Below are 72,089 nucleotides of genomic sequence, written 5' to 3'. Positions count from 1 at the left end.
TTCAATCCAGTCCATGTCTCTGAGCATGGCAGTAAATATCCCAGTGACTTCTTAAAAAAAATAAGGAACATGGGAATTTGGATGAAAGAATGATAATAAACAAACATGCATAGTAAATTCAGGAGAACTGAATTTCATTTCAGTCAAAGGAGCTGAAAGATGCATCATTCTTAGTTGACCAGCTACTGCATGCCGAGTAAACAGCCTGTAGCTCTTTGTGAATCAACTTGTTGCAGCCAAAATAGAATTTTCTTTTTACCAAACTGCACTATCTTTGGTATAGATTCAATTAAAGAAATAGTCTCTGTGATTGGCTCCTGATAACAAAGTGGCAAAAGACCCACATTTAAAAATATCTTCTATGATGTATTGATACAACACTGGTTAATTACTTTAGTTTGGATGACCTTTTACACCTGAAAAATTACAAAGGTCAGAGTTAAAGGGTTTAACAAACAAACATGGAAACAATATTCTTCTTAAAACGATTAGGTACAGAAGAAAAAATAAGTTAAAAAGCTCCCAATATACAGAGAGAAATTGCGAAGGCCCTCTACAAGCCTTAAAAACATATTTTAAAGACCCTATAAAGACTAAAATAAACTAATGTAAAAAATGAATGACAACTCAAGATTTTTGCACAAAACAGTGTATTCCGAATAAGCAAATTAAGGGAACAATGACAACACCATCAGCTTACATCATTTATGACAGTTTTGTCGACAATTGTATCTAAAATACGCCATTAACAACCATCTCTCTAAATGTATTTCCTTTCTGGGTCTTCTGTTCCGTGCATGCTGTCTCACAAACAGAGTAGGGGCCCCCCATGACCCCTACTCTGGGAATCATTTGTGTAGAACTAATGCAGCGGGCCGAGGATTAAATTATCATGGCTTACATGACCAATAAAAATAGAGCCACTGTAGTGTCTAATTTGTCTGATCACAAAAGGAAGAAATAAAAGCAGAGCTTGTGGCTGAATGGAGGCCATAATCCTAAACAACAAGTTGTTCTTCCAGAAAACAATTACAGAGAAAAAGGGTAAATATAAAGCGTGAACCTCATCCATCAAACATGCAGTGAAAAACCACAGTTTATGTGAGGAAACTCATCAGCATCAAGGTGAGATTTTCCCCAAAATGCTGGTCAAATTTATAGATGCTATTTGAAAATATCTTTCTTAAAAGTGGCTTCCACCAGATACTGAAAGCATACAGTACATTCAACAGACACTTTAGTTATTTAGTTGTATTGCATTCTCATATTTATTTGCATTCTGAACTGCCTTTATCAATCACACAATTCTGTCCATGAAGAAAGTATAACATAACAGTTTAACAGATTTGTTAGCTGTCCGTGAAAGATGTAAATATTTATTTTGGCCACTGGAGTTCAGTAAATTCTGTGCTATGTACAAGAAACCAGTCTGAAATGATTTGACGTTTAAGAAATGCTACAATATCCTGCTGCAAGTAGCCATCAGCAGATTGGCATATTTACATAAGGGAAATTCAGGGATGGACATGGTCACCATCAATATTCAGGTCGGCTATTGTGTTTGAACAATGCACGTTTGGTACCAATGGGCCAAAAGTGAGCCAAGAACATATCCTTGCACCATGAATGAGACCACTACTAGCCTGAACTTTCATACAAGGTGTTACAGGTTCATACTTTAATATACTTTACACCAAATTCTGACCCTAAAGACTCCTAGAACAAGCTGAATGATATTAGGTGTGGTTTAGGGCCTTTTTAGTGAGGCTGTTTGAAGCTGTGAAAATTCTAACCCATGTTTTTTAACATGTCCTCTGTAGCCATGTCGCACTAAGGATTGTTTTCTTAATGCCAAAGAGAGTCCAATAGATCTCCTTTCACAAGTGGAGCATTGCTGCTCTCGCTATAGTGCTCGGCTTGATGTGTATTCAAAAAACCTTAGTGGTTATTATTCTGGGATTATTTCAAATTCAATGGACACAGAAACGGAAAGGTAAAAGAGAATTAAAGGTGAGGCGAAACAACATGCTCAGGGTCTTATTCATGATAGCGTCACTGAAAATATGGCGTATTATTTTTAATGCAAGATGATTTAGTGACAGCCAAAGCTAACTTTAGGGTTTATCTGTATAGAAGCGTAACTGCAAGCACCTTTGGGTGTTTGTGAGTGTGTTTGTATATGTAAGATCTGTTCATAAGAAAAATGCTAAACAGTGCTTGTGAAGAGCCAAAGACCCATCCCCCAGAGCAGAGGAGAGCCCAATGAAACCCCCCAGCAGCCGCAGTGCAGAAGCCCCTGGGGGCTGCAGCGACAAGCTCGATCCAAAGCAGATCCAACCATGGGCCTAAAGACCTGAGGCCCAATGGTCCTCCCCCCCCAGCAGAGCCAGGGAGCTCAGGCACCATGAAGCAGCTGCCAGGAGTGAGCCAGCACACACCTGAGCCCCCAGACCCGGACACCAAGAACCACCAACGCACCAGCGGGTCAAGGCAGCAACCACCATCAGGGAGCCTAACAGGGGGTGGGGTCCTCCACACTTATTGAAGACCCACTAGATGGCTAGATGGCCCACTCCTCCTCCAGTCCTCAAACTCCAGATGGCAGAACAAGGGTGTGAAAAGACCTCTAGACTTCCTCTGCCCGGTCAAATGTCGTGTTGTTGCATGCATTAATCTGAGAGAGCTGAAGAGAGGGGCACCTCGCGTAGCCCCCCCGCCCTCCGGAAAGCAGCCGGTGCCAGCGAAACCATACAGACCCCTTGGCCTCCAGACAGAATCAGTATTGAGAATTGTCACGAACCAGAACCAAGACAGGGAGCCGGAGCCAGACACGGACCCACCCAAGGCTGACCCCCCTGCATATCTGTTTTAATGCAGATATGAAACAACTGAGAGTCAAATGAAATAAAATGTATTTACTTTGGCACACCAAAGGTTTATTCAACATGCCTTTGCAAAGGAACGTGTAATAAGGTTCTTGGTTCCAAACCACAAAATATTGCACTTTCACAACAAAGATTGAAAAAATGTGTAATGGCGTTTTTCCACTCGTTCTCAATATGACCATAACTGTGATCCAAATGTTTTTGTTTATGTGGCACGTCTTGTTTCGACTGATCTTAGGCTTCACATGTAGCCTTTCAGCCTTCTTCACTTGTCCATAATCAAAACACAATTTTTCAAAGTGCATTACAGGTGGCCAAGCCAAGTGGCCAGCACAGTGCTTATAGAATATGTTCAGGAATGATGCTGTTTGTCCTTGCAGTGAAAACTGAAAACACGGATAACCTTTGGGGGATATTAAGTACTTCACCCAAGCCATCTGCAGCATTCGACAAAATTACTTCAAAGTTTTCTGAGAAAACAATTCACTAAAGTATTTCTGTAATGATCGACCGACTAAAGAATGGTGCGGCATTTGATACACTTTTCACTTTTAATCATAGCCTCCAGCAAATTTCTCTTTTCACCAAAGCTACAATCTCTGATGTTGCCTCCAGAGAATCACAATAAAAGCGGCCGTATCTTTTTTTTTTTTTTTTAAAAAACTAATTATCTACTATTCAGATAATTGGAGCTAACCAGAGTTGAAGAAAGTCAGAGTTTGCAGCTGCTGGCATTGTCGTACGGCACGTAGCCCTAAGTGGACTCAACCTATGGCAGTAGCTTAAGCACTCAGTGACAGGTTGAATAATCATTACACACACAAGCGGCTTGCACCGTTTTATTCCAACAACATTAACACACTCTCGAAAAAGAGCCCACTGATGAGATATCAGTGTTGATCTCCAGTTTTGGCAGACAGCATGTGTTTGATACTGTTTCACTAACACACCAGTGTATGCAGTGATTGAGTTTTCTTATTTTTTTCAGTGCATATTTGGCCTGCATCATCAAATAAAATTTATTTCACCCAGAGTACTGCTGTAAATCATGACTAAATGACATAATGTCTTTGTTTGGCTTGGCCACCTGTCACGGCAGCAGAGGGGGATTCGTTTCCAACAGTGTTTCTTTATCTAATTTGAAATTAAACCGAGTAATTTAATTCTGACATGAAGTCACAGCGCTTCTACCTTAAAGCCTGTCGGTTTTCCGCAGCGGCTTTATTCTGATGCTAGGCAGGTCTATTTTTGGTCAAAGCAGATAAAAGCCTTTTCTTAAACACCAGTGGGTGAGTGGTTTGTACAAACAAATCTGGACTCAAGAATAATAAAACCAACTTTGTGTGTGTTGCGGCAAAAGACAACATGTGAGAGTGGAAAATCAAGCTTGTCAGTTCTGTGTACAGCCGTGCAAAGCCTTTATGAGGTGAGACATTCTCACCAACAGAGTGCGATGGTGAGGAATGTCTCCGTGGAGATAGAGATTGAAAGATTTGTAGACTGAGAAAACCCCAATTGCTTATCAATGCAGTTGTCAAAACAACAGCACCAGCCAATGTAAGAGGATCAGTTTGAGTCACAAGCTTGCAAACAGTTGTATATCTACGAATACGCTCTGATCTTGGCAGACTTGATGTGGTGAGAAACCCATAAATAACAAAATGATGTTATGAAATATATATTCCCACACGCCTGGAGAGAGTGCACACGCAGTTATACTCACTGTACTTGGTTTTGTGACATGTACAAAGAGATTGCGACAACATTGATACTTCTGGAAAGCAGGTTATATGATGAGACTGACTGAGGCGGTAGTATTAAGCAGACAAGCGGAAGTAACCACCAGAAGTGAAACAAAGGCTTAGGGACAGTCTACAAATCGCAACATCTGGCTTTATTGTACACTCACTGGCTACTTTATTAAGGCCTTATGTGTAAGATTTGAGTATTAGCTTAATTTGAGTTATATTAACTAATTTTTCAGGTCGACGTACAGCACTTGGCTCATATAGATGCTCTGTGCAGGCTGCCCTTCTCAAAAACTTGCCCGTGTAACTTGAGAGGGTTTGAACCGCACTGAATGGGTCATGTGACTTAGAGGTCATGTGACGTAGAGCGCTGCTTTAAGGCAGTCTGAGCACCCCTTTAACACGAGAGCTAAACTTATGTGTTTCTACTTTTCTCGTCCTCGAGTCAACGTTCGTCATGGCCGAGGGAAGCAGAAAGAGGAAAACTATGTCTGGGGGAGGCCAAAAAGAAAAAGCGAGACTGGGATCACTCCAAAGGAAAAGCAAGAGTAGATCTTGCGAAATAGATTTCTCCTTGGTGTTTGATCAAAGATAAATCAAAATGCCTTCATACTTTGTGGTATAGACTCAACAATGTGTCAGAAATATTCCTAAGAGATGTTGGCCCATATTGACATGAAGGCATCACGCAGTAGCTGTCAATTTGTTGGCTGGACATTCATCATGCTATTCTCCTGGAAGTGATAAGATTGGTGACTACACAGGCCATTGATAAAAGGCAGGTTGTGTCCATGCTTTGATATGGCGACCCTACCATTCAGTTGATGGAGCTGAAATCAAGAGCTGTCCAAGTTTTTTGAGCCAGTGTGAACATTCAGTTCTTAGCTGACTGAGGTGGCACCTGGTGTGATCTTCTGTTGCTGTTGTCTATCTATTTCAAGGTTTAACACATATTTAGAGATGGTATTGCGCATACCTCAGTTGTATCAAGTGGTTGTTTTAGCTACTGCAGCTTTCCTGAAGCTTGTCATCCCGTTACTCCTTGAGCTCTGGAATAAACAAGACATTTCCATCCACACAACTGCTCACAGAATATTTTCCCTTTTTCCAAACCATCCTCTGTAAAACCCAATAGATGGTAAATGGTAATGGTAAATTGCCTGTACTTGTATACCACTTTATCAAGTCCTGAGGACCCTAAAGCACTTTACACTACATTCAGTCATTCACCCTTTCACTCACACATTCACATGCTGACAGTGGTGAGCTCCATTGTAGCCACACCTGCCCTGGAGCATCACTGTTGTGCCTGGCAATGCATAAAATACCTAAATTACTGTTGTCAAACCGTCTGGCACCAACAACCATGTCACATTCAACATCACCTAACCTAAATATAATTTCTCATTATAGTGATGCAGTTTAAACTACAGTGAATTGTCTTGACTTTATTGAGTCACTGCCATGTGATAGGCCTACCCAACCTTTGTGTTAAAAAAATCTTGTGAATGTGTTTTTTATGCTCTCCTTGTTTCCATAATCCATAATTGGTCTCTTTATCTCATGTGTCTCTGTTTATTTCTAAAGCTTGAATGGATGAGTTATTTACATTACAATTTACTTCTCACCACTGAAGGAGGAATAACAAAAAAAAACGTTTTTTTTCATCCATAGAGCAAATTATTTGTATCAGGACCACACCCAAAACCATACAAAGGTTGACTGTGTTGCCCCTTCTTTACCCAACGCCCGCAGCAGAGATAAACAATAACATATAAAGGCTTTATGCTTTTCTACATCAACTTATGTTCACACAAAGAAATATACAAAAGTAGAGGCAGCTCCGATTGTACTAATGAGAGAAGTTGCTGAATGTTTGTTCCTATCACTGCTGTCCTGCTAACAGCAGCTATTCTCAGGGGAAAACACAACTAATTGACCCAATAAATAAAAATAGCCAAAAAGAGTCACGGTAGCTGCTTAGACAAATATGTTCTCTCTCTGTCTTGATGGGAACACACTTTTTTTATAAAGAGCTACATCGGGTTGTTAAAATGTAATTTCCGTGAACTGATGTCTTTAGTCATATCACTGAGCATGTATATGTTCTTAGAAAGGAGGGAAACCTTATGTTGGGTGTTTCACCCTGTTTCTATACATGGATATAATCACAGTAATGCATTGCACAATAGATCAGCTGATTAAAAGAAAAGTGTGTTTATGTAACATATCTCAGTGTCTGGGCTTACTTAAATGTTATTAAAAATTGACTATTATTTGCTTAAAATCAGAGACTAAAAAAATCTGATACATCAGATAACCTGGCTAAATTATCAGCTATTATCAGCTATTATACGCTGCATTGCTAAGAACACAACAAGATTTTACTTGTTTTACATCCTGTATAGTAGCCATGTGCATTCGAGGAATGCATTTTGTGTAGGCTGGATATGAGGTTACCAGAACCAAACTCTCAAAAATGAATGGTTTGCTTGGATCCTACTTCTAAAGCCTAATTCTTATCTAAAGCAGCTCTTTACACCTGTTAGCAATGCCATTTTGGTTACCACAAAGCTTAATGATCGTACTTGCATACACATATTTGTCTAAGTTCTGGTTTATCTGCTTAACATCTGCATGTCGGCTGCACTCACAGGGTAGTTAACTGTTAAGCATCCCTAGGAATTTGAAAGAAAAAATTAGGTGAGGAAGCTTTTTCTGTTTCTGAAAAGCGCTATGTAAATAAACGGGCCTTGCCTAGCCAAGGGTTAGGGTTAAGGACTAATCCAATCCATTCAAGGGCTAACCCTAACCCTACCTCTTCTATTGGATGTCTCCTCACAGAAGAATGCACCCAGAAAATGTAAAAAAAAAAAAGAAGCATCCAGAGAATGGTGATGAAAACAATGATGAGTTCTACTGTGAGATCCTTCGCAGGTGGCAGAGCTCCACAGCTAAGTGAAGTTTGTTATTATTTATGTTGTGAGTCATATCTTATAATCATCAGTCAGGATTGTAACAGAGTAAATGGAAAATTTTACATTTTGGCTTAGGTCTTTTTTCCCTACTATCCACACCGCTGATTTAGTCCCAGTCCAGCCTGTCATTATCTGTTAACTTGCCACCAATATACTTAAACTAATCTGCTTAGAGCAGGAATTCACCCAAGTCCCAAAAGTAACATTCCACTTGTTCCCAGTGGAGAACTATGGCCTTAAAAACGGGTTCTCTCCCAGCTCTTCAATGCTTAATGTTTAAGACTTGAGGAATGACAATCCTTACAAACTATGCATATTCAATAAACCTGTCATCTCTCACAATTATGTTTTGTTGAACAATAATGCAGGACATCAACATAAAAAGAAAGGAATATCCTGATACACTATATACATAGGGCTAAATTGTGCTCGGACTGCACAGTGGAATGGTGGACATAACGGTGGTCTCTCAGCTAGAAGATCCTGGGTTTAAATCCTAGGCAGGGCCTATGTGTGTTGAGTTTTTGTACTCTCCCTATGGGTTTTCGCCATGTTACATAGCTTACATCCATAATTCAAAGAAATATATGTGGCCTTAGGGTTAATGGTGTGCATGCATACATGTTTGCCTTGTGTGTATCTGTGTTGGGACTGTGATGGACTGGCATCCTTTTCAGGATGTCCTCTTACCCAATGAGCATTGAAGATAAGGACCTTGCAACTTTGCAAGGATTGAGCAGGCATGGAAGATGACTTAAGGCCCATTCATACCTCACGTAAAAGACGGATATGTGTGGAGTGTTTCATACGTTTCTAACCGTCGATTTCGTCCGTATTATGACACGAAAATTGGGAGCTTGCGATAATAACGGACGAAACGGATCAATACGGAGCAATACTACCGGAAACTGTGGGGGCGCTATTGAGTTTGTAGTACAAAATGTCAACAAAATCACGAAGAAGGTTATAATTCTGGGCTTTAAACAATGGCGGGATTCGAGGAACGACTTGCGGAGCTTGTCCGCAACTACCCACACATATGATGTGTCGTGTCCGGGGCACAGGGACAAGCAAAAAGTTTACTTACGGAGCAAATACAACAAAATCACGTCTTGGACCGTCGCCATGTTTGATCAGTGACGAATCATTGGTGCCCAGCACTGCCACCTAGAGGAAATATTGGTTATTGCGCACCTCAACAGACGGAGGTATGAAGGAGTCAACGGATAGAACGTACGGACAGAAATACGGACGTGTAGGCCAAACGTAGGGTATGAATGGGCCTTTAGCCGTTGCCCCTCTCACCCTTGCTATTGAGTAGACAGAACATAGCAAAACAAAAACAAAAAAAAAGCGTGGGAAACATGCAGGATAGGTATACAATTCAAAATTCCTACATGAGAGAGAACAGATGAAGGCATCTCCATCTGTACCCTTAAGCCTCCTTCTAAGTGACCGTGAGCAGTCTACAGACTCAAATACTTCTAACCTGTCATGAAGTGAGACATTAAACATTGTGCTAGACATAGGCTACAAGTGAACAACAGAAAAATATTGAGCATGCAAATATTGATGTAAGCTACATGTCGGTATTTCTGCTGGTCACCATGACTGGACTAAATTAGACTGGAAGGTGTTGTCTCTTATCTGTTTTCACAATGCCAGCATGCTTTGCCCCGCATGACAAAGGTCTCTCTGACTCTGCTTACTCTCTATGCTGAAGCTAAAAGAAATCATTGACAACACAGTGAGAAACAAAAGTATTTTAAAAAAGAGTTTGTTTAAAATAGCTTATGCTTTATGGAATCGAGAACCGTTCTGATTGTGTTCAAGTAAAACACAAAAGGTGACATTGTTCGAAAGGGCATTGGACTTTTGAAATGTCTTCTTTTGGCTTTTCCCTTGTGAACTGCGGCAGACCAAATATACTGCTCTTTGCTCTTTGTTCTTGAGTTCAGCACAATGTAAATTGTACTCTAGAGGAGATCAGTATATTTTTCTCTTGAACTGTCCTTGTAAGTTTTGCGTGCACACTCACTTTGCATTTGTTCCCAGAGAGCCATGAAGATATAAAGACGTACAGGTCTTACTATGTCACCGTCTGGTGGAATTTATTGAGCAAAGAAAAGTGGTGAAATTCTCTTTAATAGAAGGCAATATTTTCAGTCTGAGTTGGACTCCTGAGTAATGAAAAGCTCTGTCTCACCTCTTTAGATACTGGACTGTGTGTGTGTGTCACAGCTAAGATGTTAAGCAGCTGCTGCACGGCAGATAAAGAGGCTGTGGTTGATGTGATGTCTTGCAGTAAAGTGCTGCAATCACTAGCTGTCTGACTCATTGATAGAGAGGGAGAAAGTCCCATGTTCATTTCCTTTGTGTACGATCGAGGGGATCCCAGTTGTTCCCTTCGGTTTTCCTAACTTAATACATCTGACACACTTTACAAGTTGAAATGTCTCGTAACGTTTGTTTAGAGCGAGAACAATTTAATAAAGATACCATTACTCTGTGTTTCTACATTACTTCATCTGTGAAGTGTTTTACTAGCTTTGCAAATTAAAAGCATGTTGGTATCTCTTAAAGCTCTCTGAAAGACAATGAGAGCTGCTGTACAAACATATCATTCTTGAAGACTCACATGTTTCTGAGCTGCGGTTGCTGATCCAAACTACTTAGTGTTTGTAGTGAGTTTTGTCTCTTTTCTAGTGTTCTTTCTGTTCCCACTAACAAAACAGTTCACAGATGATTGCTTCATACCTTTAAAGCGTAAAGTTTATGTCCTCACCTCATCGAGTGTGTGCCAAAAGGGAAGTGTCTGTTTTCTTTATTTAAAGTGGCCCTATAATGTATTTTTTGGCAAATTGACGGTACATTCATAAAACGGAAGTGAAGTAAATCTTTACCACCTAAATCTTCCACTTTCTTATAATGACCCTCAGGAAGGCTCCTCAGCGCTGGCTGATGTACTACAAAAAGATAATAAAGGCACTTAGAAGACCTAACTTGAATTAGTTAAATCCTTCCTAATGCATTTTTCTGGATTTTAAAGGGGCATAGCCATTCTATTTGACATTTACACATCAGTAGCTCACTCTGGTTGCATATGGATGTTTTATGAAAGATTAAGTCCTGCTTATAATTTTGATGTCTTACGACTTGTTTTTGCTCAGTTTGCTAGTAAATAAAGCCCTTTGTCTTTATTTATAATAGCAGCGGAAGTACAACCCTGCACGTGTGCAGTAGGGGATAAACCAGGAAGCAGCTAACGGCTATTAGCATCTCCCAACGAACTGTGGAAACAATGAAGAAAGGTCCAAGATCCAGTGAAAAAAAAAAAAAACGCAAAAAAATATTTGATTCCAAAAGGGACGAGACTGGAATCACGCTGGGAATACAGTATGAACGTTGGTGTTCACTGAAGCGGAAGCTAAAGCTGCTGAAGCTCAGATGTGACTGCAGAGTTTATTGACTTGAGTAAACATCCTTATTTATACTATGATAATAGTAATAGCAATGCCCTTCTTAGCCTCTACAGTCTTAAGTACAAACAACATTATAAATAGATTGATTGATTGTTTGTTACCTGGATGCCGTGTCCCTGTTTTCGTTTATGAACAGGAAATTAATTTCTCTGTGATGTTCTGATATGAGGCTCTTAGAGTTGCTGTAGATGGGTTTATTTAATTAATGATGGCTGCTCTTCGATCACATCGAGCTATGGGGAAACTAACCCCATACTGCTGCTTCACCGCGAGGCATTTCAGAGGGGTCAGGCTCGGTCCGCCATTACTTAATTTAGTTGCCATATGGCTTTCTGATTCTGCTGTACAGCCGGTAGATGGTGCCGCACGTCTGTTTATATCTGCTCTTCGCACCCGATGAGGTGGTTATTTTTAGGCTCAAAAATGACTTTGAGTATATAGCCTTATTCTATCATAATCAACTGGATTTTGGTCTTTTTGGTATAGGCATATAACTTGACTATATACCTTTAAAGTAAAACTTTGAAATGATCATTTTTAAGCGGAAGTACTTTTAAAAAGTGAAAATGTTTAAGACATTAAGCTCATCTTTATGCTTTGGGTCTTTTTAATGGGTTCTCTCTGCTTCTATCTTATGTTTCAACATCCATTTGTCAAAGCTAGCTCCTCCCTTTCACCTTCTTTGTTCCTCTCTGCTTTGCTTTCTTTGGTTCATTGCCCTGATTCATGGGTTAACTGGCCACTTGGCCAGATTTTTTGAGCCATGTCTTCCTCTTCTTTATTTAATCCATCATTGTATTTTTTTTCCCAGCCTCCTTGTTCATTTCATTTTTCCCTTTTATCTTTGTTATGTAAGCCAAGCTTCTTGGGTTTGTAGTCAAATTAGATTGCCCAGTTGACATTTCAATTTGGAAGCATTCTTTCTCGGATGTTTTACTTCAATGGGCAAATGTCTTCATATTTCACAGCCAAAAAAACTATTAATTTTGAAAGTAAATCAAAGCAGATTTTGACATTGCTTCAAAGCAGATAAGTATATTTAGTACATAAAGCACTACCGAAAACTAACAGCAATAGTCAGGTAGACTGCTGTTGTACAGAAGATTTGGTTTAAAAAAATACCGTTCCATAGGATTATATCAACCAGATTTTTGGCTTTGTATTTTTTCTGCAACACATAAAAAAGACGCCAGCACTGGTACAATGCAGTAAACATGGGTGAGTTCAGTGAAAGCAAACAGGTGAAGAGGTTGATATCTCCCCTCACCCACCGAAAACATTATCTACATTTGAAACTATTTCTACCCCAAGATTATGAAACAACAGTAATCTTGGATTCACGGGGGAAAAAAAGGAAAATAACATAATTGATAAGGGAGTCAGCAGCCAGACCACCAAGAAGACCACAGCTGTTGTCTTGCGAGAATAAGGTTTCTCGGGTAACAAAATGCTTTTTTTCTTTACGTACAAACACTCCTACATGCTTTAGCTGTAACAGTGTCCTCTGAATAGCATTTTTATGGTTGGACTAGTGTAGAAAGGGTAAACCTTTACAGAAATAAACAGGGCTCCATCCAGGTACCTGTAATAATAGCTCCTAGCTCCTGTTCCTTGACCTTTCATGGGGTCAACTGTAAGAATACTATCGCGGGTATGAAAGGAGCTTCGGACTGTTCTGCCTTTATCTCCAACGTCATTACATGACGGAAACGCACATGGATGATGCGAGTCAAAACCGGGCCTATAGCCTTCTGAAATTGAACTGCAAGGTGTGCGCTTCTCTGCTCTCTGGACATTTCCCTTGATTTCCGTCAAGTGGGCCTTGCTTATATGTTATGTTACACAAAGAATTGTGGGATACCTCATAGCTCCTTAGTGCCAGTAAGGGATATCGCAAGGTTCCTGGGCTAAACTAGCTGCGAGAGGAAGCACACAGGCTCCTTTTCCTACTTCCTTTCTTACTGACTGCACTATTCAGACAGCACTTATCAAAGCAACCACTGATGCACTTCTCCTTTGGCTAAAGGGTTCTTACTCTATAAGGGTATTCAGGTGGACCCTAGGACTTATTATGTGGACAAAAGCGAAACTTGCACAACCACTGCATGGCTTACTAATAAAGTAGGTTATTCTGATGAACCAGTTGTTAAAATAAATGTACTGGATGATGAATTACAATATATATCTGAATGCTGCCTGAAAACAGTTTGTTCCAAGTGGTTGTTTTGGCCACTTTGTTGAATTACAGCCAGATTTGGCAAATGGAAGAGCACTTTTAAATCTTTGTGCAGGGTGCCACTTTGGTAAGTCTCTAGGCTAAAATAAAGACACCTCACAGACGACATTTCTCCTGATGTCCTTCTCATAACTGGACAGATCAAAGCATAAATATGCAATTAACGAACTTAAATTGAAGCTGTACACTGGTACAGTGGTACTTCTGTCTTGGGTGGACATTGTGCTACGCTCTGATTCCAAGATAATTCCATTATCGACTTTTTGAGGCGCTTTTTGCTACATTGTGCTCACTTTTTTCCCTTCTTTGCATAGTTACAAAAACATATCCATTGCGAGTCACAAACATTAATACACTTATAAAGGAAGAGTAGTTAAACATAAAAAATAAAAATTTTAAAAAGAATTTAACCAGGGTAATATGTGGTGATAATAAAGATTTGTGATTCTTAAAATTTAAATATTTGCCCTTTCACCGCTTTTCTCAATAACTTTTCATCATCCAGTGTTACTTGGACAAAAAACTGCTTTCTGTATTTTTTCACACTAACTTTTATATCTTTATTACAAAATAAATTAAGCCAGAATATAAATTTTTATTCTATAAAACAACTTTTTTTTTTGAACACATTTAACCACATCCAGCACGAACAGCTGATAGAAAAGTTCCACCACTTTGGTATTAACATATTTCAGCTCATTACCTACTCACTGTGGATTTTAATTGTGATTTTAATGTCTGTGAAATAATTTGCAAAGGTGAATATTTGACTCTGTTCCCCTTTCTGGCTGCCTTCCTCCTTTCGATGTGCACGGCTGCCAGCATGTTTGAAGTGTTCCTCTGGCAGTCAAGCAGATTAACTGTGTTGATAACTTTCCAGTAATCAGCTCAAGCGATACAGAGGTCCAACCTGGCTCCCACTAAAAGAAAACTCTCAAACCGAATGAAAGAGAAGCAAGTGTATTTCTCTTTCATTCCTACCTACTTGTCTGAGCAGAAAAATCCTTTCGTGATCAGATCTGAAAACAAGCCACATGTGGTCAGAAAGCACATCCAGTGACCTTATCATGCTGAGACAAAATGGCTGCTAAAAATGAGTTATGGTCTTTGGAGCTCCTTTTGTCATTTGGTCTCTTGTTATTATGGTGAGTTTTTTTTCTGTATTTTGTAATTATGTTAAGTGTTAGGGCCATCTTTTTCTAAGTGTTTTTCCTGTATTATTTTTCAACAGAGAGTTCCCTGGTTAAATTCAATTAATTATGTTTTTTCAGTCTTTGATGCTAAATTAGAACTCCTGCCCTTACATTATTTGTTTACTGCCTAAGCATACATGTTGTCCAGGATAGTCTGTTTGAGCCTGGATAACCAGTGTTATTATATGTTCAACTAAACCCTCAATTTGTACAAAAGCAGTTTACAGACACATTTCAATAAAGTAGTATATACCTGGAAATATGATCTCTTTTGGTATTATAGTTCTAAAAGTATAGCTCATTGCTGAAATGTAGACATACTTCAGCTGCTTGCTTCAGTTAATTTTGATTCTTATGTTTACAGATAATGAAAATTCAAAATTCAGTGTCTTACAAAAGTAGCCTATGTCTTACAAAGTTTGAACATCACATTATGCATTAAATTGTATGCACTGAATAATTGTATGAATTATTGCATCAGCGCTTCATAGCATTTAGGTGATCAGCCAGTGGCTCTGATGAGTTGTTATGGGGCCCAAATTGCTTTGAAAATGGCATTCAGCTTGTCTGCATTGTGAGGTCTTCTGTCTGTCATGTTCCTCTTGACAATGCCCCAAAGCATGTGTGTGTTGTGTGGTTGGGCTAGTTTGTTGGCTCATCAAGTGCAGTCGTCTTTATAGCAGGTATTTGTAATTAATGCAAAGGAGGGAAAATGCAAGGTCCTGCTGGAAAATCAGCATGCCATAAAGCTTGCCAGAAGAGGAAAGCATGGAGTTCTATAAAACCTCGCTCCTTAGAGAGGTCTGCACTGCCTTTGGACTTGATAAAACACAGTGGACCAATATGGGTGGATACCTAGTCTCCCCAAATGATGACTAACTGTGGAAATTTGGACCTTAATCAGCTTTGTTTATGTGCCTCTCCACTCATTTTTTTCAGATTAAGGAACAATTACTTCCAAATGAAGTACAGTTTAATACAGGCATGTCCAAAGTAGCACCTGTACTGATTTTTGGTGCCTCCATCCCTCCCATTGCATTTCACAAAGGATTTGGTCCACCTGTACAGGTGGCTGATGCAGATGGAAGCTTTTAGTTTTTAATTAGGGCAAAATTATTACAGAATAGTTAAAATCCTACAATTGAAAATGTTAAGCACAATACAAAGTATTCATCTTTTAATAAATACACTTATGACATTCTCGTTACTTTCATATCCATCTATCCAATGACATTTAATTCCAATTATGCTCAATTGCAGAATTTGATGCATTAAAATCTGCTTTGATTCAGTTATTAAAATTGGCTTACCACAGTAAGCGAGTTCAGTTTATTATTGTTAGAGTCAAATTCAATTATTCAAAATAATCTGCATGTGTACTCTTTTTTCAATGTTGGATCTACAATGATTTATATATTAATTTCCTACAAAAAAAACCTGACAATTTTTTTTATCTAAAATTATGCCATTTTTTCTTAAGTAAAAAATAATTTACTTAAAAAATAAATTATGTTAATTTTTTGGCCCTCGGGTTCCTTTGACCTGACTTGTTTGTGATGGTGTAGGGATATTCTTAATGGAAAAATCCTCTTTTTTTGCGTATTGTGTAATATAGTAATTTTTTGGTTTGCTTTTTGTCTTTTGAAAAACTGAATTTTGGGTTTTCTTTAACTGTAATACATTATCATTTAGCAGTTATTAAGTGTGGTTGACACTAAATATAGTTTAATGTGAAATGTATCTGAAATTATATAATCATTTTTTTAAATATAATTACTAAAGTAATGGAACTGTTAGATTATATTATCTCTTTATGTTAAGAATATGTTGGTGAATTCCCACAAAAAAAAAAAAAAATCTTTATATATTATCTTCCTAGAAATTACCCGACAGAAAAATCAAGTTCAGGTATTTAAAGGTGGGGATGTATTTATCTGTCAAGATAAATATCTGTCAAGGGCACAAGCAGCTCTCCTGTTCATGGTTTCTCACACTTGAGCTGTTGAAATCTGCAGTTCTGCATTACTATGGGCTATATGCTGTTAGACAGAGGTGTGGATTGATGGTAAATAAATGTCAGATTATATATTATATTTTATAATCTGACATGTATCCCATTCACAGAGATTTTGAATATGGATTTTCTATGATGATAAGATTTTGGCAGTTTCTTTAAATGCAAAACATGTGTCTTCTTCAATGACCACCTTTTTTTTCTTACTTTCAGTTTGAGCCATAGCAAAGTAGATTTCTTCACTTCTTTCATCTTATTTAAATTTGCAAAGGCTGGAGACAGCCCAAGTACAAGAATCTGTCCAGAACAATCCTTTGCTGGGCCAACCGGCACAGTAATAAAGCAGTCATGCAAAAACAGCTAAGGTCAAATTAGAGTCAACAGTTTAGTTTACACATAGGTTTGGGACGATACAAAGAAAACACACAGTGTATGCAGACATTGTACCAAAACCTTTTATTTCAGAGTACACAGTCATTTATTCTTACAATGGCTAACTGTTATGCATGGTGTTATTGAGTTGCTTTATCTTTCTTTGCTCAAAAGCAGTATATGTTAGCACAATAATGCAAACTGTTAAAAATAAATTAACATGTTACCACATTTTTTTGTTCTGGAAAGCTTGTAGATAGATTTCAGTGAGAAAAAACAAACAAATTGTTTGTACCATCTGAGTGCGGAATGTGGTTTAGCAGAATATATGGATATCTTTGCACAGAGAAAAAAACAACGTAGATTCGTAAAAATGTACAACATATCACACTTGCAAATCTTCAATTAATGAATATATTTTTAAAAGATTTTTAGGGAAAGAGTCACAACTAAATTATTTCCTTAGCTCCATAAATTAATATCCCCACTTATACATAAAGAAGCTTAATTTTGACATTTTTACTTGTTTTATTTTGTATGTTGTTGTTGTTTTTTCTTAAAATGCATTTTCACTGATTCACTAAGCTATACAGGTATGGCAGTTATCGTATTTTGTGCATAAAAAGCATGAACTGATGCATGATACGCCCCTTTCTTTGATCACACACAAAGCCGAAAGTGAGGTCTGAGTTTATAAAGACAGATTTTAATTGCCGTTCTTTTGTGCCCATCATAGCTTGGTTGAGGTTTGTTGAGCGAGCTAACACAAAGAAAGACCCAGCTATACTATATCCTTTGCCATTTTCAGATATTCTTTGCCAGAGCCTTGTTTCAAGGTTCCTTTGTTCAAGTTTGCTTTATAGTTTCTCTCACGTAAAGTCTTGCTTTTCATGCCTCATCTTACTTTATTCTATATGATTTTGGCAGCAGCTAATGTTTGTTCTTTGTTCAAATTGTTTCCTTTAAACCTCCTGGCTACTGTCTGGGCATGCATCCCAATGGATCCGCTTAACTGTGAATGTGCTCTACTGATCAAAAACTTTTAAAATATGATTTTCAAATCAATTAAACAACAGATTTTTTCCTCTATCGCTCTTAAAAACATTAGTATTATCTGTTTTGTTTCTGTTTTTGCTAATTGTTGATTAGCAGTTTAACTTGCCGAACTGCGGTCGGACTGTTTCCCCACACAAACACTGAAGGATCATCAGGAATTCAAACAGCATGACATAATGCGGACACATTTGTAGTTATAAACAAGTTTATAATTCCCCGATCAGTTGTTCAACGTTCCCTGCTGCTTTAGTTGAAAACGATTCACCAGAGCAAAAACAGTTCTCTGTAATATAAAATCCAGCTGCAGGAAGCACAGCATGGGAAGCATATTCACCGAGGTTGGTGCTGAATGAAATATAGTAATAAAAAGATTGACTGAATTGTTTTTTTAAAGACTGAACTGGACTCTTCAACCTCTTTTCCCAAGTCTGTTGTGTGTACCATGAAATCATATAAGATTTGAGATTATAGGTTTGTGAGTTCTCCATTAAAACCATGGAAGCTGCAATAGCCTGCACTATATATATTGTCTACAGACTAGGTAGACAACTGTTCATAAACAGACTATAAAGAGGTTTCTTTCACTTTTGCCACCAACGCCAATTACAGTAATCTGAACTTTAAAAACCATTTGCTTTGGTTACATATTCAAAACATAGTTGGAATTTTTTGTTTGTTTGTTCAGAACTTCTGAGAACCTCAAACTTATTAATCTTCATTTCCTTTCAAACTACTTTGTATGAAAACAAGACCTCTAGCTTTAACCTAACCTTAATTATTCATGTCGTTGTTTTTCTCCCCAAACAGTGATCAGAGTCACGTAGAATAACGTCCAGCATGACCCTTTTTTCTGTCCTCCTACAAAATAGAGTAGCTCTTTATTTTAGAATTTCTACTCATGTTGTTATTTAAGTCAAAGTTGCGTTCACAGTATGCTTCTCTCTAAAGTAAATATAGTTGACGGTCAACAAAGATGTGAAGAAAACAATGTTCTTTACAACTATCAACATTTTGTAATTGTTGGACCATCATGGTGGAACAAGTTATTTTCCTGACTGAAAAATAAATTGTTATGAATCAACATTCACACACTGCAGTGATAGCAGGGGTTTGCATCTTTTAAACATAATAACCCTTTTCAGGCTCAACTGAGGTTGATTGCACCCTTTTCTTGTGCCCCAGCAGCTATTTGCAGGTCTGCCCCTTCAACCAGCGCTCACATTTTCTTATCTGTATCTGCAGTATCTCAAGTATACCTCCCCTTTTCCCATGTACTACCACTGCTGTGCAAAGCAGCTGGTCAACAAAGCCAACACCTGCCTTTTTACTCATGAACACGTTCATGGAATCCAGCCTCTCCTCTGTCATTTCTTTGAAGAGATTTTTGGTCTTCACACCCTTGTCCTATGACTATACTATAAGATACTGTGAGCTCATTAGCCAGTGTGGGGAAGACATGAGAATGGATCGGCTCTGATTTTTGAAAATGTTGAATACAGTTCAAAATTTGACTAGTTACAACTACATCATTTTGTAGTCAGTCTCTACTGTATTGCTGCAAGCACAAAGTGAATGTAAAGCATCAATAAACACAAAAAGATGCTGGGTTCATATTTAAACTGCTGGGTAGAAGCTGTAGGGTTGTAGACTGGGTTTGACTAAAAATTATGACTCAGGAGTCTAGTAACAGAGTAAAAAAATGAACTCTAACTGTGTTGCCTTGCAGCAAGAAGGTCTTTGGTTTGAATCCAGAGTTTAGATATTGTTTTACATGGAGTTTGCATGCATGTGTTGATTCCCTTTGGGCACTCTGGCTTTCTCCCACAGTACAAAAACATGACTGTTTGGTAAATTGATTACTCTAAATTGCCCTTAGGTGTGTGTGTGTGTGTGTGTGTGTGTGTGTGTGTGTGTGTGTGTGTGTGTGTGTGTGTGTGTGTGTGTGTGCGTGTGTGTGTGTGTGCGTATGATTGCTCTGTGTGTTTCTGCATTGCCCTGACATAGCCTGGCGATCTTTTCAAGGTGTACCTCACCTTGGACAGGCACCAGCACACCCACAACCTTGCAAGGACAAGCACATATAGACAATGGATGGTTTACTCTAGAATTTTGTTATGACATGCCTTTTAACAGGTAACTCCAACTCCACTGTTTGATGAAAAAAGCTATAGTTATTTCTGACTTGAAAGCAAAGGGTTAACCAAATATTGTCCATTGTCTACACCTGCTTATCTGTGCATGGTCATGAGGAGCCGGTGCCCATCTCTAGCGGTTATTGTGTGAGAGGCCTCCCATAAAATCAGATGCAGGGAAACAATGAAGACAGAAGAAAAAACTCACCAGTGTGTTTTAAAATTAGGTTTGTTAATTCATGTATCACAATACCTTCATGTTAGTGTCAAGAAATGAAGGAACGCATTATTGTCCTTCATTGTCAGATCATAAACCACAAGTATGTTCGCCAGCTGGCAGTCAAACTAGTTTGTTTAACCCGAATCGACGCACTCCCAGCTCCATACCTCCATAAAACACTCTGCTGAAGTTAAAACATTTACCATCACTGCCTCTAGATCTCAATAATCATTTCATAACATTCCCCAAAGGGGGAGTAAACTAACAGAAATCCTTAGAAACGAAAATTTACAGCCTTTAATTTCAACACTGTGAAGGGCTTCAAAACATAAATATGAGACAGTGAGAATTGCAAAGTTCGTCCATGCCATGCCGTGTTTAAGGACACTTCAGTTGAGACAGTAAAAGTTTTATGGCTTTCGAATGTAAAATGTTTCTTCTAATTCAACAATATCTTCCAATTACTCATCTTGAAATATTTAGTGTGCATCACTTTTCTTTATCATATAAACTACTTTTAAATGTGTTTTATTGGTATAAGGCCACAAAGCTGCAGGTTATTGGCAACAAAGATAATTTCCCTATGTTAATACATCAACTGAGCTTATCTCAGTATAAATATATGTGTTAATAAATATGCCAGTACCTAACAATAAATTGACTTATATTGATATCTGGGGGATATTCGTCATTCTTGTTCTTGAAAACAGAAGACTTATGCTTTGCTCGCCTTTACTTGTTACTTGTATCAAGACACAAAGCTTCTCCCTGTAATGAAGACTTAAAATCAGCAAAACTTGAATAGACTAAATCTTGCAATTCATGATACCTCTCATAAATGATAACTCTGATTTTTAGTCATTGAACCAAAACAGTTTTCTGACATGTAAACAAATTATCAATTGCAGAGCATGTCTGGATAAAACAAACACATAAGAACAGCTACGTTTACACTTTGAACAGGATAATATATCACACCGGTTCCTTCATCTGTCAAAGACCAAGAAGATGACCTGAATAATTTAGGCCGTATTATGGACTCTGGTATATTTAGCTAATTTGTCAACTCCATTGATCTTTAACAACTTGACAAACAGACCACAGTTTTTGAGACTGAATGACTGTGTGTCTAACCAGGTGGTCAGCAGCACAGGAGCACCACAGGGGACTGTACTCCCACCGTTCCTTTTCACTCTGTACACTTCAGAATTCCAGCACAAGTCCTGTCATCTACAGAAATACTCAACATTTGTCGGGTGTATCAGAGATGGGCAATAAGCTGAGTATAGAGAGCTACAGGGTCGCTTTGTGGCATGGTGTGGGAACGATCATCTCATCATGAATGTGAACAAAACAAAGGAGTTGATTGTTGATTGAAGGAGAAACAGGGTTTACATCATGGGAGAAGTAGAGGTGATTGAGGAATATAAATACTTTGGTGTTCATCTGGACAACAGACTGGACTGGAGACGCAACAGTGAAGCCCTCTATAAGAAGGGACTGAGCAGACAGTACTTCTTGAGGAAGCTAAGGTCCTTCAAGCTTTGCAGCAAGATGCTGCATATCTTCCATAAGTCTGTTGTTGAGGGTGTCATCTCCTTTGCCAACATCTGTTGGGGCAGCAGCATCAGAGCCAGGGACCTAAAAAGGCTCAACAACCTGATCAAGAAGGCTGGTTCTGCTCTGGGGACGACTGTGGAACCTCTGGAGATGATGATGCAAAGAAGGATCCTTTATAAAACTGAGAAAATTATGGACAACCCTGGCCATCTTCTTCATGAGACTGTCTTGGGAAACTAGAGTGTCTTCAGTCAGTCTTCTTCAAGTTGACTGCAATACAGCCCGCTATAAGAGATTTTTCCTACCAACAGACATCACTTCCTACACTTTACGTTTTGTTGGATATTTCATGTTCACGTTTATCTTCTCAACTCCGAGAACTCGGACATACGTAGATCTGCCGCATTCTGTTTTACTGAAACCTGGCTTGGTGAGCAAAATGCGGACAGCACCCTATGATGCTGGGCTTCCAGCCATTTTGAGTGGACCGCAGTGTAAATCTCTCAGGGAGATGAGAGGAGGTGGAATCTCCTAAGCAAATTTCACCTCCTCTAACTGAGCAAATGTTGGTGCACTGATGTCACAGTATTACTAAAGACATGTTGTCCTCACTTGGAGCCATTTTTTTAACAGACATGGAGAGAGGAAAAAACACCCAGACTGTCTCATCGTTGTCCTTGTGGATTTTAACTGTGCAAACCTTTTCAGAGAACTTTCAAAGAACAGACAGCATCCAGAGTCCCACCGGGGATTAAAAACACCCTGGACCAATGCAGCGCAGCTTTAATGTCTGCATGTCGTGCTGTCACCATGACCGCGTTGGGACTTTCGGACCATCATCTGCTTCATCTCATTCCAATCCATCATCAGAACTCAAAAACGTCCAAGCCTGTGATTTGAACTGTTAGTAAGCGCACGCAGTACACCAAGCAGAAGTTACAGGACTGCTTTGGCTGCAATGAGCGTTTTTGAAGCTTCAGCCTCTGATGTGAATGTACTTGTAGCTTACCTCAGTTTTTGTGAGCATTCAACAGCAGTAAACAATGGTTCACTTTATATGTGAGGTAGCTTTGTAGGACCAAAGAAAAAGGGTTACAGCAATGGGGACCAAGCCCTGTTTAAGCAGAGCAAGAACAAACAGGCCAAGGAGATCAGGACAGCTAAGAGAAGTTATGATGAGAAGCTAAAGGGCTATCATGGTCTCCAGCAGACAATGGGCAACAGACAGGACACGCCCTGGAAAAGACACCAGTCCACCATAGGGCAACACAGAGACATACAGGACAATCAACCATGCACACAAACTCTCACACCTACAGTCGTTTTTATGTGCAAAAATATGTTTTCAATCTATTTTTTCTTTCCTTTTTTTCTTTTTCTTTTTCTTTTTACTGTAAACTTGATTCCAAAGTATGCGATTCCAGAAATCCATTAATCATCAGGCAAACTTGCCAGCTTTTCATGATTAAAGTTAATTTGAGTTTAAGTTTTAACACTGGACTGCATTTGTCTCTATGCGTTTAAAAGCAGTTTGTAAGTAAGTAGGCGCTCAATTGTCAGCAGTTGTGTCAGCAGACTTAAGGTTGCTGATGGGTAGATAATGGCTGTCATTAGGCTGTTATTAGGGCTGTCAGAGCTGTTTGATGTATTACTTTGACGAATGTTGGTGAATGGTGCAGCTCACAAACCAGGTGTTTCTTTTCTGTTGAATCTATGCCTGAAACATTTAACATTTTCTTACCCTGAAGCTCTCTTACTTTTGGATTGGATTCAGAAAGGAGTTTAATCTTCAAAAACGTTGTCATAAATTGCTTTCTGCTGTATGAACAACACCTCCTGCTCACAAGACGTGAGATTTTGTCATCAACATGCTAACCCCCCATAAGTTAGCATTCAGGCATATACATTTAAGTTTACCCACAGCTGAATTAAATGTGTAGCAATAAGTAAAAAAACAAGACCTATGAACGAGCTTTCCTTTCTTATTTGTAGGAGAACCTTTATGTTTAATTTTTCGAAACAATTTAAGCTCTTTGGGAGATGATTAATATATTGAATTACTTAAACCATTTTATGTTTATTTATTTTATTGTATTCCACTGAGATTTATTGCTCTTTGGTCCCGCTGGGTGTACAAAATGTTCAGTAAATATTGATTGATTGATTAATTGATTGATTGATTGATTGATTGATTGATTGATTGATTGATTGATTGAACCTAATCATCATCATCATCATCATCATCATCATCATCATCAGTAATTTAAGATGACTGGATGAAATTTTAAATACCTTTAAGACCAAAGTAAAACATTGTTAGCATTTCTTTTTCATTTGCAGATCACAGTTTTTCTTTTAAAATATGTATAAATCATATATTGAAATATATAAATATTTATGTACAGTTTAAATCTGCACATACTAATCCTGAAATTAAGAAGGTTTTTTTCTGTTATAGTGCAAAATATTTGTTCCGATAAGATTCAATAATTTCAAAAGAGGATTATGTTCTTTTCATATATCTAATAACAAGCTGAGCCTATGTTGAGTCATTCCAACAGTAACCAAAGTGTATTCTTTTGCTTCAAAGATTTTTTCTTTTCAGCTTTTCTCAGAAAGGATTTTTTTTTACTTGACACATAACCAAAATCTGTGTATTTAATTATTTTCAAATATCACTGTATGATTCAGGACAAACGTTGAGGTGCAGCCAAAGAGCGTGACATACAATAAAGCTCCATGTGCTGTAAAAAAAAAAAAAAAAAAACATTTTCTTCATCTTACCCTTTTAGATTCACTTAAGCTGCCACTGCCTTTCTTCCTTTGTCTCACTCTCTTCAGAGAGGGTTATCATCAACAAAACCTTTGACCACATCAAAGCACTGTATCAGAGCGGCCTCGGTTGATAGCCAGCCTGTGATCCAACCACAGTGGCTTTCCTGTTCCCCTCTCTCAGTCTCTGAGGCACAGGTCCATTTGAAGCCAGTCATTTGGCAGAAAACTAAACAGGCCCCCTGTTAACCACCTCACTTACTGCTGTTTACAGGCCGTCTGTCTTAAAAACCACAAACTGTTGCTGAGACCACAGAACCCAGGGAAGCCAAACAAAGAATAAGTGGTTAAACCTGACGCAGACACATTTACAATTCACTGCTGCTGCTACAGAGATGTCGTGGCTTACTTTAACAATATAGGAATGTTTTAATTGATAAAAGAAGAACGAGAGATTTCAGTTTTTTAAATGGAACCATCTGTAAGCTCAATGTTCATGGAGGTTTGATAGTATCTGTAAACGAAAACAGTTGATTAAGTTTATTTTGTAATAAGCACCACTTACAGTGGAAACCCCAAGCAATGATACCACTTTTGTTTTCCTTCCTAAGCATGCTGTAGAGTTCACCAGTTTTCACCCCGTTGCTGTTTGTTTTTACTTTAAAGCTTAAGAGCAGTGCGAAGCAACGTCAGTAATGCCACAGTCGTCTCCATATAGTTCCAGCCTGACCAAAGCTGTGACCCCGGCTTAAATCTTTGATTTGTGATTTCCTGAGCCCTGAGAGAGAGCACATGCCACGGGTGTTCACATGAGAAACAAAAATACTGAAAAGAGTTGGAACAAATGAGCATTACTCTGTTGCAGTACTGACTTAAACATGAGACAGCTGTGGCTCCTTATTTTTTAGCTGCGCTGTGATATTTAAATTTATTCTTTTGTCTCCAGTTTTCACCATGAATCTTTCTGCTGTGTAAATCTCTATCTATGATAATACAAATAATTTTTGCATTGTTTATAAGCCCATAACTTTGACAACCCTTTATTACATCACTAGAGGAATTGTCCAACACATCATATTTCCAGATGTTAGCTACCTCTGCTTCAAGTAGTTTTAATGTGACCTTGATTCTGAAAACTGGAATTTGTACTTTGTTTAGTTAAAATGCATGTTATACATTATTAACTTGTTGACAGAGGGCGATGATAAGAAGAATGGGGAAAAAGATTTGGTTGGGAAATGAAAAACAGTTTAGTTTAACTGATCAGGGCTTCTTTCTGTTTTGTTTGGTCCAATTTTTTTATTTTATGTATATATACATGCATATTTGTTCTATTCACTGTTTAAATGCATGTAGGATAAAAAATAATTTCGGTACATATTTCAAATACAGTAAAACCGCTGAATTCTAATTTAATTTCTATTTTGGATACTTGTATGAAGACAATGATAAATGGACTGAATTTGTATATAATTTTTCTGCTCCTAACGAATACTCATGGCAAATATTAATTCACCAATACACAGATCAGTAGGCATCAAGGGTTTAAGTGGCTTGCCTAGGGGCACATCAGCATGTGACAATTGAGCGTACAACTTTCCATCTGCAAGGCGACTACTCTTCCCACAGTAACGCTACAGTAATTTTTTGCATTGCAAATAAAGAAAATTGCGGTCACAGCCATCTAGATCCCCCTAAATTGTTCACACTGCTAAAATCAGACAGTCAAAGTTCTTTAAAAATTCTTTAAAAATATTTTTATACATTGTCAAAGTGTTAGAAACTACCAACAAGAATGAGAAACACCTTCCCTTTTGACATCAATGTAGTTGTCACAAGGTGTCTCCCTTCTGGGGCATTTTACACTTGCCCTGCCACTCATTTTGATGGCAGGGGCATCCCATATTACTCACTGTCTTTAAAAACAGTTGGGTCAAATTTCTAGGTTTCTAATTAATAAGAAATTATTTCACAGCCCCTTGCTTCTTACTGCACTTCAAAATTCACCCATCCATTGTCTTCTGTTTATCCGAGATCGGGTTGCAGGGGCAACAGGTCCAGCAGGGAAACCAAGACAAGTCTTTTCCAAGGACATCTTCCAGCTCACCTTTGGGGATCCCAAGGTATTTCCAGGCCAGACAATATGTATTGTCCTTCCACTGAGCACTGAATCTTCTCTGAGGTCTCCTCACGGCAGAAAACTCCCAAAGGGAGGCACCGAGGGGGCATCTTGATGCCTGAAACATCTCAACGGACTCTTTCCGATGCAGAAAAGTGGATAAAATCTCATCGTCTTATCTCCAGGGTTGTCCCCATCCAACCTCCGAAGGAATCTCATTTTAAACGCTTGTATCTGGGAATCCGTTCTTTCACTCATTACCCATACCTCATGACCATAGTTGACAGTCACACTGCAGACAAATCTGTAAATTGAAAGCTTTGCCTTTTTGGCTCAGCTCTTTCTTCACCACAACAGATGAACCCGCAGTCCATCGGTCCATCTGCTGTTCCAGCATGCCGTCACTCGTGAACAGGACACCAAGATACTTAAACTCTTCCGCATGAGGAAGAGACTTACCCCAAACCAGGAGAAAGCAATCCAACCTTTTTTAGGTCAAAATCCCTTCAAAATCTCTTTCACTGGAAATAGTTGTGCCAGTGCAAATTCTGTAATTGCCAACTGTCCCATATTAGCCAGAATTTCCCATATATTTAGCCAAATCGATGGGATAAGGGACGCTCTTTTTCCTATATTTGGGCTGCAGCCTGCAATTTGTTAATTTTTACAAACACGATATGGCACTCCTCACCTTACTTAACTAGATCCACATAAAAAAGTCACGCTGAAGCAGAAAGCACTGCACAGTTTCGATTCAAGTCTCCGACAGACTAAGCATAGTTTCTGCCAAGGTTGATTCTGTCTTTCTGTTTTAAATTAATTTAAATTAACTGTCAAGTTTTAATAAGATAAAGTTTATTAGCTCTGACCTATCTGTATCTCTATATAGGTCTGCATTTACGTATTTGTCTTGTTTAAACAAAGCAGTTGAAGACGTTTGCCTCTCACCTTGTACAACAGATAAATAGATAACATAACATAAACATTACTAGCTCTAACAACGCTAACTGCATATCAAGACACACAAAAAATAAGATTCCAACTCCCTGCCTGATTTGTATGCTTTTTTATGGTGACACTGAAAGTTTCTGTTACTTGTATTTATTGTTTTAATACGGTTTTCAGTGTAGCCGTGACCTGACTTCCATTAGAACGGAAATTAAACTCTTTACAGAGTAAATACAGACAAAAAAAATTTAAATATGAGTGATTAACAGCTATATAAAAGGCACTAATGTGGTGTTTAATCTTCATGGGAATTAGTATGTGTGTAAGAAATGTAACCAAACTATAGCAGAGAAAAAGAAACAATGCCAGAGTCAACAAGGCAAAGTAAAAAAGACAACAACTTTTATCTTCTATCTAAATTGCATTAAAAGTCTGTTTAGATGGTGAAGATGCTCTGAAGAGAGACACAATTATCTACTCATAGACTGACCCAGACCAAATGCCAAAGGTGAAAGGTCGCCCTCTGTCTCCTGTCGGGATGCTGCAGACTTCAGCTCTGGATCTGATCCACGTCTCCTCTGAGATTTAACAGTGTGGGTGGTAATTACGCCCCAGCTCGCATTCATGCTCACACGCAGACACTTGTATACACATCACCCCAACACGGACACACAAGCACACTCCTGCACGCCTTGTTAAAAGTGCTGGTAAAAATCTTGGTGGGTTAATCCAGTGAAGCACTCTGGCAGATTAACATCTTTCCAGAGAGTAGCAGAATCCCTCCTTCAGCTACCACAATGAAGAAATCAGCAGGGGTGGGCAGCAGGAATAATGAGAATTTTATACACTCCATTTACACTGGAATGTATCCTAACCCATGTAGTGTTTCAAACGTAATCACAATGGCCAAGCATCAAGCTGTTGCAAAAAAAAAAAAAAAAAAAAAAAAAGTTTCAGGAAAGTTTTATTTTTACTTCCTTTAGATGCAAAGATGAAGACTTTAGATCCTTTCGGAAGTATTTAAGAGGAATGAGGCAGAACAGTGGCAACATCCAAATAGATGGAAAAGCAGGCATTCATTCAAAAAAGATAAATGGAGTAAACAAATGAAGCGATTTGTTCCCACTCCTGCTTCTCTAACGTGATGATTGCTCAGTAGCTTCGAAAACAGCTGCAAAGTTGTAATTTTTCTCCCTCAGCTGACTGCTACACAATCTGGCTCGGTTTACACCGTTTCACGGAGACCTGAAAGTAAATGAACAACTAGGCAAGTGCTGGAAATGCCACATCACCTGTTTGAGTTCATAGGTTGCTGTACGAACAATGTGTATATGGACACTATATGGCAGTAATTTATTTTTCTGAATGCTGCATGAAAAAATGTGAAATGTATGTATAATGCAAATAAGTGAACATAGTTTTAATATTATAAACTATTAGACATAACTTTAAGAAAACCAAATATGTGCATGTGTATCTTTTCCAACAAATGTTCATCTTGTTTACCTCAGGAAAGGAATGCTACGGTTAAAGAACTAAGGTTAAAGTGATTGCATCATTACCTCAAGCAAATTGTCAACAAGGAAACAAATGATGATTATTGACATTGTTTTTAAAACAATTAGCGCTAACTATAGCCGCTTATTAACGTGTAACCTATTACTTTACTATATAAGTTTTTGGAAATGATGTGAATGTTTATGTCTGAGCTATTTTGAGGGTAACTTGTATAGTTCTGCAATATTTGCTTTAAAACATTGTTAGTGCTGCCCGCTTAGGGTGGGACTGTGGCTATTGCAGCTGAACTTTCCTATTGGTTCAAATGGTAAATCTTTTCGTCATCATAACCCCACGTTCAGATATAAAAGCATCTCAGTCACACACCCCTATATCCAGTCAGAATCAGGAGCTGGAATTTCAAGCATTGGAAGCACTGATCAATAGTATAATTGGTATAGTATAATACCAATCTGTATAATATGATTGATTTTGACTTTGTAAAGTGCCTCGAGATGACATGTTTCATGAATTGCCGCTATATAAATAAAATCTTTCTTCAGAAAAAGCTGTCTCTTCAAGTATTGCATCCATTTACATGACATACTAAAAGCATGTAAGAGAAAGTGTAAAGAAAGTACGAGTCAGACAGATTAGGGTTGTTAAAACTTAGTAGAGGATAAGTTGCTCTTTGAAGAGAAGGGTCTTGAAGGTAGAGAAGCATGACCTCGCTCTGATAGCATTTGGCAGCTCCCTTCCCCATTAAGGTACATCAAACGGAGAACAATATGGACAGAGAGTGACTGAAATGTAAGGATTGCAGTGCCAGATAGCATTCCTGAGAGAAGAACAAGGATTAAGATAAGCCTATGTGTCTAAGTTTGAAGAGCTGTGTTCAGATACAAAAAATATTTTGTGTGCAAGAATGTTTAACTTGAATTTAATTTGAGCAACCAGGAGCTCAATGTTGTGTTGCATCCTTGCGCAGGAGAACTTCAGCAATTCAAGTGGTGGATTTCCTTGACAATTTTGGTCATTTACAGTTATTTATGTCAAAACTATGTCCATGTTAACATATTTCCATTTAGATGTGTATTTACTGGCATGTAATATATAGTCGTTCAGAAGACTAAAAACTCAGACTGGCATATGAAGAAGTTTTCTTTCCTTTTATATATATATATATATATATATATATATATATATATATATATATATATATATATATATATATATGAAAGTATCGTAAGAAAACTCTAAGTTACAGACAAGCAGGCAAACGATAGGCATTGTGAAAAGATTCAGATAGCTAAAAGAAGAGAAACATTTTGGGACCAGGATGAGAATCCTAATATTCATCAGAAGAGTTTACCATAAGTGTTTGTTTTTTTTAGTAAAAGAGCTATACTTTAACCTCAAAAGTGTTCTAAGAGGAACTTACCCCGGTAATTCTGGTTGAAATTTGCCATGTTGACACTTTTTAAAGCAGCCCAAAGAAACAACTTCCGTATAGCGAGTCTGGAGCAATTTTAACAACCTCATAAGTAGTTGGGACATCGGTCGAGTTGAAATGCATGTGTGTTATGGTAACATAGAGAAGCTGCAGAGTTTTCCTTCATCACATAATCAACAGCGGATGTCAACTTTCTTGGAGCTATGACAGGTGCAGCCGGCACCGTCCGGCAGCTGAATAAATGTCTTTAACTCAGAAGAATTATGATTCTGAAACAGAGGCATTATTCATGCTGCCGCTCTCATCTGCAACACCTAAACGACTCTAATGATGATGAATGGGGGCTCCCCTCCTGTAGATTCCTTTAAAAAAATGTTTTCTTTTGCTAATCTCATTGAATGGATCAACAATACCTGCTGCACCTAAATCACTTCAACCTGCAAATCAGCGGGAGGGGGATCACTGAAGTTTTTACTGCCGGTGTTTGGGAGCCCCGCTAATAAAGATCAATGAGCTAGATGTGTGTCCGGCCTCTCCCCTCAGTCCATCGCCGTTTTAAGCTTGATTATTAAACATCTTCTATTGTGCAAGCCAAGTGATTTCTTGATTCATGTTTTCAGTATTATGAGGACTGATGAGCCTCATCTCAGAGGTGAAAACAGAGTTAAAGTTGACTCAGCCGGAAAGGTAAGCAATTTTGGGGTATTTGATGAATGCAATGTGCTTCAGCACCAGGAGAGAGCCAGTAATTCTCAAGACATTGCATTTCCTTGTAGAAAAAATTATCTCAGACTAATATGGCAATCCTTGTTTGTGTTTTGAGGATTATCCAGTTGAAAGGTTTCCCTTTTTGAGAAGTAAACTTACATCCGATTGTCCTATGATGCTGATGGATGCAGACTGTAGTATTTCTTTTATATTTAAATCTTTGACTTTAATGCTGTGATGGCAAATCCTTAATGACTATGCTGTCATTTTAAAGTGTGTAGGTGGTTTTCCTTACAGTGAAAGGGTTTCAGTCAGATAGTTCAGGATCTTTTAAAACCATTCCAAGACTCCACCACATGGCATCCACAATTTATTTTTCTTTTAAACATCAGAGAACTCCTCAGATCTTTGTAAGATGGCATCACATCCCTTAGAAGCAAAGATAATGGCAGACCCTTGATGTCGAAGGTTCAGATAGGACAGGGTTTACCTGTCACTCCTAAGAAGCTCTAATCATTGAGCCTAATCTGAGACAGATTGCTCTGCTTTGATACTTTAAAGGCGGTTACAAGTACAGCAATTTTCCACTTGGCAAACTAATCAGAGAATATAGTGTCTCTCACAAAACTGTTTTGTTATAAAGGACCAAAGATGAGTCCTTCACTAGATCAGTGTCCTTGACCATTGGGATCACGTTTTTCCCCTTAATCCAACTGCCTGCACAGGCCTTTAGTAATCGCTATATCATGCTGCTGTAATAACAATTTACCCTCATCCGCGCTGTAACTACCCCGCATGGCAGGTAAGGTGCATTAAGGTGGTGGGTTCACTTTAACGTTGGTCGCCCCCCTTTGGAGAAAATTAAAAATATGTCCCCTTCTGAGTAGCAAGTTTGACAACACAGGTGAACATGCCAACAAGCTTGTAAGCCGTTAAAACAAAACGATTTATTTAAAGTCAGATCAATTTTTCTTAATGGACTGGGTCTGAAAAATATAGTTTAAATAGAAAAAGCTATCCAAACCAATATATATTAAAGTAGTTGTCCCCAAAACCTTATAACAGATTGAGCCCTAACTGGCCAAATCACTGTGGAGGAATTAAAATTAAAATGGTTTTAATTCAGACACATTGGAGAGTTTTAGCATATGAATTTTGAGGTTAAGGTCCAGACATGTTGCCGGACATGTTTCTTTAGGATTTGCTGGTAGAAAATAAAATTCATGGTCACACTACCACTCTGATGTTTGACTGTCAGCTTTATTTGCTTTTTAATGAAATGCTGAATATGACTTTGTAAGATTTAAATGGAGATAAATCTTCCAGACAACTTCCAATCATTTTTGTCTGAGTTGTCCAAAGAGTATTTTCCCATTTTTGCCCTATTTCTTTCTAACAGAATTGTTTAACATACTTTAACAAATCCAACTTCTTGCGGTGCCTGCAGTGCTTAGAATGTTCTGGGTTCTGTTGTGACCTCCTGAATGATTTGTTGATCTACTCTTAGAGTGATTTTGGTTGGTTGATCACCCCTGGGAAGGTTTACCACTGTCCCATGTTTTCTACTTTTGGGAATAAATGTCGTCACTGCGGTTCCCTGGTGTCCCAAAGCCTAAGAAATGGCCATGTAAGCATTTTTATTCGGATACCATTTTAGTGAATTTGTTTCTCTTCTATTTTTGAATTTCCTTAGATTATAAGATCCCTTTTGAGGTCTTTTTTTTTTTTTGAGGTCTTTTTTTTTTTACCAACTTCTGCACATATGTCCTTCCAGCCAACTACAATCACAAAGCCACACAAGTCTCCGTGGCCGCTCAGATGGCATAAATATAGACGGAGCTTGCCCAATCTGAGTGTCCCCAACGTACCTGTTGTATGGCAATACTAGTAAAGCAAAGGTTCTTTTACTTTTCTTTGCAAACTCTTTAAAGCTGCATATCGCCACTTACCATATGGTTGAAGTGACATTTTAGAATGTGTGGGTGGGACAAAATAGACGCAAACTAGACACAAACAGACACAACCAACAAAAGTCACAAGTAACAACAGCCTTTATAAAACTCTAGTGGAGTAAAAAGTAGGATTTTTATCTTTAAAATGTAGAGGCGTGAAAGTAATATGAGGCAAAAAAAAATTTTAACAAAGTAAAGTACACATTTTCACTGAAGTACATTTATTTTGTTACTGCCCACAAAATGACTGAAGCTTGTTTTGCATAATCTGATATCTTACCAGTTTAAAGATTTGTCTTGTTTGCAATTAAGCTAAAGTAGCTTTATTTTGAGAGTGAAGAACAAAGGATGATGATTGGTTAAAACAGAGGGACTGTAGTTCTTTTCGCTCCAGACACCTACAGTAAAGAAAGACCATAAAGAGCAATAATTACTCCACTTCTGCACTTAGAACAAGGGAACCTGTTTTACAACGGCGGGTCTGAGATTTAATGCAGCAGAGCGTGGGGCCCTTTAGAAAAACTCCCTGCCAGTGAAATTCATCTCTGGCAGGTGAAAAGAATTGGCTGCTGAAACCATGTCATAGGTGGAGTGCTGGAAGACCTCAGCATTTTAAATAGGAGGGGAAAACTTGCAAAGTCCGAAGTGAAGCATGATTGTTAGAGACTCAGACCTGAATCACTTGGCAATGTGAGACCGTTTTTGAGTTATAGATTATGGGAAAAAAAACATGGTTTTGCATGGCTTTCATTGCAAAGTGCCTGGTCAAGAATCCAGTGAAAAGAAGAATAATAGTTTGCTGGATCAACAGCAGGGACACACACACACACACACACACACACACACACACACACACACTACTTTTCCCCTGATTGAAACCAGCTGCCACTCATCTAGAGCCATAACCTGAAACTTTGATCCATAACCCACAAATTACCACAGAAGAAATCCTCAGCTCCCTCAGCCTAGATCTGTTTCATCACACACGCAGACGTAATCCGAGCTCAGCTACAGGCAGCAAAGTGACACATTTCCATGAAAACATTTTTTTTTCTTTTTTTTTGCCGTTTTGCTTCTGCGTGTTAAATGGTCCGGGACAAGGCAAACCTCAGCTGCATGTTGTAAGTCACACCTTTTCAGTCTTTAATGAGTGTGGGAGACATCCATCGAATTACCACCGTTTTTGTTTTTTTATTTGTGATGGATTGTCAAGCAGGTTAATGCGCTGACTTTTGCTCTTATTTTTTTACTTTGATGACAACTGCTCTCCACTTTGAAAATATATTTTTTTACTTTTCTTGCTGTTTGTTTTTTTTTTTTTTTTAAACTTTCTTTGTTGTAAATTAGATCACGGATCTCAATGATAGAAAAGCACGTTTTGATTGGCTGATTAGCCGCTTGTTTCAACGAGTTCGAACAGCATTCGTTAAAGAAAAAGGAGTTCAAGCCTTACCTTCTGCAGCCACAGCGTGTTGTTCTCCATTATGCTTTCGAGGTGCTGCAGTTTCTGAGACGACCACTCGCCATCCACTGGCGGCGAGTCTCTCTGCACAACGCTCGCCCCGCCGCGAGAGCCCCCATAATGTTCGGCCTGCGATGTGGATCCTCCGCCCTGACATCCGTCCAGCTCCGGAAGGACGAAGGTGTAGCTACACTGACCATGCTGGATGCGATGAAGCTTCTTCCTCTTCTCTGCGCCTCCTCCTCCTCCTCCTCCGCCTGTTCCTCCTCTTCTCTGGCTTCTTCCAGCTCCTGCTCGCTCTGTGCCTCCAACTCCGGCTCCATCACTGACTGTGGACCAGGTCCAAAGCAGCAGCAGCACCAGCAGCCACCGGCTGAGATTCAGGCCTTTCATGACGATGCTTTCAGTATCTTAGCCTGCTCTCCGTTTCACAGGGTCAGTGGAAGATTGTTGACGCTGGGAACCCCAGTTCACCCTGAGAGAAACTTTGCACAAGCCTCTGCATGCAACAGTGAATCCATGAGGTCAGGTATTGGTGCTTCTTCAGGATCTTCTCTTGATTTTAAAATATCTCTTCTCTTGTGAATCACAAGAGTGATAAAGAATTAAGTCTGACTTTTTACAGTGAATTGTTGAATTCTCCACCCGAAATATGGTAAAGATGCCCGCCTCTCTTCACTTTCTCAATCAGGGTCTTGGTTTGGTTTCCCCTTAGATGAATGCATCCATCCACATGATGTCAGGCAAGGGCCTCATGGTTTGCTGAAATTGTATCCTGCTCTCATAAATGCAAAAAGGTGAATGTTCAGATCCAAACAGGAAGAAAAAAAAAATTGAAAACAGGAGGTGAAAATGACAAGAAAACAAATAATATTAGGAATAAATCAGTTTTTTTTTGCAAAATGCAAGATAACAAAAAAAAATTTAAATAATAAAATATTCCAATATCCACAAATCAAACAAAATCTTAACAAATGGTAATCTGGATTTTACTCCTTCCACCCTTCTCTGGTGGCTTCAGCTTTAGAAGTGACTGAAGAGAATTACTTCTGCCCCCTTCTTATCTGGGAATGGCTGAAAAAAGGGGAAAGGAATGAGAGTCAGAGAGAGAGAGAGAGAGAGAGAGAGAAGGGAGCGAGGGAGGGGGTAAGGGGAGGAGAGAGAAAGGGAGGAGTGAAACGATGGGGGACATGAGGGAGGTCTATTAGAGTGCCCTTGTATTTGCAAGCTGAGAGGGAAGGAAAAGGAAAGGAAGGGAAGAAGGAATAGAAATGAGGCAGATTAAAAGACTGAGAAAGAGGACAGGGGGGAAAAGTAAAGAGAAAGACTGGAGGATTGCACAAAGAGAGGGCAGAATTGGAAGCATAACTGTTGACACACAGAGGAAAGGCAGACACGTTGATAGGAGAAAGAGATCTAAAAGAGGTCCTGTAGTTGCTGTAATCTGCCTCCTGACTTATCTTTCATTTCTGCAGTAAATGCCAGGGCCTTGTATGGCCATTCACACTGGCCCAAAGCTGGAGCTTCTGACCTCAACACAGATGTGCCCCGGGGCATCGTGGGGGATCTGCGGGGGAGCTATGACGAGCCACGCACTCCTCGTAGTTCAGGTGAAAAAAGTTCTGTAAAAGAACTAGCCGAGTCTCTGTCGCTGGATGCATCTCCTCGCTGCTTCTCATCTGTCCCGCTGTGCTTCCCCCTGCATGGAAATACATACAAAGATTAGTTCCAGATAGATGGCTCGCTCCCAGCCTTATGAAACCCAAGATCTACGCGTGGAGAGACAATACGAGTTGACAGAGTTTATTTGCGTGATGATAAAGTGTTCTGCAGAAATTAAGCGTCACAAATACAGAAAGGTTTCTGATGGAGACCCTGAGAGAAAAAGAATCCCCAAAAATATGCGGTGAGTGACATTTTAAATTAAAGTAACGAGGGACTAAAGTGAATGTTTCGTTTTGGATGATTCTGTGTCTCCAGCCTCCTCTGACGGTCAGAGAGGAGTCAAAGATAAAAAGCCGTTCTAATCCTCTCGTCTTATTTATTTTGACAAAAGGCCTTTTTATTTTCATCTCGACCTGACCCCGGTCTACTGTTACTGCTGCCGCATATATCTTAATTTTTGCTGGACTGAGGATGCTCTCTTAATGTTGGACCAATTGGTCCTTTGGGAGCAAGCAGAGAGGTTACACAGTGGATGGCTTCTGCTCCCAAAAGACATTCTCATGGGAAAGGGGTGGATAGAGAGTCCAGCGTGCAGGGGCTTAGCATATAAAGACACTCTTCTTTTTCGGTTTCTATCCATCTATATCAACCTATCTCATTTAATTAATTTATTTATATATATATATATCCATCTATATTTATATCTATATGGATGGATGGATGGATGGATGGATGGATGGAAGGAACAATGCTTTTATGGCATGTAACTATGGTAGCGATATAAAAACACTACAAAAATATAAGAGCAACTCAGACATATATATATATGCAATATGTTAGAGTGTGACAGTGTTCAGGTAGAGACTACAATTACTGCACATCATCATTGCACATTCTGTTCTTCAGCAAGGGATGTGGAGTGGAGGGGAACTCCGGTTTGGGGTTTTGAATGCGGCTGCTTCAGTGTAAGTGTGTGTTTGTGTGTATTTGGGCTTAGCGTACACAGAGTCCAAGTCCAGGAGCTCAGCTCCCACAATCTTCTGTGCAGCCTTCATTATATCCCAGCCTTATCCATCCATCTGTCAACAGACCAGAAACATGCAATTCCAAAATGGATTTCAAACCCAATTGTAAATCTGCAGACAGAATCAACACAGAGATGGTTCACCAGACACAAAATAAGCCTTCATCTAGGGGCGTCTGAGTCCACAGGCCCTAACCATCTAAAAAAACAAAAAAACAAGGGAGAAAGTACAGAGAAAACGGGCTAAGAGAGGACCAAGGACTATGGATGGTTGATGTGCATTGAATAAATATAGTTACATTAAATATTAGATTTTTCTCGTTTTCTAACCTACCCTACATGACACTGCAATCAGGAGAGAAATTGTCATGTTATATCCATTTAAGTTTATTTACAAAAAGACAATGATAAATGTGCACAGCTAGAGCTTGTTCCAACATCCGTGGTTCAGCAGCGTTGCTCCGTGGTTGAAGAGAGGAGTTAAGAGAGAAATAACAGTCCTGGCCGTGGGTTGCAGATGAAGGCTTTAAAGAGACATCTTGGGTTTAGGATATATTTGACCAAGAGTCGAGCAGAGGGACAATTGACATTTTGGATTTAACTGAACAGTGTTTGGAGAGTCAGTCAGGCCATGGATATAACCAAGCTGCAGTGGATGACTTTGGAGCTGAATCAAAATGTCCTGAATCAAACTGTCAAGAAGAGGTAAATAACTTGAGCTTCAACTACAAAAGGTTGAAGGCTCAATGCACGACGACCCAGTCCAAGACTAGTCGCCAAACAGCTCCTTTAAATCCACAGCACAAAGATGAGATATCCACAGGCAGGTGTGCGATCTCCAGCCAGCCAGCCTCTCGACCCCAGCAGAGACCCTCTGTTAAGAGTCCCAAACAAACTCACACCCACACACCAGCATCAGGTCAGTTTTAGTGCTTTTTATACGCCTACCATGATTACCAATAGTTGTCAAGGTTGCTGTGTCAGCATTCCAGATACCATTGTGTTAATGTTTATGAAATGTAAGATGGCCAGTAAGACTAAACCGACATGCTCTGAGATAGTTTTCCCCTCCATTTCTCATTGTTGGTGGTCTCCGTAGTTTCGTATGTTCATTTTTATTTCAGGAGTAACAATGGGTCATGAACCAGCCCTTTCACCTCTCTTCTGTGGGAAATGGACAGAGATCCAGGACAGAGATCCAGGATTTAATTTCAGCTCTTCTTTCTAAACTTAATTTCTGTCTATTTGTTCATCTGGATTATTTTTCCTCTCTTGAGGATGATGGGTAGAAATATGTATTGCCAAGTTTTGACAATTTAGATATCTGGTACCAGTTCTTTGAAGGTAAGAGTTGGATTTCTTGCCATTAAATGCTTCATCTTTTGCATGAAGCCATGATAAATTAAACAAGCCAAGATATTTTGGTTCGTACACATGTCCCATACTGGGTGAACGCCAGAATCTGTGTAGCTTCTGGGAAAAGATGAGCAGGAGTTAAATTGTCTGATTTACTTTGTCTTCATGATCTGATTATTTTTAAATATCAAATGATATTCTGCAATAATATTTGACTGAAATTTCAACTATGCAAAAAGGATTACTGCAATAATGAGACAAACCGATCAAGGGACCGCAGGATAAGAATGAAAAAATGGAGAAACATGAAACTGACCATATTCTGAGGACTAAGAAGAGATTTAGTAAAAAAAAAGTTCCTCGAGACAAACACAAAGAGAGATGACACAATAGAATTTCCTGTCTCAAGGTTTCAGATGGTAAGTGTCAAAAATGAAAAAGGCATGTGGGTGACACATATTTTAATTTTGAATACAGTTTGTAATATATATCACCAAAGAGAAGACATGAATGACACCTGAGATGTTGCACATTTCATGTTAATACTGAAAATTTTTCTCTTTTGACAAACTCAATTCTTAGAATGCACACAGGAAATGGCTCAAATCCCCATTGACACGTCGGGTTTATGGATTATGAGTTTACATTAACATATGTTTCAAATACTTTTTTTTTCTGAATGCAAACTTTAAAAACAATTTTAGATTTATTTAAAAGTTTAAAATTTAAACAGGTTTATCAAACATCCTAATTGTAATCATACAACATTAGCTCTACTGTAATCATACAACTCTTCTCTACTGTTGAACATTTTTTGTCTACTGCCTGTCAATATACAAAAAATGTTCAACAGTAGAGAAGAGAATTACAATTTGAGAGGAGAATTTGTGTTGAGAAGAAGTGGCGTTCACACCACACTTAAATGTCTGGGGCTCAGCCAAGCAGGAGTTGTGTTGTGGAACGGCTTAGATATAGAAATAAAAAGGAGTACCACGCTAAGACAATTTAAATGCAGGTATAAATATGTCATCTTTAAAAAATATGCATGTAACCCAAACATTTAAATGTGATAATTTGTAACATTTTCAATAAGTACTGCTAGATATCTTCTTCTGTACAATTGCTTTAAAATAAGACACCGTATTCATGTAAGTGTGCTTTGATTTGTAATGCCGTTTATCAAAAGACTGCATATGTTACATGACATGAATATTGTAATTGGGGGTAGGTTCTTATAAGTTCTCTGAACTTCTACCTACTCCTTTTGAGCACTACTAAAATGTCTTTTCAATGTAAGTCTTACTTGTATTTTTGCTCAAAGAAACTGAAATAAAAAAAATTAAAAAAACATAAATCCTACTGGTTTTTATTCATAATTGAAGAGAGCTGTCAAACCTTCATTTTTGCTGCTTGTGGCTGGGCTGGAGTTTTGTGAACAACGTAACCGCAAATAAATTAAGGGAATTAATAAAGACTATTCCGTAGTTATTTGCATGCAGAACTTCATTGACTCTTCTGAGTTTGTACCAAATGAGTTGGCTTCAGGAATCAAAGAAAAGGAAGCCAAAATGCCCTTTTGGCTTGATTGAGGTGTTGGTCTAGGTTGGAGATCCATCTTTGCCTCAAGTGGAGGAGTTTAAGTATCTTGCTCACAAGTGATGGTAGAATGGAAAGGGGGTGGACAGAGGGAGTGTGGCTTCATCTGCAGTAATGCAGGTTCTGCTCGAAGCTAAGCCAAAAAGCCAAGCTCTTGATTTACCGGTTTGTCTACATTCTGACTCCTATCTATGGTCATGAGGTATGAATCATGACCAAAAGAACGAGATCCTGGACTCGAGCAGCCAAAATTATCTTCCCCCAGAGGGTGGCTCAGCCTTAAGGCCTTTCAGACAGGAAGTGACGGCTGCTCTGCTGCTCAGTGAAACCCACTATTTTCAATGGCTTGCACTTGAGCCAGTGCAGTTTATCGCTGCGTCGAGCGAAACGCACCACACCACTTGGCGAGCTCGAGTACACGCCAAGGTCAAAGTTCAACTGTGCAGTGAAGCAACGTGGAGGAGAAGTTAACGTTGTGTGTTTCAGATTTCCCTGAACTGTATGACACAATGTGAGATTTTTCACTGTGGAGACGAAGCTCTTTAACAAGCCTGAACTCCTTAAACTGCTCTCTTGACCTGATGGGTTTGTGCATCCACACCCTCTTCTTCCTTGCTGCTCCTTTTCTCCTAAGTAGCAGAGGCAGTACTAGCACTTTCTTCTTAGCACAGGACAGATACATAGTTGCTGCTGACAACAAAACAAATTACTAGACAGTGCCAAATAGCCAGGGCAGCAAAAATGCACTGAACCCACATCTAAAGGTGTCAGTAGAGATTGTTTGGACTTCTGATCAGGATGCCCCCTTTGTCTGTTACTTTGGGCAAGTCCAGAGACCCCGGGGTAGACCCAGAACTTGCTGGCATGACTATATCCTGTCTGACCTGGGGACACCTTTGGATCCCCCAGAATGAGTTGGAGAATGTTGCTAGTAAGAGCGATATATGGGTTTCCCTCCTGGACCTGCTACCCCCATGATCCAGTCTCAGATAAGCAGATAGCAGTGGATGGATGGAAGTTATAAAGGACATATTTTTTTCACCAATATTCATCTGAAGTCTCTGATATGATATATTGCCTCACAGTTTTTGTGTTGCAAATGCAAACAGATAAAAAAAATAAAACAGAAAATTTTATTTTGATTATGCACAATCACCAAACAAAAAAAATATTCACAACAAAAATTAGCTGGGTACAATAAGCAAAATAGATACACAACTTTAAAAAGCACCTTAAACAGTTTCTTAAAAGTTCTCAGTCATGCACTCACTAATTTAATTTTTTTTTAATGTCATTGTTTGAACGTGTGTCTATGTATTTCGACTGATATTGTATTTTGTTATCTTGTGTTGTTGTTTTTTTTATTGTTCCTGCCTCAGGACGACAGATGTAAATTAGCATCTATGCTATAATCTGGCTCATGTACAAGAGAATATGATTGTTCATTAATGTGCACTGTCCTGATTAAATAAATAAATAAATAAACAATTTATAAAATTTCACTGGTCAGAAACTACAAAGTGCTTTACACTAAAAATAAGCCTGAAAAACAGAAGATAAAAACATAAAATAAGGGATAAAACAGCATATGTGTAACATCATACAGCATACAACTATATATTTAAAAGCCAGTGTGAATAAAAGAGTGAACAGATTAAAGACAAAAATGGAAGCAACACAATCTGAGGCCTATAGCTCTGAACGCTTTATCCCTTCTAGTCTTAAAATGTGTTTGTGGAACCATTTACAGCCTTTAACTGGAAGATCTCAGACTGCGAGATGGAGAGTGGCTTTCTAGAGATGTAGACAGAGGCTTGACCGCACAGGGCTCTAAATATGAAGACGAAAATATTGAAATGAATTCTTGCATGTATCGGAAGCCAATGTAAAGAGATTAAAACTGGAGTAATGTGCTTTCTCTTTCGCCCTGGCAGCAGCTTAACTTAACTGACATGAGATGGTTGTGATATTTCTTTTTCCAACACATGAAAAGGATGTTACAATAATCAAGACGAGATGAAATAAAAGCATGAATAATCCTCTCTAATTAAACGCGTAACACCAGATTTCGAAGCATAAAAATATTTCTTAGCTGAAAAAAAAAGTTCCTGAATGAGAAGAAGCACGCCAATGACAAGACAGAATACAAAGATTTCAGAGGCTTGGGTTGACAGAAGAGGCCAGTACATCAAGACATTGCTTGATTTCATTCAGTCGGTGTCCTGGGCAATAATTTGGGTTTTTAGTCTTATCAGAGTTCACCTGTAAGTAGTTGTCACAGAGCCACTGTTAAAGACTACCCAGTCAGTCAAGGCAGAAGGCCGTTCACACTGAGCCTGGTTCTACTGGAGGTTTTCCTCCCTGTTAAAGGGGAGTTTTCCTCTCCACTGTCGCTTCATGCATGCTCAGTATGAGGGATTGCTGCAAAGCCATCAACAATGCAGACGACTGTCCACTGTGGCTCTACGCTCTTTCAGGAGGAGTGAATGCTGCTTGTCAATGACTTGATGCAACCTGCTGGGTTTCATTAGACAGGAACCTTTTTGACCAATCTTACTGCAGGATTTGATTGAATTTAACATTGTAAAGTGTCTTGCGATAGCGTGTTGTGAATTGGCACTGTATACATAAAATTTGATAGAATACCAATTGAATTAAACAGTTTATCAAAGAGGACAGCTTTAAACAATTAGTTGGCTTAAAAAAAAAACAGTCAAGCTGAATATCATCAGCACAGGAATCGTAGTACACATCAAAAAACTTCCTGATTATTTAGCCTTAAGGGGAAACTATAAAAAAGAAAGAGAATAGGTTCCAAGAATAAACCCTGTGGTACCCCACACAGCAGGTTCTTGGAGTAGAGTTTAGGAATGTCAGGCCTAAAACTGTGAAAGACCTTGTGTTTGTCCATGAAGAAATCAGCTGTTCTGCCTCTACTTTCTCAAGAAGCCTTGACACAAAAGGTATCTGTAATTTCTAAGCTAGCTCCAAACTGCACTTTTTTTAATAATGGCTCAGCAACATCATGCTTTAGGAGCTTGCACACCACACCTGTAAAGCATTCTATGTTTAACTTATGATGAGTCTAAAGAAAGCTATTGTTTTCTTTATGCATGTTGTTGTGTATTTTTTACTAACGATTGGTCACATGAATATCAATTACACACAAATTAGTGATGTTTAGGCCAACAGAGAAACCCAGATCCAAGGTGTTGCCTTCCTATGCGTGGAACCAGAGGTTTTGGAATTTGTACTAATTAAAAGTGTAAAATCAGTTGAGTTATAGTCAGGCAACTTTAAAAAAAATTAATACTGTGTTTTGTAATTTAAAATCTATTCAATTCAATTTATTCTACTTCAACCTGCATTTTCAAAGCAAAATCAATTTGAACCATCTCATTAATCACTTAAAATGGTTAAATAAGCAGTTCCTTACTGTATGGGAGCAAATACATATAAATCAGTTCAGGGCTTTAAACACAATTCGAAAACTGATCATGAAAAAAAAAAAAAATAAAATGTTTACGGAAACACAATGAGGAGAAAAAAAAGAAGCAAAATTATAGTTTTGAAGTATTTCAAAGAATGTATAATGTTTAAAAAGGATGATGCATCTCTTGTAACTAAATAAATTAACGGAGAAGCAATGTTTATCTCTTGCCAACACCTGATTTTACTTTCTTTTTTTTAATAAATTGTCTTCCTTTTTATTTCAAAATGTTATCATTGATATCATTGTGAGACCAGGCTGGTTCATAAACATAAAACTAGTTAGATTCTCAATGCATTTCTTTGTGATAACCAGGAGCTGGCAGGCCGAAACAGAACGTGCATTTCTGACCTAAAATCACCATCATCCTGACTTCAAACGCAGTGGACAGTGTTGACCGGGTATTTTATTAAATGTAAATAAAACAGAATCCAGATTGAATACATACTTTGTGGATTCCAAAATACCAAAGCAGTGAGGCAGTTTGTCTGTGGTTTTAGCCACCAGAATACCACAAGCTGTGAATAGTGACTTAATTTCACAACATAAATAAAATGTTTTAAATGCATACAGCATGCAAACTGCAGAAAAAGAAACCTACCTTGCATGACATGATTTAGTCCAAAATCAAACTTTCCTAAAGCTCATTTTGGTCATTCTTCTGTGGCATTGTGATGATCCTGCAATGTTTTTGCCTCCTTAAGCAGCTGACATCCTTTTTAACTGACTTTCTTTAACTGTTACATAAGTGGGATGGCGTGACCACATCGTGTGCAGCCAAAGTCTCAAAGTTGCGCAAAACAAAACCTCCAGATGGCTTTGGTTGTTAGGGCAATGCACAAACATGGCAACCAGTATAAAGGGAAAGGAGGACACCGCTAAGTATCAACTGTATGTTAGCGCCCGGCACCTTCATTTGAAACCTGACTAAAAATAACCCACTTAGTGACCACTGAGTTACCAAACACAGCCATTGTGCTGAATGCTCGCACATACCTACAGACCATTCATGCATAAAAAAAAGTAAACATGGTTGGAGTCCATCCCAACTTTATGGGAGTTCTGTTCAGTTGAACTGTCACATACGTTTAAATTCGGGGAAACGTTTTTCTGTGGGTTCAACATCCTTCAGATCCCTCAGGGAATCTTCATCAGTATGTGGTGTAGGTGAAGTATAGTAAACACTGTAAGTAAACACAGTCTCTGTCAATCACTATCAGCACCTCGGACATGGAATAAAATCTGAACCTGATGGCGCGGCAGCACTTTGATGGATGAGGGCACGACCCTCCTTACACTTTTTAATACTCAGCACCTGCAAAAACACTCGATTGGATGTAACCTGAGATGATTTTTACGTAAACAAACTCAATGAATGGATGAAGGTGGGACAGGATTAATGGATATTTTGCGCCCGTTGGACTAAATTCCTCTGCAGGATTGGATAATTTTTTTTATTAGAGCAAATACTTTGTAACACTTTGAATATTGACACTGTGTAATTTGCAGGGCAGATTTTATTGGATAATGCCGTTGTTTGCTTCCGACTGTTGTGTATTTTTGTATGTGTTTGTAGTTGCAAACCTATCAGGTAATTGACTTTATTACCAGTGATATGGAAAATAAAAGTAAATAAAGCTACACAGTGACTCTTGTAGTTTGCAAGATTGCTTCACAGGAGATTGTGGATTGACTCTGTAAATCCTTTATAAATATGAATTTTCGTCATTGTTTTTTTTTTCTCTCTGTCCAAAAACATTTGTTTTAGGTTAACCGGCCTCTATAAAAGTCTCTTGGCTGTAAGTGTATTATTACTTGTCTTGTTTTGTCCCTCATAACCTTAATAATAATGTTTGGTCCTGTGATAGACTGGTGATCCTCTCGGGTTGTACCTCGACTCTATACGCTACTAAACGTTTGGACCAGCTACAGACTTCAGCACCACTAAACAGGTCTAATCAGCCATAGAAACTGATGGAAGGATTGGAAAAAAAAAAGTTCCACTTCCTATCCACTTGTGGCCACTTTACAATAGATTCTGACATTAGCTGTGATCTTTTATTTCCCGTTTGAGCGGGGGCTGGTGAAAATTCACAAGGAAGAAAGATGAAAGCATATGCAAGCTGTGGAAAAATCTCTTTCCTAAACATTCATTAGCTTTTAACCCATGGTGAAATAAGTCTCAAAATGCAAAATACTTGCATGCAAGCAGTCTACTTTTATATTTTCCTTCATGCACCATCACTGCATCACAAACACTAAACTCTCTGTTTTGGAGGAAAGCAGTTGTACACAGGCTAAATGTAGCAGGTTTCCTCCACTGGTTTCTCTGCCTGGAAACCTGCTTTATTCCAGCACATCTTTATGCTTTACTAGTTTGGAAGGCATCACTGTTATATGCAATGTGTTTTTAGTTTAACAACATTATAGATCTGTCATCTGTTAAGTTGATTTCTCCCAAAGGCCACACACAGCATTTCATCCCCTGCTTCTGGCAACTCATTTATATAAAACCATGGCAGATTTGATTTCCAGCAAGAAAGCTGTAAAAACAGATTGGTTCAAGATTTACTCCATCAATGTTATTAGAAAACAAATAATACCTTAGAGGGTCATATTTTTTTTAATCTTATAGATTTATTTCTTTTTCAACCTCAGGAAATAAAATCTCAGTAATATGGCTCTCAGCTGAGCGAGCAGAAAATTGTAAAAGACTATCATTTTAAAAAAAAAATTGTTTTTTCAGCAGGTATTCCTGTGGGTATGTTGGGAATTCAATTAAGAGAGCAAAATGTGTCAGAGAGGAGTCTATAAATATTCACACAGTGATGTCATGGATGAATTACATTTGTAAACAAAAGATCTATTGGCGAGTTTAGAAAAAAACTTTAATTATAAAGTGCAAATCTTTTAAATAGATTCCTTTACATGTACCTGTCAAAATTATCTGTAAGGATGAAGAGAGCAAGAAAAGTTTACACAAAGTGATTACCAAAGAACTTCTTTGTGACGTTTAGAGTGATTATAAATGTCTGCAGTGTTAATCAAACTTTCCGGGTTGTGTTAAATTTTGTTGTACTTAAATTATCAAAAATATTTCCAGACAACCAGTTTTTACAAGTTTGGGAACAGGAAATAATTAGATAAAATATAATAATCTCCAGTTACAGCAATGAGCATTAAATGAGAATTATATGATAAAGGATTTTGTTTTTATGGTTTCTGTTCTTCCTCTTAAATGATCTTTGTCAGTTGCAGAATTAGGTTAAAAAGAAAAGACACGGAAAGATAATGCACATTGATCTCTATAGAAATTGACCACTGGGGGTCAGCGTTTCAGCATAAAGCCTCATATTTAAAAATGATTTTAAATATTAATGACTGTACAATGTTTTATGACCTTTTTTGTACTTTCAGTATTTTAAATTTTACATGATTGTCACGTGAGAATTTCTCAGATTAGTCACAGTTTATTGCCTTAAAGTAATGATTTAAACACACTTACCTTAATTAAACTTAATTTTTGGTTAATGATGTTTGCATAGGAAGTGCAAGCCACATTTTATGATACTGACGAAGTTGTGCGTAAAAAAAAAACTGCTTTAATTGCTAGAGCCTAATCTCACAGTGAAGTAAGAATCATTCCAATTTATATTTATGAATGTAATTTATTTGGACTATCTCTTTAATTTTAAGAATGTTGTTGTTGTTGTTGTTTTTTTTTGGGGGGGGGGGGATTGGTTGTAAAGTTTTTAGGAGCACCATTATTAATACCTTTAACAACAAACATATTTTTCTAAGTAGAAAAATAAAGATAATTAAAAAATAAAACATGTAACTTAATAATTTCTTCAAAATACACATTACATTTTAAATCAATCAGATTTCTAGAAACTTCTCGCTAGTGATCTATGGCTTTCTATTCAACTGTGGAATAAATAAATAACATGAAGGGCCATTTCTCTTAGCCGCTGGCTTCTAAACCGGGACCATGCTTATCCTGTCACCATGCAACAGTAAGCAGGACGATAACGGAGAACTGTTGAGAACTGCACCAACAAGTGGCATCTTGGAGGTCACCGAGTCTCCATAACAACCATAGGATGCCATCAACTTATTAAGAGATACTTTGAAAGTGATGGAAGAAAAAGAGAAACATTTTCCCGCCACCATCAGAAGCATAAGCACACGGAGTTTGCATAGCTCTCATGGGACTTTAACTGAAACTGTGTGGTTTGCTCAGACAAGACAGAGAATTATCTTTTTTAAGCAAACTCTCCAGGTGGGTTTGGCATGAAAAAAAAAAGATAATATTGATGAAAACATATGGGGGGAAACCCACAGCCTGTGTTAATAATCATATTTATTTGCATGTTCCAATGAAATATTTCCTCTGCATTGGGCCCTTTCTTTAGGGAGAAGTGGGGTGCCACTGTGCAAACCCAGGAGAGCATACTGGGCCTGAGGGTCTTGTCCAGAGACCCAGAGTGACAGTCAAGATATAAGACTAGTTGGACTACAAACTTAATTAACATTCAAAGGCCGCTCTAAACAAATAGGTTTTTAACTTTGATTTAAAGGAACTCAGGGTTTCAGCACTTTTACAGTCTTCTGTGAGTTTATTCCAGATAAGTGGAGCATAAAAATTAAATGCTGCTTCTCTGTTTGGTTCTGGTTCTGGGTATGGAGAGTAGATTTGAGCCAGAGGACCTGAGTGGTCTGGAGGGTTGATACACTGATAACAAGTCTGTGATGTGTTTAGGTGCTAAGCCGTTCAGGGATTTGTAGAATAACAGAAGTATTTTAAAGTCTATTCTCTCAGCTACAACAACCAGTGTAAGGACTTTAGAACTGGGGTTATGTGCTCTACTTTCTTAGTCTTAATGAGGACACGGGCTGCAGCGTTCTGGATCAGCTGCAGCTTTCTGATCCACTTTTTAGGCAGGCCTGTGAAAACACTGTTGCAGTAATCAATTTGACTAAAAATTAACGTATGTATTAGTTTTTCCAGATCCTGCTGAGACATTGGTCCTTTAATCCTGGAAATGTTCTTCAGGTGATAGAAAGCTGACCTTGTAAATGTGTTTAGATGCTTTTGGAGGTTCAGGTCTGAGTCCATCACTACACTCAGGTTCCGGGCCTGATCAGTGGTTTTTAGCTGAAGCAACTGAAGCTGTGTGCTAACTTTTGATTGCTTATTTATTGGTTCAAAAATTATTACTTTGGTTTTCTTTTTATGCAATTGAAGAAAATTTTGGGCAAATCCATGCATTGATATCTTTTAGCATTTACTCAACGCTTGAATGGGTTCATAGTCACCTGGTGACATGTTGATGTAGTAAAAAAAAGTAAAAGTAAACCAGGACATGTATCTACTTTATATGAACATTTCATTTCCAGTTAATACAGACAAAAGGCATTTGTTGGGTTAAAAACCAAAAAATTATGTAATGTTTACTTGGAAAAAATACAATTTAACCCAACAAATGCTTTTTTATGTATTAAATGTAAATTAAATGTTAACTAAGTGGACAACTGCCTTTGTTCACTTTTTCAGTGTATTACAAAGCATATATTTTACATTCCATGCAATGTTAAAAAAAAAAAACATTGTCCAGCGTTTCTCTCCAAGGGAAGAACAGGAGAGAGGAATGCTTTCAACAGGGGAGTTGAAGCTTAAAATCATGTCAAGAATGGAAATCCACATCTGTTTTCAGAAAAGGCCTAGCTGTTTAAAGATTCCAAAAGCTTGCCATAAATGTAGGAAGATTTCCCACCATTAGAGATTATTGTGTTTATACTATATTATCAGCCTTACTCAGACTGTATCACAAGAGTCTCCCAAAAACAGATAACAGCAGCTAAAAATGACCTTTAGTGGCATTTATGAAACAAAACATGTCCTAAATGATGGTCAGTTATTTATTTATAAATAGTTTAACAAATCTTTAAGCGGTTCAATATCTCCTTGGTTTGTTGGGAACCAATCAGTGGCCAGGCATGGATCTGTGGGTGGGGTGCGTATGTGTTTGACAGGTACAGAGCGGAGCTTGTCGGAGGTCAACCTGCAGCCGCGAGTTACTGACAGGCTTTTAAATCCCTGAGTAAACACGCTACAGCTCCCCTAACTCCAGGCAGCATTAACCCTCATCATTCAAACCTCACTACACGCTCTCTGACACTTCAGAGGAATATTATGTGATGCACATGCAGTAGTCGAAAACATTTTTCCATATGTTAACAACACATGGTCCTTTTTCCTATCCACTACATTAAAGCAAACAGTGTCTGCTCCGTAATAAGACATCACAATTCTTTCTTTGCAACCGAACATAAATTTAATTATCATCTTCTTCCACTTCCTTTGTTTTGTGTCTAATTTGAGGCTTTTGTTTCGATGACAGTGTCTCAGTATGAAGAGTGATTAGCTTCCTACCACACTGTGACACTGTGAAAGCAACCTAACCCCAAGTTTCCTGTCAATCTGTGTATCAGTGTGGTCAACAAAAGAAGTGTTTTGATTGGTCGATATAATTTAAAAAAACACTTTATAAGGTCACACCTTTGAATTTTGTGTGTTTGTTCTGTTTGCCAGAAACCTCAATCAGAGATAGTAGTTAAAAGCAGTTGTAAAAATGCATACCAGTAACACGGTCCCAAACCGTCAAAAACAGGGGCCATTCTTGCACAGATGAAAAAACAGCTTTTTCATATAAACTTCATTGAGAATAACTTTTCAATGCAATCTTTTTCTTTGTCAGCGTCAACATCAGGAGCAACGTTGGCCTTTGTTTTACATTTTGCATGGCACTTTACAAAAAGCAAGTGGCACCAAATTTCTGCACATCCAGAACTAAGTAAATGATAGCGAGTAAAAAGAAAGAGAAAGATCCCACGGTTGACATAAATAAAATAACTCATTAGTTTAAAATAATTCATAATGATGTGGAAATATTTAAGATATCAAGTTATATAAAATTGAATAAATATCCATCCATCTATCCATTTTCTTACACGTTTATCCCTCATGGGGTGGTGAGGGGTGCTGGTGCCCAACTCCAGCTCTCAATGGGCGAGAGGCGGTGTACACCCTGAACAGGGCACCAGTCTATCGCAGGGCAAATTAAATAAATATGTTACATAAAATTATTTTTAAACTTGTTTCATTTTCTATTTTCAGTTGTGCTTTTTCACACTGGCCTTCATTTTAAACAGCTCTTTAATGTTAAAATAGATCCTTGTCAAAATGTTTTTAGGAAGATGACATTTATTTTATTCTTAGTTTTATTAGACTTAGGCAGGGGCACTGTATATGGGGGGGGGGGGGTTTACCTGACTCCGCCAGATGGATTTGCTCCGCATATCCATCTGGAAACCTTCCGTTGAAGTAATTTTGGGAAGGGGCGAAAATATTGGTTAGCTGATTGGCCTATGTTGGTGATAGACGGGCCAAATAAACCAATCAGATCAACGAAGCATATGACGTACTCGTCAACATGCTTCGTCGTCACTCGTAACAGAGCGACGATGAAAACACAACTACAAGCCAAGCTACTCTTGCTGCTGCAGGTAAAGGCTCGTTAGCTCAGCAAAGAAATACTCTGTAATTCCGATAAAACTTGCTCGATAGCCACGCTAACGCTAGTTTCATCGGCTGAAGCAGCCATGTTCTTTAGACTGAACTGTCGCGCTTCTCTTTGCGTCACACCTCAACCCGCCTCAAAGCCAACGCTGATTGGACGTTCGTTTGGTGAACGGCTCCAAATTTTCTTTAACGGAAAGTAGCCAGACTGATCTGCGAGTGAAACCTTGAAAGCTCGCGAGATCAGGATGGTCTCACGAGGCTAGGGGGGAGTTAGGATAGGACCAAGGGCCCCTGACTAACAGGGGCCACAAAAAAGATCATTTATAGACATTTGTGAGATTTCGAGAGTTTTTTTGTTTTTTTTTGTCATGGGCCCAAATTTCCAGGTGGCACCCCTGGGCTTAGGCATTGAAGAGCTTTTCATGGTAAGTAAAACCTGACCTAGAATCTACCATCTGCCATTTGTTAAATATCTCCTTTTGTCTATTCTGTGTAAAAGTATTGCTTATTGTCAACTAATGAAAAAAGTACCTACAATGCTATATCTAATATATTCACATATAAACATAATATATTTCCAAAAATCAATCAAGATGGTTTAAAGAATGTTGAGTTGGGCTATGTCAGTCCTATAAATGTTCTTCTTACCAGTAAGCTATGAATATCTAGTAGTTCACAACAGATTGAACGCTGGGTCTTATGAATACCAACCATCTCTGCATGTGTTGGAGAACTTGGTTTTGCTCTACTGACTCCAAATTGTGTACAATTTCTCTCCTATCTGTGTTTTCTTTTCAGATTAGCCAGCGGTCTCACTGATGGCAAACACAGAATAAAAAAAAAGAGGTTAATCATACCATGGAGCCAACGTTCCATGTTTGATTTGGAGCAGTTCATGTGTGTTATCAGACTCTAAAGGCCTCGGCCAAAAGCCATTAGTGCGCTTTGAAGAAAGGCGGGAGTCCCGCTCAGCCTGCAGAGCCAACAGGCTCACATGAGATTGTTAGAAACAGAGAATTGTGTTATTAGTTTTAAGAGACAGCGTGATACTGTAGCAAACAGCACAGTCAGCACAGTGTGGTGTATTGTAGGGAGGTCAGCCTGAGGTTTACATTACGGCTTTATACACCTATGTCAGTCATAATATTAGTTTTTCATTTCATTTTTCAGAATATCACTCTGCTCCATAATGTCAATCACTGAACTGAATCAAGCTGAATCGAATGTCTTCATTGCCATTGTACAACTACAACGAAATTGGATGCCATCCTTAGGGTACAGGTTTGGGACCAATAATGATAATTATTTAACATTTATGAATCAAAAAAAGTATTGCACTTCCAAAGTAAAATAATGCTATAAGATGGTTTTGTTGACTGCAGCTTTGACTCTGGCATAAAACTGTTCTTCAGTCGGTTTGTGTGAGTCTTCAGTGTCCTGTAGCATCTCCCAGGTAGCAGAAGCTCAAAAAGTCAGTGTCTGGTATGAGATGGGTCTCCTACCATTTTAGGCGGCTTTTTAGGGCACCGGGTGTTGTACAGTTCCTCCAAGGAAGGGAGAGGGTATCTGACGATCTTCTGAGCTGTGGTGCTTTCCAATGTGCTGGAGGACCCCACCTGGATGTAGCAGGTGAGGATGCTGTCTGTGGAGCACCGGCAGAAGGACACCTGCAGCCTTTGTGTAAGATGGTTGTTTCTGAGTACTCTCAGAAAGAACAGTCTCAGCTGTGCCTCATTGATAATGGTGGTGGTGTGGACACTCCATGTCAGATCGTCCTCTATCTCCTCGCCCAGAAACATTTGCCACTGATGGACCGGGTGTTGGCCTAATGGTTATATCCTTCCTCCTAAAGTTAATGGTCAGCTCCTTAGTTTTTGCACAGTGTCGGCTGCTTCACCTCATCCCTGTGGACAGACTCCACCCCCGTCCACCCAAAGATGAGCTCCACCACAGTAGTGGTGACAGTGGTTGACAGTGTTGTGGGCAGGCAGGAATATTGTGGTGGGTTCAAAGGGTGTAGAGTACACAGCCCCATGGGGGAGCTGGTGGAGAGCGTGCTGAACAGATGCGTGGGCCTACTCTCACCCCCTGGGAGCAATCTGTCAGGAAAAGTCTCGCTCCAGCAGCAGACGGAGTGTGGTATCACCAGGTCTGATGGTACTTCAGGCATGTGGGACAGCTGCTGAAGACAGGGACTGGTTGAAGAGTTTAGTGAAGACCAGCTGATCCACGCAGGTCCACAGCACCTTAGCTGAGACACCATCGTGTCCCGCAGCTTTCCTGGGGTTCACAGCCCTCAGCGTTTGTTGCACTTAATGAACCATCCATCTACATGGTGGCCTTTTGTTTAATTTTGTACTCTGTTCAGGTCTATTTCCTTTTTTTCTAAAGGGTCATTATGACTCACAAGACAAATTACTGTGATGACAGTCAAGTTGCAGGCAACAAAGCTTTGTACTGGGGTAGCAGGTATCTGAACTCTTAACAAAGGCGGGTGGGGGGGGGGGGGCGGGGATCACAGACCATTAAACAAGAAGAGCAGTGGAGTAAATGCTTGAGGAGCATGTGGCTTGACTGGAGATTTCCTGAACAAGAAGAATGGTTGGAGCCTGCAGCTTTTCAAAGTTTAATGTGGCAGCTTGAGCCTAATGCTTTGATTCTTGTGAGAATGTTTTTGTTGCTGGGGCCAAAGAAGACAGGATTAATAACTTCTTAACCTTTTGTGAGTAAATGAGCATGGAAACCACAAAACATGATTAAAAAAATATTGCAAGGAAAAGCTTAATTGAATACACAAAGTTCTAAGCAACAATGATACATGCATTTACAAAGCAAAACAGCCAAATTAAAGCTAAAAATACAGATGATTCTTTGTAATTAAATGAAATTGAGAAGTAATGATTTGTTAATTCGGGGTATTTAAATCTTTAGGGTTGAACTTTTATCTTCAAACTTCATGTAAAAGCTACTAAAAATAGATTTTTTTATTGTATTTATTTTTTTACTTAATTGATGGGTGTGCTATCCAAGCAATGTTTCTGCTTCAAAATAAAATGTTTTTTTTATGGATCAGTTGAGGAGCATTGTCAGTTACAGTAAATCTTGTCCAACTTTGTTAATATTAAACATCTGCAGAATCAGAATAACACACAGATTTATGAACTTTAAAGTTGCATTAACACTCTCTCCCATCTTTGCCTTTCATAGTGGCTTTGAAAAATGATTTTGCATGTGTCCAATCATGACAAAAAATAATTAGATTTTACAGAAGTTCCGTAGAATCTGTCAAATGTGTACCCTTCTGTGGCAACAGGTTTTATCACATGATGAAAAACGTTAAGAGGAAGTAGTTGGAGAATCAGATTGCAATACAAGAAGTCGTAGAGTGTGCTGTTTAGGAATTTGGATGTTTCCTTTCCGGTAATAAAATGAGTCATTGTGATTTTTTTTTAATTTGAATATTTAAACAAATACAGTTGAAACTAGTTATTTACATACACCTTAACAAGAAGACACAGCCCATCACACCAATTTTAAATGAGGTTAAGATATGGGCTTTGTGATAGTGACTTCAAAACCTTTACTTTGTTGTCCTTATGTCACTATGAAGCTAATTCAGCGTCTGGGGGACATTGTCCGATTAAAAGTCCTATTCACACCCAAACCTTACCTTCCTGGCGGTGGGGGGATAGATCTTCAAATTATGTGCTTTCCTCCTGACACAATCTATTTTCTGAAATGCACCAGTCCTTCAAGTAGTAACATAGTGTTGGCCTTGAACATCTTATGCTAGCAAAGAAGTCCAAAAGCAGAGTTATTCCAATCTTCCCTGCCACACTCTTCCAGGAAATCTCTAACCCACATAAGGGTTAAAGTTTCCCAGAGGCACAATATAATTAATGTCACTATAAAAAAACAGGAAGCGAGGTTATAAAAATCGTTCAGTAAAACACCTTTAAACCTACTGTGCTTAAACAAACAGGTTAACAAAGCTATACCAGATAAAAATATTATGGTGATGACAACCACATATACATTGTGCTGTATCAATATTGAGTTTTTCCGGAATAAGTCTCAAAATAAGACTTTCAATCAGATAATTGTGAGAAATAAAGATCTGTACGAAGCTGACGTGAGAAAAAAGCAGTTTAAAAAATGACCGACGCTACAGCCAAAGCTGCAGTTCTTCACTTATGCTACTAATAAGCTTAACCATCCATCCATCCATCCATTTTCCAAACCGCTTATTCCTCATGGGGTCGCGGGGGTTGCTGGTGCCTATTTCCAGCGTTCACTGGGCGAGAGGCAGGGTACACCCTGGACAGGTCGCCAGTCTGTCGCAGGGCAACACAGAGAGACAAACAGGACAAACAACCATTCTCACACACACTCACACCTAAGGACAATTTGGAGAAGCCAATTAACCTAACAGTCATGTTTTTGGACTGTGGGAGGAAGCCGGAGTACCCGGAGAGAACCCACGCATGCACAGGGAGAACATGCAAACTCCATGCAGAAAGACCCAGGGGTGTACTCGAACCCAGGACCTTCTTGCTGCAAGGCAACAGCGCTACCCGCTGCGCTAAGCTTAACCAATGCCTCAAAATGAAGACCAGACCACACAGAGTCATTAATTATTACAAGCAAAGAAACATTAAACTATTAAAGATTTGAGTCAGAAAGTCCAGGACTAATTCTGATTACATTTGTGATCATGGCATATGATCCAAACTGGAAGTCGATCCACAGTTGTGTACGTCTGGGATTCCTCCAGTGATTTGAATGTTGTTGCAAGAAAGGATGGATTCAATTTAACTGCCTGAATAAAAACTATGAAATAGTGCACATGTGGTACAATTAGAAATGCATTGAAGTCAAACACTCTAATTTATTTGGTTGAAGAAAATAATAAAAATAAATAAATAAATAAATAACTCACCACAGCCTAGCTGGGAAGCTTCACTTCACTCTGAGTTTTCCTTTTGTTGCTTTACTTTAGTTTTCTTCCCTAAGACCCCGATTTATCCTTATGAGTTGTTTCATGATTATGTTGGAAGAGTTTGAGACTAACACTTTACACATCCACTCAGCATGCTCCCATTATAAATTCTTTGGCAAAGCGATAAAGTTTTGTTTGATTTTTCACTCTGGAGGTACCTGGTTGAATCACCTTTTAAATCAGTGTAGGTTCTCAAGACGTTTTTTAGAATATTGTTTAAAATACTTACCTTGAGGCCACCTTGTGTTTTTCTATGTTATGAGTATCAATATTTATGTTGTATCCACTAAAATTATGATATAAGGACCTACCCTGACAGGGACAAAACAAGAGAAAAATACTGCTCTGAAGACAAAGGTTTTCACAATGTTATTCATACCTGTGCTTCCATGCACAAATCTCCCCAATTATAAGGGAATGGAAGTGAAACATTTTCTTTAGCAGCTGCTAAATTTAGATTCAAGCACAAATCATGTCAATATGGATTAAAAAAATCTCACATTGATATATCAACATAACCTGGAAAGAAAAGTGTATCTTTATCCATTCATCTTCTGTCACACTTGTCCCTTGTGGGGTCGCGAGGGGTGGTGGTGCCTGTCTCTGGCATTCAATGGGCGAGGTACACCCTGGACAGGTCCCCAGTCTATCGCAGGCCAACACAGAGACAAACAACTATTCACGCACTCACTCACACCTAAGGAGAATTTGAGAGGCCAGTTAACTAAACAGTCATGTTTTTGGACTGTGGGAGGAAGCTGGAGTACCCGGAGAGAACCCACGCATGCACAGGGAGAACATGCAAACTCCATGCAGAAAGACCCAGGGTAACACTCAAACCCAGGACCTTCTTGCTGCAAGGCAGCAGTGCTACTCACTGCACCACTGTGCACCAAACTGCCTGTGTATCTTTATAGTATTAAATATTATTATTATTATTATTATTATTATTATTATTATTATTATTATTATTATTATTATTATTATTATTATTATTATTAAGGTAGTGAGACCAGCAGTCTTGTCTGGTTTAGAGACGGGAGGCAGAGCTGGAGGTAGCAGAGATGAAGATGTTGAGGTTTCCTTTTGGGAGGTGTGAGGATGGATAGCATCAGGAATATGGACATCAGAGGGCCAGCTCATGCTGGATGTTTTGGAGGTAAAGCCAGACAGAGATGGTTTGGACATGTACAGAGGTGGAGGAAGACGATGACAACCATGACATCTGAGGTTATATATGATGAAGGAAATTTCAGAGTTCTCTGAGACATTGTGATAACGTTGCTTTGCAGAAATATTAATACTACTTAACTTTAGCGTCACTTTTTTTTCTTTTGGCATTATTGTGACACTGCTGGCCTTTATTGAAAGCAGGCTGATGGGAAGGGGGGCTGAGAGAAAGGGGGAAGACATGCAGCAAAAATTCACAGGCTGGAGTGGAACCAGGGACAGCCACGTTGAGGACAAAGGCTTCTGTATATGGGTCACAGACACTACCCCCGCTCCACCTCCATAAACTGCACTGTCAAGACAAAGAGTCAACACAAAGTAGCCAAAAAAAGAAAGAAAAAAGAGAAGTGGAAAGAAAATTTTGAAAACCCTAAAAAGTGTTGTATGCATTTGTTTTCAGCCTCCTTGAGTCCATAGTTCTAGTACTACCTCTCACTTTGGTTAAGCTTTGCTCCTAGGTCTTGATGATAATGTTTTTTTCATCGGTATTCTCTACCAAACCCCTAAGGCCCTTTATGGAACAGCTGTACTTACGCTCAGAACAAACAGGTACACTCCATTTAATAACTTACATTAATCTCTTGTGTAAAATCCCCAAAAATGCAATAAAATAAACTGAAGTCCATGATTGTAATGTAGCAAAATGTGCAAAAACCTTTTTCAAGGCTTATATTGAGAAAAGATGTAGGGGGCAACCCAACGGAACAACTTCAGCTTCTGCAAGAGAATGAAGGAAGACGGGGGTGGGTAACAGGAACATGTTTGCATATTCAGGAAATGGTGGATAGAGGAACTGACTTGACAAGGTGCAGTTTCAACACATCTGTCATCAACCCCGGATCTGCAAAATGAACAACATCTTCCTGCTCATCATCTCACTGCTAATAGGTAAGAACTGATTTATTTTTTGAACACATTCTTTTATATCTGATCTTAGATAATGTTTAAGATACGGCTGATTTCACATCCTTAAGCAATCACCGGACTTACAGTCACCATGCCGCACCAGGCCACAAAGTAAAACTAAGAAGTGAAAATGTTAAACTGCATCTAATTGAGACCAAATCCATCACTTCAATTTGGTTTCCCAGGTCTGTTTTTTTTTTTTTTTTTTAGGCTTCTCCTTCGGTTTTTAAGAAAAAGATTTAAGAAGAAAATACACTACTGAGAACAAGTCTGTGGTACTAGTTTAACCCAGCCAGCAAAAAAGACACAGATACACACACACAAAAAAAAAAAAAAACATCAGATTGTGTTGAATCTGACTGTTCCATCACTAAATATTTCTGATATACACAGATGTAAATCTGCAGGTAACAGATCAATGCTTTTACCAGAATTCAGGAATTGTTGTTGCAGGGGAAAAAATGGTGACTTAAAAAAGAGAGAAGGATGAACATAGATACTAATCGTTCACTTTTAGATTGATGGTCTTGACTATTTTTTGTTTATGTTTTTGTTTACTTTGTTGAATTACTGCCATCATCTGACCATTTTTTGTCTGATCTGCAGGTTTTGAGGCCTCAGAAGAAATAAAAGAATGCAGACGAAATTTGACTGAATTTGACTGCAGAGAATCCCCTGACCAGCATAGTGACACACAGACTATGCATATTTTCACAATAAACCAAGAGCAACCTAGCTATCCTCTTTTCTATCATGTGAATAATGAAAAACAGTTGATGGTCAAACTGTTTAAACCCACTCCTCATAAAATACAAATAGAAACAGGTACATTTCGCTTAATGTGTAAATAAGAATGATTCAAATATTGTCATAAATTAACATTATGTGGTTTGCAGTTACAAAAACTGAATTTGTTGAACCATTCTTGTTTAAAAATGGATTTAGAACAGCTCATTTCTTTGTTGCCGTTGTGTTTTCTACATCAACATTTTAGAAAATCTGGTTTCTCTTTCTGATTTGCAGATGGCTGCAAACAATCGGGCACTGTAAAAGGACGAACCATCAGATGTAAAGATCCAAATCAATGCCAGTCAAAGATCAAGTTTATTTGCAGCTACAAAGATTTAATCTGTGAAAGATTTTCCACACAATCACACAACTGCAGTCTTAAAGCACCTGCAGACAAAGCTGGCATCATTCTAAGTGTTCCAGGTAAATAATTCTCATGTTAACCTTTGATATTTATTTTATGGTTAGGTGAGCGACAGTAATTTTCTATTGCTTATTTTCCACAGATGTCACAACTTTCACAAAATCAACAAATGTCGGCGAGAAATTAACCTATTATTGCAAGTATAATAAGGATGTCAACCCTTCTTATCTATTCATCTGTAAGGGAGAAGATCCAACAAAATGTCAGTTTGTTGGAAATGCTAAAAACACAGCTAAAAACACAAAGCTTAAAATGAAGACCGATAAAGACAAGCATAACACCACTATAATTATGAAAGAAGTAAAAGCCAATGATTCTGGTACATACTGGTGTGGAGCAGAAAATCGTCAGCTGAAAAGCCAAATATTCATATCCAGATGCTTCTTGAATGTAGGTGAGTGTCATCCTGTTCAACTCTTTTAGTATCACTAAAGAATGTTGACCATACAATAATATGATATGAAGAAATATGTGATTTAATCAAGAATTACATTCAGTCACCATGGCTTTTATTATTATTTTGTCTTTGTTTACAAGTTAAAGACTATGCTCATATAAAAGAAACAGAAGAATGAACTGCTAGTAGAGGTGATAGAGGTGGTTGTGAGCAAGAAAAGAAGAGAATTACAGGAAGTGGTTTTATTCAGCATTAACACATGAAGGGCGTTGCATGCTTATTTCAAGTGCGGCTGATATTTTCATTTCCTGTTTGCAAGGTGTTGTGTTAAATTACAAATATGTTAATGATTTACTACACACTGTTACTTGGATAAAAAGACAGAATTATAAGTACACATTTATTAACGATTGTTGAAATCAAACCTTGGAGAAAACAAACAAACAAACAAACAATCTCTCATTTGTATATTCGAATGCATTGTTGCTGTTTATGAGGTTTTATTTTCCTTCATATGTTTCTAATATCAGCAGGACACTCAGAAAGCGAGTCTAAGAAACTGAAAAAAAAAATATGTCTAGAAAGCAAAACTAGAAAATAACAACTTACGGTAAACTACAGATTTTTGTTCAGTTTCATAGGACTGCAAAGAGGAAACAAATATGCAGCAAAACATAGCAGGAGCACAAAGATGTATGTGAAGCTGCATTTACATATAATCAGGTTCTCTTCTGTTTGCTACAATGACAAAGGATTTACCTAAAATGTGAACTGACCTTGGGTATTTAATTTTAAAAAGATTTCTCTACATAGTTTTTATTTATTTATTTTTGTCAGTTTTTATAATGTTTCCCACATTTTTGAATCTGAACATAACATCTGCAGATAAATTCACTTTATTGCCTGCATTTACATCTGCAGAGTCATGCAGTTTTCTCTCGAGGCATCTAATGTTGCAAACGATGTTTTTACTAATGCTTGAAACTCAAAGGATGCGTGAAAGATGTGACAAGTGAGGAACAGGAAGTTTAATTGCCATGAAGATAGCAATTGTAGATATTTAACATGAACACTATTCTTCATTAGATTATAATGGGATTTTAACTGCTTACATGTGAATGTTTTTTTAAATATATGTTTTTCATTTAAGTCCCAACACCCACATCTCCTGCTCTTTCAACTGCATCTCCAAATGTTTTGGGTAAGGTGACATTTTTTATGACCAAAAATGTATGATTGCTTGACAGGGATAAGGGAATAAGCTGTTTTTTATCAAGACAATATACATAGTGGTATTCTTATGTATTTTTCTAAGAAGCAACATCCAGTTACCCTGCATCTTTAACTGCAACTACTGGTGCACAATGTGAGACAATAGTCTCTACATCTGAAACGTCTTGCTGGAAAAGCAATAATATATGTTTAACTAGCCTTGCAACATTTTTCAAACAACGCTGTTTCTTGCAGGTGGCTTGAGTCCAGTGGTGATACCATTAATCATCATTGGAGCAGTTGGGCTGTTGCTGATTCTGTTGGCGATAGTTATATTTGCTCTCTACAAACGTAAGAATTAGATCATTTGTTATGGCACAACATAAAATACAGATTCTCATATAGACAAAATTAAGTTTGCCTATGTACACTACCAAAAAAAACTCACTGGGATCACTAAAAATGTTAATGGAAGCTCTGGCATGGATACCAATTGCCAAAAAAATATTTTTGCCATAGATAAGTCTTGGCACCTATCATTTTATTTGCTCTAAATGAGAGTGGTGAATGAGAGTCAAATCCATGTAATTATGAATGGTTGCTTTATCACAAATCATTTCCGTTATTACACCAGTAAGGCAAGCCACCACTTTATGAATCATGACTGGACAAAATGCTATCCCAGAGAATTTTAATTTTAAAAAGAAATTAACTAGGACAAGACGACAGTAAGTGCTGTTTTTACATCAATGTCCCACCAGATGAAAAAACGCTATGCATAGATTTAATGTTAAGTACAAGCTGAAAGAACAGAGTTACAAAATTTTATTCTTGCAACTCAAAGAGAAAGGGCTAATTTATCTGGCCCTGTGGCGTCTATGGTGACCTACAGTAATTATATATGAGGTTTAAAAATATGGTGAATTTAAAAGATTTTTCTAAACTTGTGAATTTCTACTTGTTTATTTTTCTTGTCCTGATTTTGTTTTTGACAGGATGTGTTCATTCAGAAAAAGCAGACAGATCAGCAGAACAACATCCTAAAGAGGTTTGTCTTTTTCAGGATAGTGATATGCATCTACTTTTCTTAAATATATTAATTTATATTGAGAAATGTTGATTTTGAATGTGCATGTTATTTAAGCTATTGCCATTCTTTCCTTAAAGGACTACATATATGAAGAGATACCAGATGTTCCGCAGACACAATTGATGAGTGTTTATGCCACAGCCAAATTTCCCACCGACGACCCAGCTTCTTTGCAATATTCTACAATGGTTTTTCAAACCACCGAACAAGCTGATGGAGAAGCTCTGACCATGAAACCCTCCTCATCGTCCTGTCAGTATTCTGTCGTAAAGTACAGTCAAAGTTCAACTTCTCTGACTGATCCACCAACCACATCAACAGCTGAACCACTTTACTCAGTGGTCCAGAAGCCACAATAGAAAACTAAACAAATAAGTAAAAAACTGTCCATAAAAAGCTTAACTTGGTCAGGCCACACTTCTTAGACATGTTTAAGCTGGAATCAATTGGTTTTAAAATATGATACCTGACAACACCTTAGTGATATGCATATACAAAAAACACAGATTCTTTATGAGCTAATTTTCAGAGTATTTATGTCCAATTGTATTTGTATATACGTATATCACAGTATCTTTTACATCTATGTGTTGTGTTGTGTACCATGGAACAAAGAACAAAATCTGACACAGCAAAGAAATTATAGCAAAATTTAATGTATTATTATTATTATTATTATTATTATTATTATTATTATTATTATTATTATTATTATTATTATTATTATTATTATTATTATTATTTGCTATAGTGGTTGTAGCATTAATGATAGTATTAGTGGTAGTAGTAGTAGTATTAGTATTATTAGTGGAATTATCATTTATGCATTCAGTCATCCTGTCAGAGATTTGAATGTTGTTGGTAAAAGGATCATCCACTATATGTGACCTAAATTCAATTATTTGGCCTAAAAAGGTTTCACATGTATTCTTTAACCCAGGGGTCACCAACCTTTTTGAAACTGAGAGCTCCTTCACTGGTGTTGTGTCATACGAAGGGCTACCAGTACTGACCTTAGAACTAGATTCAGATTCAGAATTCACCTTGAATCTATGTAAAATAAACACATTTTTCATGCTTTGTTATAGACATTGTCATTTTTAAATCTTTATAAATACAAATGTGAATGAACAGGGAGAGTAATGGAATAAAACAATGTTTTAGATGCAGCTCACCGGTGGATTGTGCTTTTTTTTAGAACAGGCTTGTGGGCACCACATGTGGTCCTCGCGGGCTACTTGGTGCCCGCGGGCCCCATGTTGGTGACCCCTGCTTTAACCCAACAAACAATAAATCCTTATGCACATACACAAAGTTCCCAAGGATTTGGCCTTTTTGTTTTTCAATGTTATTAACACCTCAGCCTTAACTCCTATATTGGGTTCTGTACTCTTTACCTACCATCACATCCTAAAACATTCACAGATCTGCACCTTCCTTCTGATTTTCAGAAGGAAGGTGCAGGATCTGTGTGCAGACTGGTTGTGCATGCCTGCACTTTCACCATTTAGCAGTCAAAGTATAGTTATGGAGGGAACAAATCTGAATATGGATCCTTCTGCATAATTTTTTTCCTTCACCTTCCTTTTGATTGACCAATAACAACAAAGGACAGCCCATTTTAATTGAATAATGAGGAAGAAATGCATAAGAAAAATCTAAAAAAGAATGCATGGATATAAAAAGGTTTGCAAGGGTAAAAAAAACAACAAAGTAATTAAATTCAAGGGTAAAATCAAAGAGACAAATGCAAAACATGAAAAAAATTTAAAATTTAAATAAAAAAAGAGATATTAAGTAGACCATTATCTTTTTTTAATCAACTGGTACATTTTAGTGTTCCGGTGTATATGCAGGGTCATATATCTATTTCTGCTTTGAGTTCTAACTCTGTCCGTTTAAGTCCTCCAAAACAATGACACATTCAGCCTGACAGAAACTAACGGCGGCTGTTAGCACAGTGGCCTCAGAGCATGATGGGGTTTACTGGTGTGGAGTGAAAGAAAAATTATGGAAACAGTCATGTCAGACTCAAGGTGACACTTAAAAAAGAATCAAAGGTACATAACTGGTCTTTCAGATGTCAGCACATATTCTACTATTACAATGTCATCTGATCAAACAAATATGTTTCTGACCCACGTACAGTTGTTTGTAACGCACATTTAAGTTGTCAACTGTTAGTAACACAATCATTCTGAAAAACCCTAATTCAAGAAAATATCATCAAAAAGTTAAAGTTTTTAAACTGTCCTGCTGTAGAGGAGCTACATGGAGACCTGGCTGTAGAGACAGCTGTACTTGCTTACTGCAGATGTGTCAGGCAGGATAGCAGAGGCTTGGTAAGAATCCAGGAAACATGTTTGGGTCACAACAAGGGTGGTCAGAACAGAAATGGCAGAGAAAATCCAGCGGCTTGGCAAGACTCGTTATTTGTGGTACAATCCAGTTCGAGGTCCAGAAATCAGCTTAGTAGATGTCCGATAAGGGCAAGGCGAGGAAGGAAACTCCTAGGAATGTGAAACAAGGTCTTAAAGATAAAAAAAATGTATACCACCTTTCAACAATGCCTATCATTGACCAAAGCGCATTACCAATTAAAACAAATAAATACAGAGCACAAAAAACAGTTAAAATTCAATCACAATAAAAAGATGGAAGAATAGAAGTGTAGTAAAAGTTAAACATCAAAAGCCCTTTTAAATAAATTGGTCTTAGTTTGGCTTAGAACAGAACCAGGTCAGAGATGGCCGATAGGAAGACTATTCCAGACCGTAGGGCCTGCAGATGTTTGTCTGCAGACCGTAGGGCTCTGCTGGGTTGATGGATTTTCAAAAGTACAGAACTGTAGGCAGGTGCAAGGCCATTCAAAGCTTTAAAAACCCAAAACAGCAACTTGAACGGAATCCTAAACTGAACAGGGAGCCAGTGCAGAGATGAAAGGACGGGAGTGATATGTTCATTTTTACGTGTGTTTGTCAGTAAGCGAGCGGCTGACAAAGTAATCAGGCCCAAAGGGACGCTGGACATCTTGCTAAATCTTTTTCAATAATCTGGCCCTGGCCCTGTCCTCATGTTATCAGACCAAAACACTAACTATCCACTAACCAAAATATCCACTAACTTCCTGTAGTGGATATTTTGAGCTTGTAAACAGACTGCATAGTTGTAAATTACGTGTTGTAATCTTGCGAAATAAAAAGGCTGAGCAATTCATTGCATCGACATCCTGTGTGCTGTTGTGAAATAATTTTGTCTATTTGTAAAGCAAAATGTCTGAGAATCTCAACTTTGTGCATTCATGGATAAAAAGAAAATATGTGTGTAAAACCTTGTTACAAAACCTAACTTTGCCAAAAGTTACATTTTGCAGCTGGAGGACAATACCGACATTTCTCAAGTAGTATTCTCTATAGCACATTGGCCAAGAGCGTCAATATGCTTTATTTTTGTTTGTCTGAAAGCAGGGGCACCATAGAGGGGGAAAAGTTAGGAAAATTCTAAGAGGGCCCTCTGGTTTATTTATATATTAAAATTATGTTTATTCTTTTTTTTTTTTTTGTCATTGGGTGCAAAATTCCTGGCAGCACCCCTGTCTGGAAGCCATGATGATTATCCCTACCAACACAGCAGTTAAGGGGTTAAGATTGCCTTCATTTCAGACAATTGAAAACTATGTATAAGGTTACTAGTGCATTCAGCCATACTGGGCTTCTCCTCAGCTCTGATACAAGAAGTAGGAAACTTAAAGAAAATGTCCTCCAGTTACCAAGTGGGAGGGTAGGCGTTAACGAAACAATTTACTATGCCACTATATGCACACATGGGTATAAATTAGAAACTGATGAAAAACAAGGATTTGTCTCAAGTGCTACAAATGAGATTTTTTGTAGACACAGCAGCAGAACTAAAAGAAATGTCCTTACACTCTCCGACTATCATAGGCTTCTTGTGTGCACACCAACACTGTTAAGCATGTGTGAAATGCCTAAAGAAGGCTTAATGATTAATCTGCTAAAAGAGTAAATATCTTCTCACTACCAACCGCTGCATAATGAGTTCCATATTTCTAGACTCAAGTACACCAACGGCAAAAGACAAATTTAAACATGGTAAGTGTGAACAAACAGGCCATTTCAGTAAAGTCTTAATTCCTCAAATTACACGACACCAGAACTCAGTTGGGACCAGAAATATAAATGCACAAGATAACTCACATTTCTCTTCCTGTTGTGGCCACTACAATATTAGCACCCAGGAAACATTATTAAAGGAACTGACTTTACGATGATGGTTGTACAACCATCAACCCTTCAACATGAAGATCATCCTTCTACTTATCGTCTCATTGATGACAGGTAAACGAAGAGCTTCTGGCTGATTAAATGTCCTTTTGTGCCTTTTATAACTGATTTCAGACAATCCTGATGTAAGGTTTGAATTGTTATGCTGTGATTATTATTTAAAGTGAGGGTTAAGGAAACTGCCGGTTTGCTCATCTAAGAACCATGTGAGCAGCCGAGTCCTTTAAAACGAAAAACGGCATTGAGTTTTAGACAAAAACATTGGGTAATGAACAGATTTCCAGCTTTTCCATCCCTTTTATTTAACTCCTTCAATACGAAATGTATTGGACCATGTACTTTTTTAAGTCTTCCTTTTGTAAGTTTTCAGAATTGCTCAGAAACAAATTTGAGAAGAATTGGACAGAAACTACAGCTTTGTACTTTAAAAGGATTTAAATCAATACATTGAGAATCAATGGTGGTTATATATGTCACAAGTTTCAACATAAGTATGATTTAACCACATGTATAAGTTAAGTAAAATATGTCGACATTTCTTCAACTATTTTGTTTGAACCCGGGAGTAAAATGATGAAATGTTTAAACTGATTATACATTTCATTGGAACTAGATTTATGCATGTGTGTCCAGTAAACAAAACAAATTATGTTGTGCAAATAATCTAATCTGCTCATACTTTCCAGGCTCGCAGACTTCTTATGTTTGATGTGTTTTGGATAAATACTTCTCAAGTCTGAGAGCCATTGCAGGGCTTCAAACCGGTAACTTGCCAATTATAGGACAAACTCTCTAACTCCTGCTCCTATAGTATAAATACATTGATAGGGCTGTTTCCTTCAGCCCTGTCCTTAAAGCAGACCATGTCAGCACATTATGCAGTATGTGTTTGATAAATATTAACAAATAAAGAAAGATTTTATATTAAAACTGTTTCCAGAAAGTGGTGATTGGAAGTCAAGTAATCTAATCCAGCATCATCTATAAAGGTCATCAATTGTTTTTGTCAATAAATTCATCATGTTGGATCCAAACAGGTTTTGCTGGAATGAACAGCCAAATTTTAGGCTTAGCAGTTTGGAAAACATACCAAATGTCTTTGGTATGTTGCCTACTGATGGATTTTTAAGTCCGGACAGTCCAGTCCAAGTCCCTGTTTCCATTTTTTCCTCCTGGGAAAGCCTTGTGAAATTATTTTGTAAATAAATGACATAATTTTCTTTTGCTGCTCTATTCCTTCCTGTCTCGTCGTTGTTGTGGTCTGACTCTTCTGTTTGCGTCATGCGTGGGTGACATTTGCGCTTGCACATCTAAACTGCCAGGAAGTGGCAGCTTAGATGTGCATTGTTAATTAATCTGGTTGGATGAAGAACACACAAAAAGATCTGATTAGCCCCAGGCACTGAGACCTGATTCCTGCAGAGAACCTTTAAGTTACTAATTAAAGAGCAGCAAGACGTTACATGGAAGCCAAAACGTTTACCAAGATATATGCAATTTTATTTGTCTGGCACCCTTCAGCATTGAAACATTAAAATTAGGAGGCCTACACAGAATATAGCCCCAAATGGAATAGAAATGTTGAGAAATCAAAAGTTATTAAGAAAGGATATATATGTATATATGTATATATATATGATAATTTCCTTTTATCTCACAATTTATCTTTCCCGTTTCTAGGCTTTTCTCCTGCAATCTTGATGCGGGCCACTACAACTAATAAGCTACCACTGACAAGAAGGTTGGCAGGTGGGTAGATAAGTATGAAGGCAGTTAGGTAAGTCGGTTGAGTAGATGACGGAAATCATCTAAACTGCAACTTACTCCTGCAAGTCTTCACCCTAGTGAAGTGAAGACATGCCAGGATGGATGGGTGCAAATTACATATAAATATCCTCAAGAAGAAACGAAATAGAATACAGTTCAAGTCGTTTTACCAGTTAACAACATACACAGAAATCACACAGACCAATTGGAAAAAAGGGACCAGTGTTTCTGGTTCCATAATACAATAAAAAAATGTTTCAAGTTTATTGTAAGGCCGTCTAAAGTCAATGACAGTGGTTCTTATTTGTTTAAATTTGATCCAGACACCTCCCCACAACCGAGGAACGTAAGCATCGTAGTTGGCAAGTGGCATTAGGTGATAAATGTACTAATCTTTGTTCTGTTGACCTCTGCAGTTATTACCAAAGTAAAAAGAAAAGTCGATCACCTCTATGTACACTATTGATGGTTGCTATATTCTTAAAAGAGTAAATAACATTGTGTCATATCATGTATCTTCGTATTTTACATTACATTCTGTTTTATTTTGGTTTGTTTCATTCACAGAAATTAAACTGAATCAAACTGCTTACAAAACAGCTAAAACCACAATTAGATGTGATTATTCAGATCCGGATAATCTCAAGATCAAGTTCATCTGCAAGAACAACAATTTTACTTGTAAGGAAATCAAGTCACAAAGAAGATTTACTCTGACAAACACCAGCAGTGGCTTTGCTCTGTCAATCATGAACGTGACCTTAAAAGATGCTGGTGTTTACTGGTGTAGAGTGAAAGAAAAGGATGGCGGACCTCAAACTATCTCAAAAATACAGCTGGAGGTTCAAAGTAAGTCCGTTACATTCTCCGTCGTTCACCGCTTACTGAAAAAAAAACGAAAATCACAAATCTTATTTTCCACAGACATCACGATCATCAAAAAAAATCCAGCTGAAGGCAACGATTTGACCTATTACAGCAAATACAGTGAAAATCTTTCCACCTTTACAAAATTTATCTGTAAGGGAGAAGATCAAAATGAATGTCAGCACCTTGGAAACACCTCAGACACAAGTAAAAATAAGAGGTTTATTATAAAGGACAACAAAACAAACAAAACCACCATAACAATGAGAAACGTAACAGCCGCTGACTCTGGGACATACTGGTGTGGAGCAGAAATCTCTGACAAGGAATGCAGCAAAGTGTTCATCCACATGCTTGTCCTGAAAGTAGGTGAGTCATTATATATTATTTATTCTAATTCTGACTCTGGTTCCGACAGCAAAGGTGCACTAAAGTATGACAAACATGCGGAGTAAATGGTAAACGTAAAGTTCAACATTTTTAGACATGAAATGAAGGCACAAAACTCTGAGGGACATTCTGAGATTGCCTCTTTGTTGATAATATTTCCAATGATGTCTCTTTGTTAGTGCATCTTAATAGATTAGAATAAAACACATAAGTTAATTTATTTCTGTGATCCATGAATCAGAGAGCATTATATTTTGAGCATTTTGATCTTTTAATTTTAATTATTTATGGTTTTAATTAAAACAGCATTTTTAACACCAACATATCATGCTTTTTTCCATCCACTCAGCAACTACACCTGCCCAGACATTTGGTGAGAAAGTATTAGTATTTTTTTGTTTGTACGTTTGTTGTTGTACTTTTTTGCTAATGAAAATGATTTTTTGAAAATTTTCAACTGTTGAATAATTGTGTTTGTGTGATAAGTACTTGAAACACGACTCTATCTGTATGTTTTAGGAGACACGAAGAAATATTGGATCATTGGTTCAGTTATGCTGCTTTCGGTGATATTTTTGATCACTATTAGCAAACGTAAGATTTCCCATCATTTGTTTGAACAACAGAACACAAGCATTTGTACATGCAAAATAAAGCACATTCTGACACGTTTCATGTGCAATTTAAATCTAATGCATCACATCAGGATGGCCATTTCTCAAACATGGGATTATAATTTTTTAAAAGGTAAATTCTCAGACTTTAAACAGAGGAGGAGGCCATAGGTTCCAATTAATTCCGGCCAATCATCATCTCAATTCTCGCCCTCATATTGGTGATCAAAACATCGCTCCTTTAACCCAAGCAAATAACAACCCTAACGACTCCTCGTTACAGAGGAGTGGACCAGTTTTGGTTCAATCTGCTGGTTTAATGTCTTTAACGTCCACCCGTTACTAAGGGGTGGACCTGTTTCGGTTGAATTCGCATGTTATCTAAACCATTACAAGGCCTTTGTTAGGCAGTAGTATAAAGCTTGTTACTCCACATTACTCCAGACTTTTTGAATTGAGAAAGCTTCCTGGAGAGGAAGCAAACGTCTTCAACTACGGAAAACAAGTCCAGTTGCTTTGATTTTTTACTTTTTTTGGAATAAATTCTCAGACAAGTTTAATCTGTAATAAATATAAATGGCTAGGAAAGGGAAGTTTATTTGTATATCACATTTCAGTAACAAGACAATTTAAAAGTGCCGTACATGAACAGCACATAAGAAAAGAAAACATTACAGAGGAAAGCATCGTGGAATAGTAGCAGCAGGTTAAGATATAAGACAAGTTGGACTACAAACTTTTAAATTAACATTCAAAGGCAGCTCTAAACAAATAGGATTTAAACCTTGATTTAAAGGATTTCAGGCTTTCATCACTTTTACAGTTTTCTGGAAGTTTGTTCCAGATAAGTGGAGCATAGGAACTAAATGCTGCTTCTCCGTGTTTGGTTCTGGTTCTGGGTATATAGAGTAGGCTGGAGCCAGAAGACCTGAGTGGTCTGGATGGTTGATACACTGATAGCTGTAATGTATTTAGGTGCTAAGCCATTCAGGGATTTATAGACTAACAGAAGTATTTTAAAGTCTATTCTCTGAGATACAGGGTGCCAATGTAAGGACTTTAGAACTGGGGTGATGTGCTCTACTTTCTTAGTCTTAGTGAGGACGCGGGCAGCAGCGTTCTGGATCAGCTGCACTTGTCTGGCCTGTGAGGACAACACTGCAGTAATAAATTTGACTAAAAATAAACGCATAGATTAGTTTTTCCAGATTCTGCTGAGACATTAATCCTTTAATCCTGGAAATGTTCTTCAAGTGATAGAAGGCCGACTTTGTAATTGTCTTTAAATCTGAGTCCATCACTACACTAAAATTCTGGGCCTGATTGGTGGTTACTGGCTGAAGCAGCTGGAGCTTTGTGCTAACTCTTTATCATCATTCTATTGGTCCAAATATTACTTCAGTTTGTTTTTTATTCAACTGTAAAAAAAACTTGGCACATCCATACATTGATTTGCAGAATTTACTCAAATTACTCAAAACTTGAATGGGTTCATAGTCACCTGGCCAACAGCCCTACATCACATGGTGATGTAGGGCTGTTGGCCTTTTGGCACTGAACCTGATGTGGATGAACAGATTGCTCCTCTAATCTTTTG

The 72,089-nt window shown here is 38.2% G+C and overlaps 2 protein-coding genes and 1 long non-coding RNA gene across 4 annotated transcripts; 1 reads left to right on the top strand and 2 right to left on the bottom strand.

The window, feature by feature from the left end:
• Positions 1-34,686: 34,686 nt before the first annotated feature.
• On the bottom strand, positions 34,687-35,667 carry LOC118562382 (angiopoietin-4-like). The gene has a single exon (XM_036134752.1). It carries the CDS (start codon positions 35,178-35,180, stop codon positions 34,752-34,754), a length of 429 nt encoding a protein of 142 aa, XP_035990645.1. The 5' UTR covers positions 35,181-35,667; the 3' UTR covers positions 34,687-34,751.
• A 16-nt stretch (positions 35,668-35,683) lies between these two features.
• On the bottom strand, positions 35,684-44,742 carry LOC118562383. Its single transcript, XR_004930596.1, has 3 exons — positions 44,520-44,742; positions 37,455-37,531; positions 35,684-36,486 (listed from the first exon to the last, which is right to left on the bottom strand). It is a non-coding gene; the product is annotated as an uncharacterized LOC118562383 (long non-coding RNA).
• Positions 44,743-59,248: 14,506 nt separating this feature from the next.
• On the top strand, positions 59,249-63,046 carry LOC110367204. 2 transcript variants are annotated; one of them, XM_036134759.1, is made up of 7 exons: positions 59,249-59,463; positions 59,662-59,850; positions 59,934-60,245; positions 61,399-61,449; positions 61,716-61,811; positions 62,456-62,508; positions 62,628-63,046. In XM_036134759.1, exons 1-7 carry the CDS (start codon positions 59,340-59,342, stop codon positions 62,907-62,909), a joined length of 1,107 nt encoding a protein of 368 aa, XP_035990652.1. In that variant the 5' UTR covers positions 59,249-59,339; the 3' UTR covers positions 62,910-63,046. The 2 variants fall into 2 exon arrangements, with proteins under 2 accessions (XP_035990652.1, XP_035990653.1); XM_036134760.1 differs by lacking the exons at positions 59,249-59,463; positions 59,662-59,850 and having other exon boundaries at positions 59,917-60,245.
• The last annotated feature ends 9,043 nt before the right edge of the window (positions 63,047-72,089 follow it).

The sequence above is a fragment of the Fundulus heteroclitus genome, unplaced genomic scaffold (genome assembly GCF_011125445.2).
Source record: "Fundulus heteroclitus isolate FHET01 unplaced genomic scaffold, MU-UCD_Fhet_4.1 scaffold_90, whole genome shotgun sequence".
Classification (NCBI taxonomy): domain Eukaryota; kingdom Metazoa; phylum Chordata; class Actinopteri; order Cyprinodontiformes; family Fundulidae; genus Fundulus; species Fundulus heteroclitus.
This window is presented reverse-complemented; position numbering and strand designations above follow the sequence as displayed.

Bases quoted from the DNA above. Each gene is read 5' to 3' on its own strand.
- LOC118562382 (XM_036134752.1), bottom strand. From the start codon at position 35,180: ATGAAAGGCCTGAATCTCAGCCGGTGGCTGCTGGTGCTGCTGCTGCTT.
- LOC110367204 (XM_036134759.1), top strand. From the start codon at position 59,340: ATGCATATTTTCACAATAAACCAAGAGCAACCTAGCTATCCTCTTTTC. The intron at 59,851-59,933 runs GTAAATAATTCT...TATTTTCCACAG, and splicing joins CATCATTCTAAGTGTTCCAG to ATGTCACAACTTTCACAAAA. The intron at 61,450-61,715 runs GTAAGGTGACAT...TGTTTCTTGCAG, and splicing joins TGCATCTCCAAATGTTTTGG to GTGGCTTGAGTCCAGTGGTG.